This window comes from Melitaea cinxia, chromosome 12 (assembly GCF_905220565.1).
Source record: "Melitaea cinxia chromosome 12, ilMelCinx1.1, whole genome shotgun sequence".
Classification (NCBI taxonomy): Eukaryota; Metazoa; Arthropoda; class Insecta; order Lepidoptera; family Nymphalidae; genus Melitaea; species Melitaea cinxia.
In genome coordinates this window covers 3,449,358-3,521,446 of record NC_059405.1, presented here as the reverse complement: position 1 = coordinate 3,521,446, position 72,089 = coordinate 3,449,358, and the positions used below count along the sequence as shown (strand labels likewise).

Here is a 72,089-nt window from a genome sequence, read left to right as displayed (position 1 = left end):
GAATCTGTAACATTTGAATCCATGTAAATCTAAATATGAAAATCGGTAGAGGAGCACGCCCACTTAGATTGATTGATTTACTCTGTAACGTTCCACTGCTGGACATAAGACTCTTTTCCCATATATGATAAAATCTATATCAGTCTTAAAAATGTCAATAAAAAATTCATATTCTCAAACATTTCAATAAATGCTAATATTATATTATCCAGAAATATATAGATGGAAAATATTATCCAGGAAATAAGTAAACTCATTCCAAGTTGGTTTAGTCCCATCGAGTCGTAATTCAGTCCAATTTTATTCGTGTATCTGTTTGTAAAACATTCCATGTGATTCCCTTTACTAAGCCGCGGTTCTCATGTCCACATAATCAAGGAAGGCGAGTCCAAATGTTTATGACTCTCATAAAGTTTTATTACTTCTGGTATGACTTTTGTATTAGTTTGATCCCAACATTCAGTGTTAATCTCCGCGCTGTAGGAATGGTAACGACCGGGGAAATGAACTTTGATTTTTGTTGAAATTACCTCACAACCGGTAAAAAGCTATGGTGGCGTTCATTATCACTACGATTTTTTTTCTGTGTGTCCTAGTTAAATTATTTTTCCTTTATAAATACAATGTCTAGTACATATATCGAAAACAATGGCCATGATAGCAATGGTTTATTAAAGAAACAGATGTCTATCTGATCTGATTAATAATTCTATTCAACAGTATGGCGTGTTGGCATGTAGTTAATGGACATTTTTCTTTTGATAAAAGCCCTAGTCACCTAGTTACACAATAATTTCAACAAATTGATAACGACTAAATCAATTTTTTTTCAAATGAACAAACTCTACTACAGATTCAACTGAAGTCAAATACACTCTATATATCTTTATAATAATATATTATAATTTTGCTAAATCTCAAGGCAAAGAAATATTGTGTATAAAAATAAAATGGCTTTTTTTCTTACATATGAGGTTTCTTTGAAGTCCTAATATTAAGGCTTAAAAATAAGTTACGTTTCATGAATTTTTTTCATGTATACAAATATTATAAAGCTGAAGAGTTTGTTTGTTTGAACGCGCTCATCTCGGGAACTATTTATTCGAATTGAATATTATATCAGTCTGTTGTATAGTCTAATTACCGAGGAAAAGCTATACAATAATTTAGTACGTTTATTCCTCTTATTAATGAGGGTGAAACTGCGGCGCACGGCTACTTAAAAATAAATGGAGCATAGTTATACAAATATAACTTTACTATAAATAATATACTAGCATCCTGCCCCGGCTTCGCAGGAGTAATTAACAAAAATTTCAAAATAATTTTTATTTTTCCTAACTTTTTTGAAAATATAATATAGTCTATGTCACCCGCGGGTAGTGTAGCTTCCCAACAGTGAAAGATTTTCTTCTTTCGCTGCTGCGGTGACTTCGCAGCAGCGGCACCAGACGCAGGAGGTTTGTCCTTGCCCTTCTTCTTCTTTTTAACAACGGCGACCCCTTCGTCGTCACGAGGTCGGGTCACCGTCGCATCGCCAACAGCCGTCGCAGGGGCCGTGGAGACCGTGGCGGCTTTTGCCTTTCGCGCCACCTTTTTCTTTTTTGCTGGTGGTGGCGGCTGCAGCGTGCTTTCTGTGGTGTCTGCTGCCAGCGGTAGACAGGCTGTCTTCGCCGGCGGCAGTCTTTCTTTGATGCCTGTGAGACGGGCGTCAAGCATCTGCTCGATTGAAGAGAGCAAGGACGCACGCATCCGTTCCTCTCTGTCCGTCTCGCCATCCTGCGCTGGGCCAGAGACAGCTCGCAAAGGCCGGTCTTTGACCAGTTCCGCCATCTGGATCTTCAGATATTCAACGTCCCTCCTCAGCCGAGTACTCTCCGCCTGGAGTTTGCGGACCTCGTCTGAGGAGGTACGCTCCTCAGCGCCTCCACCGCAGTACTAATTGAAGAGGCCGCGTTTTTCAAGGCCTTTACGAAGGTCTCCTTGAGGTTCGCAGACCTGGTCGCTACCTTGAGGATCATCTCCACATCCTTCGCGACTTGCACGCCCAAGGCGTTGACAGTGCGGACGTCGCCTACATCTACACCCATTGCCCGGCGTCCTTCCTCCGCCTCCAGAACCTCTGCCTCAAGCGCTTTCTCGCGCGAGGTCACTTCTCTTTTGCTGCTGCGCTTGCGTGCAAGTGCCCTCCTATCATTAGGCAGACTGTCGTCAGAGTTGAGAGCAGTCAGCCCCTCCGAAACATTCTCCACACCATCATTGTTTAAAGGATATAAATTGTTAGAAGTCATTTTTGTTCCCACGAGTATGGAGGAAAGGGTGGTCCACCCGAGGTAGTGCCCCCTGTACCTGGGTAAGCCTGACGTAACCCGACTCGGGCCTCGGCCGGTGCTACCGAGCCAGGGATCGCAGTAGAGACTGAACTTTCCATCAGCCATGCATCCCCTCGCGCTGCGTCGCCGCTTGGGATTCGGGGTCATTTTTATAGAGGTTTTCTTCCTCACGGTCCGGCCGGTTAAGGCAAGACCCTCGGTCCCGTACGTGGCCGCGAGACATGACCACGACACCACGAAATGGGATTACGAGAAAAGGATGGTGAGTGAACAGGACTCCTGCCCACTCTGTCCGACGGCGGGGTAAGCGCACTGTTATAACCCTGATTAGTTACCCTTATTCCCTATTGAGCACTCCTATTCTGCCTATTCAGCATTTCTATCCTTTAGCAGGTGTTATTACTTATCCGCCACAGTCAGTCTCATTCCCATCTTCCATTCGCGCTAGACGTGTGCTTTAAAAATTAATTTTGTTTCCTTTTTTTAAAAAGACTCTCGCCTTGAGGCTCCTAACATTGGTGGCAGCGGAAAAGGGATCTGAAAGGTCCCAGGAAAAACGTGTCTCCATTTTAAAGTTTAAATAAAATTCAATATTGAATTCATATATCAAAAGTGCGCGAGTTGAACGAGTTCCAAGGACGCTAAAATTGTGTGACAACCCCGATTTTGTGAAGTATCAAATATATATCAAATATATATAATCCCTATCATAAATATAAATCATCAGTGTTCACCTTATGCAACAAAACGCATGCAACAAGAACCTGTGACCTATCGACGCAATAACTGATAACCGGTCGACGCAACGCTCGGAAGAAATACGATACGCAAGACGACGCGTGGGACGAAAGGAAATGAATCGCATCGCTATCGCTCTAGCTGCATTACTGTAAGTCGAATTCATTTTTGTAATTTGGTCATTGCGAGTCATTTTAATCATCAACTGCTTATAATAATTATTGTTAATTATAATATAAGGACATTTCTGTACATATTATAAAAATAAAAATGGCAACCAGCAGAGCTCCGAGCCCAAAATTAGAAAATCCAGATATATATTTAACAACTGAACAGGACGGTGCTACTTGTACTCCTCCTTTAGAATCACTTCCATCTGGACCTATTACTAGGTCCAAGAAAAAAATTGCTACCGGAACTAAGATAGAATTAGATCTTTCAACTTTATTAAAATTCATAAAACCATACGATGGTTCCAGGGAAACCTTAAACGCGTTTCTGGTAAACTGTAGTAACGCCTATGACCTAGCCACAGAACCCCAAAAAGATATATTATTTAAATATATACTTTGCCAATTACAAGGTAAAGCCCAAGTAGCTTGTTCGATTAAAGAATTTTTAAATTGGCCACAACTCAAAGAATTCTTAAAAACACAATTCAGCGAGCGGAAACATTACGCTCATTTATTGACAGACCTTCAAGAGTGCAAACAGCACCCAAATGAACCTGTTAGCCAGTACGCGTTGAGGGTTGAAACTTGTTTATCGCAACTCCTCACCGAAATATCAATTAGTCACGGTCACAAAAGTAGAGAAATGATAGGGAGAACAGCAGCCATGGAAGAATTGGCACTTCATCATTTTCAAATGGGATTAACACCACGTATCTCAAACATAATCCGGTGCAAATCCCCCAAAACTCTTAATGAGGCTGTTAATATAGCAATTTCAGAGGAAAAAATTCAACAATTTCTTTACAAAAATTCTCCGTCTAGCGCGAGATTAGAAAAACCAAGAATTATTAAGTCTAATTTTAATCAAAATTCGAATAACCAACAAAATTATAAATTCAATCGCAATTTTCCAAGCCAATCAATTTCAAAATCACCTAATAATTATTATAATAATCATAATCAAGCCCCGATCAATGGCTCAGAAATATTCTGTAGATACTGCAAGACACCCGGTCATATCCTAGAACAATGTCGCAAACGACAATATAACAATGAACGGTCTAAATTCAATTCCAATAATTCTAGGACACAACACCGTGTCCATTTACTGACTGATAACCCCGATGAGGGTACAAGTCATCCAACAGGTCCAGCTAGTCCCACAGAGGGCTACGACACCGTAGATTTTAACTCAAAAAACGAGTAAATGTCTCGTCCCGGTATCGTGCGGGACCTAGTCGAACACAAACCGATACCCCCATTCATAATACTAACTCTAAATCGAATAATTATAATTACCAATCCCTGACTCCGATACATGGAAGTCAAATTTCTCAAATCCCACATAATTCTAAGCCCGCGTCGTTACATGACCAACAGGCTAATATCATTTCCGAGCCCAATCACAAACAGGGTAACCAGCCCCAACCTTATAGTGGCTATAATAATACTAAATCCAATATTTTTGAAATCACTAATGACCCAAGCATTATGCTCCTACCACATGTAATCGTGGAATCCTTAGTATCCGACATTCCTCTTTCCCTACTTGTCGACTCAGGATCTTCTGTAAGCTTAATTAAACATTCATGTCTGCAAAATCATCCTAAACTTATAAAAGAAACTATCCAACTTAAAGGAATCGACTCATCAGGAAATCCTATCCTGACACGAGGTCATTTTCAGTTAAAATTAAAAATAGCTAAATCAAACGTTTCTTACAAATTTCATGTTATTGATAAAATTCATTTACCCTATGATGGCATCATTGGTTCTGACATGCTCAACGCGCTTAATTGTAATATAGATTATAATAAAGATATACTCAAAATCGGGAAGGCGGCGTTAAAATTGCATTTCAATGATCCTGCCTATGTCATCCCTCCTAGAACTGAGCAAATTATCGAATGCTCCGTTTCAAATCCGGAATTAAAGGAAGGATTAGTTCTCGATCAAAAAATCTCCGATTCATTATTAATAGCCAATTGCGTAGTTCGGGTTAAAGAAAATAATAGAATAAATTTATCCGTAGTTAACACTTCCGAGAATGAAATTACCTTAAAGTCTAATTTAAAACTTAAATTGATCCCTATTGAGCCTTACGAATCCAACAGGTATCAATCCGCGACCGTTAACCATATAAATGCTTATTCTAATGCTACTAAACGTACAGAAGAAGTTCTAAAACAGCTTCGCGTTTCTCACCTTAATGAAGAAGAGAAGGGTGCCCTTATGCAACTATGTTCCGATTATTCCGACATTTTCCATTTACCGGGCGAAAACCTAACATATACAAATGCATTAAAACATGATATAAAAACAACCACAGACGTCCCAATTCATACCAAAACTTACCGGTTTCCTGAAGTGCATAAAACTGAAGTCCGTGATCAAATTAATAAAATGTTAGATCAAAATATCATTGAACCATCGAACTCACCCTGGTCTTCCCCAATATGGGTTGTACCCAAAAAGTTAGATGCGTCTAATATCCAAAAATGGAGAGTTGTTATAGACTATAGGAAATTAAACGATATAACAATTGGCGACACTTATCCAATTCCCCAAATTACAGAAATCCTTGATCAATTAGGCCAGAGTACTTACTTCTCTACATTAGACCTCGCATCCGGCTTTCATCAGATCCTATTAAATGAAGACGACAAATCCAAAACAGCATTCACTGTCCCAGAAGGCCACTTTCAATTTCTCCGTATGCCGTTTGGCTTAAAAAATGCACCCTCAACTTTTCAGAGGTTGATGAATTCTGCTCTCTCCGGACTACAAGGTATACGTTGCTTTATATACCTTGATGACGTCATTTGCTATTCTCACGACATAAGAACACATATACAAAATTTGGAATTGATCTTCCAGAGAATGCGAAAATTTAACCTTAAGTTGCAACCCGACAAGTGCGAGTTCTTACGTCGAGAAGTCGCCTATCTTGGCCATGTCATTTCTGCCGACGGCGTCAGGCCGAACCCAGATAAAATCAAGGCTGTCCTCCAATTCCCCACCCCACAGAATCCTAAAGATATTAAATCGTTTCTCGGACTAGTATCTTACTATAGACGGTTCATACCCGATTTCTCGAAAACCGCTAAACCTTTAACCAGTCTCCTGAAGAAAGATCAGCCTTTTGTTTGGCAAAACCAACAGCAAATAGCATTAGAAACCCTAAAAAATAAACTCATTTCAGCTCCTGTTCTTTGTTACCCTGATTTCACTAAACCTTTTACAGTCACAACGGATGCATCAAACTATGCCCTCGGAGCTGTTCTTTCCCAGGGTCCCTATGGACAAGAACGACCAATCGCCTACGCTTCCCGAACTCTAAATAAAAGCGAAAGCAACTACAGTACCACAGAGAAAGAATTACTAGCTATTTTATTCGGATGCAAAACTTTCAGACCGTACCTCTACGGTCAAAGATTTAAAATTGTTACTGATCATCGCCCTTTAAAATGGCTTTTTAATCATAAAGACCCCTCAAGTAAATTACAAAGATGGCGTCTCAAGCTCGAAGAGTTTGACTACGAAATAGTCTATAGGAAGGGCAAGCTTAATTCAGCAGCAGACGCTTTATCTCGCTATCCCGTTAATCCTATATATCCAGAAATCGAGAACCCATTACCATCAAATAGCGATCCAACACTTCTACCAGAACTTTCTATTGGCGATAACGAACTAAATGAATGGGCCAACGAGAATCCGTTGCCATTAATTAATGACCCTACACCTTTACCAGAACCACCCATGGGCAATAATGACCTTGCTGAATGGGCTGAAGTAACATTTAGCCCTTTAGATGAAAGAAATTTGGATTTCGTACCATTAACTCCTCCTATTGCTATTGAAAAAGCAACCACGCCCATTAAACCGAATTCAAACCCGATTATTGATCCCCAACCGTCGACCAGCTGGCAGGCACCATCTATACCTAATATTTCTAACTCTGAACCAGATTATCAAATACCGGAAATGTTGTCAATACCAACCAACGAAACAAATCTTGAATTAAATCCAGAACCTCAATCTTTAATTACGGAAGAAGCATCTCTTCCCATGGCCGAAAACCTCGGACCTTCTTTAACCCATGAAACCTTACCAATACCTTCAAATGAGGCAGGAAGTTCAGTCGCACCACAAGCATCTCTACACTTACCCGATGAAACATATAACAATTTCTTAAAATCACCTACGAAATCCTTTAACACGCAAATAATAGAACACAATAATAGCCTGCTTAAGAGCACCCAAAAATTGATTATAATACCTACCTCAGTAGACATGGATGAGTCTATGCCCTACGTCCAAGAAATAATTAATAATTGTCCAGAACCTGTCCGCAGCGAATTTTTGAAATTAGAAAGAAGTCCCTTTACCTGTATACCTTTAGAATATGAAACTAAAACTTACCTCTTCGCGTTTACGAAAGTTCACTATTTCGATGATCATTCATACCCAGATATATTTAAAACCTTAAAATATTTACGAGACGAGATAATGATAACTTATCCAACTGAAAATGACATATGTATATCTGACTTCAAAAATCCCTTTGATAGACATTCCTTCGTAAAAATTTATAACATGTTAGGCTACTTGTTTGATGGAACTAATATTAGAATTCACATATATCATGATCAAATAATATATCCAACCTTGAACGAAATTCCAAAAATCCTTAAGGAGAACCACGACATACCTATTGCCGGTCATCTTGGAACCAACAGGATGCTTAACCGCATTAAAGAGCGATATTTCTGGAAAAACATGCGAACTGACATTGAATCCTATATCAAAAAATGCCAATCTTGTCAATCTAATAAAGCCCTGCGCAAGATAAATCGAGCACCGATGGTTATAACATCTACCTCAACTTCCCCATTCGAAAGATTATCCATAGACATTGTGGGACCTCTTCCTGAATCCGGAACAGCTAAATTAAAATTCATCTTAACTATGCAGGACGACCTAACAAAATTTAGTTTAGCATACCCAATCCGCAGTATCACCGCCGAAGAGACAAGCGAGTGCCTTTTACACTTTGTGTCTCTGTTTGGCATACCTAAACACATACTTACTGATCAAGGGACAAATTTCACTGCAGAGTTATTCCAAACAACGTGTCAATTTCTGAAAATCAAACACTTATTTTCCTCACCATATCATCCACAAACCCAAGGTGCCTTAGAAAGATCGCATTCTACCCTAAAGGAGTACCTCAAATCGTATATAAACGACAACCAGGACAACTGGCCTCGGTATGTTTACACAGCCATGTTAGCATATAATACAGCCGTCCATTCAACTACTCATTACTCCCGATACGAATTATTGTTCGGACATAAACCGCATATTCCAACATCCGTCTACGAGGAATCATCTACAGCTACATACCCCGAATACGTTAGAATGCTACAACATCGCCTAAAATTCACCCGCGACAAAGCATTAGAGTTTATACACAAATCCAAAACGACATCTAAAGAATACTACGACACTCGCACTCGCCCTGTAGAATATAAAGTTGGCGATTACGTTTTACTCAAAAATCATCTAAGGCTACGTAAAGCCTTATCTCCAGTATGGAAAGGGCCATTCAAGGTAGTAAAAATACACGGTGACCACACGCTTTCACTACTCATTAACAGACGCCATGTCAAACACCATTATGATGAAGTTAAACACGCCGAAATCGAGGATACATCTCATTCTGGAAAATAAAATATTATAATTAAGATCATTTTACTCTATAACATAATATTTACAAATTTATCTTTCCTTACAGCACGATGGCTAATGCTCTTCAAGAGTATACCCGTCCAATCAAGTCTGGACCAGGCATTTACTTTGATCCAATCGGGAAACTTAAGATTAACGTCGGTCATCTAGATATCGTTACCGCCTACGATATGTCTTATATTGAACCGCATATAGAAAATATTAATTCTATCTTAGGTACGGTACGATTTTTATGTAGTCAGATCCAGATGGAAACAATAACAAACCTAGAATGTCATAACACCTTAGAACCACTAAGTGTAAAATACAACGATATTGTATCAGCATATTCCTCTATTTCACATTTAATTGGTAGTAAAAGATTTAAGAGAGCCTGGATAGGTGCCGTAGGAACTTTATCAAAAACTATATTTGGCACTTTGAACGAAGATGACGCAATAAAATATGATAACGCAATACAAAATGTCCAAGATAATGAAAAAAGACTAAGTTCATTGATAAAAGAAAGTATCTTGGTCACAACTACAACCTTGTCCAAATTTAACGATACTCTTCATAAAATAAAAATCAATGAAGCTAGCCTTGATGAAGCCGTTAACAACCTTTCTTTAAAACTAAAAAATATCTCCAAAATTTCTGTTGAATTAAATTACAAATCGAATATAGATTCAATCTTGACTAGTTTAGAAGCATCCTTGCTTACATTGTCGTTTCAAATGGAGGATATAACAAACGCTATCTTGTTCAGCAGTCACAATACTTTGCATCCCGCTATATTACCTCCGAAACAACTATATAAAGAGCTTGTCGACAACTATAGATACTTACCAACTAATGTTAAACTACCAATAAGTTTAGAATTAAGGAATATCCATATACTATTAAATGTATCTAGTATAGCTTGCTATAGTCTAAATAATAAGATAATATTTGTATTAAGATTACCATTAGTTTCCCCAAGGGAATACGAATTATTTCATAGTATAGCGTTACCCACTCCACACGATTATGTAAACCCTAATACTTTTAGTCTTATAAGACCTAGTAATAAGTTTATCGCAATGACCAAAGATAAGACAGAATACTGTAATCTGGAATCGCTTACGGATTGCCAAGCAGTTAGCGCAAATGAGTACATCTGCTATATAATGAGTGTTTATCCCACAAGTGCTCATCCGAATTGTGAAAGTGAATTATTGTCAAAAGTGATCAATGTTCTACCCGTGCAGTGCAAAACCGATTTTCTTAGTGGGATATTAGACATTTGGATGCCCATTTCAGACGATAACTGGATATACATACAATCCCAGAACAATAAAGTGTATATGGACTGTATTAATCAGAAAATTTTGGAATTAGATGTAGTCGGTACTGGTGTTTTGAAGGTACCACAAAATTGTGTCGCGTCTTGTAAAACTACAAAATTAGTTCCTAGATTTAGTGGTTTAAGATTAAATATAAGTGTTCCTCGTCCTAATTTTAATTTAATAAAAGATCCTTGTTGTATTTTAGATAAGTTCCAAAATGAGATAAGTAATGAGCCCCCTATCCAACTTCAAAATATTAATTTGGATATCTTTACTTCAGAAACTAGCTTAAGGTTAAAATCTATGTCGAAGGAAGCTGATAAAATCATTAACCAGCACCAAATTATAAAATACGGGACTCACTACTCAATAGCTTTAATGTTAATATTTTCCTTAATTTGTATTTACTGTATGTTCAAAATTTTTATATGTATTAAATCGCAACGTCTTTCCTATCGCTTCCCTAACGTCTCCCAAACAACCCAAGAACAAGACTTAACCCCTAATCCCGTTAATCCTGATAGGAATCCCAAATCCTCGGTAGAAGATCCTTCCCCTATTAAACCTGTCAAACTCTCTTCGGGTGAAATTCCTTCACCAAGCATTAGAGTCAAGGTGTGACCTTGTATCTCCTAAACTTCAGGCCCCTGAAGTTTATTCTACCCCGGGGAGGTGTTATAACCCTGATTAGTTACCCTTATTCCCTATTGAGCACTCCTATTCTGCCTATTCAGCATTTCTATCCTTTAGCAGGTGTTATTACTTATCCGCCACAGTCAGTCTCATTCCCATCTTCCATTCGCGCTAGACGTGTGCTTTAAAAATTAATTTTGTTTCCTTTTTTTAAAAAGACTCTCGCCTTGAGGCTCCTAACAGCACGCCGAACCCATCCATCCCCCGTGGTGACACAGTGCCCGAGCGCTGTGCCACCGGAAAATTCCCCCCTGATGCACTCACGGGACAACTCTCATGTACTCATCAACTCTGATGTAGAGCGCCGGAATGCATTCCCCGCGAGTCGGTTGTTAGCCGCGACGAGCAGCAGTGCCGCGAGTGTGATACTGCTGCCCGCCCCGTTGCCCAGGGTGCACCACGAGGAGGTCACCGACAAGCACCCCTAACCACTCCTTCCTAACCTAACCTGACCTATCCTAAAAGAGCAGTACTGAATTTATAGATTTAACGAATACACCGTCACAGCTTATAATATAGACCTAAATCATCCCTGCAAGTTATGATACACAACTAAAATACAGACAAATTGTATAATAAACAAGAACATCTGATTAAAATGAAGGAAGCTCGACAAATAATCCTTACATCGTTTTATTTGTATGTTGGTTCTTAGAGAAATGTGAAATCAAATATAACTCTTCAAAGACTACAAGTAAGTCAAAAATATTACAATTATTTTATTCGTTGGTAGTTATTACTTTATCTTTGTTTCTTGACCGAATTTAAAGTTTTTTCATACTTAATTAGAAAACATATACATATAAAGAATTACAAAACCAATTACAAATTCACACAGGATGATATAAATAATAATTAACGCATAAGTCGAGCTTATACAATGGACTTTGATAGTAAACATATATAAGCAGTACATATGTATGTGAGTAATATATTGGATTATTAATATTATTTATTTGAAACATCTACACAAAATGTTAATGAAAAATACTTTTGGAATCCTGATTTCTAAAAAAGCAAAATATATAAATATGAATAGAATTTTGTTACATTGCTTTGTACATTGTAATGTCGATATATTGGTACATTATCTTATCAACGCGACTGCCGCAGGCATCTCCAATATGAAATCTAATTTGTCGAATTGTAGCTAAGGTATCAAAGGTAGTATTATACGAATTCAGTAGAATTTTTATCACAAATTCATTATGATTATTCCCACTTAAAAAAATATCCCCTCATTATATCCTTAAAAAAAATAATTATAACATGAAATGAAACAACTTTTTCAGATTTTATCGCGGTTTATTAACTTTTTTAGATTCCCGACGTCTCGGATACTTCACAGCAACCATGGTCACGGGAGGACTGAGGTGTCAGACGTCCTAACGTTACAAATTTATTCGAAACTACCCGACATACATATTCTAGTTAATTGACATCAATATTTTAGTTAGTCCTATCTACGCAGAATGTGCTAATTGAGTCTTTAATCTGTGGTATATTATGCTTGGTTTTTGATTTAATTATATTAATAACCCCAAGCAGGTGGTAATAGCCAGCCATCTTCTCTATTGAAATTTGGAGGTTTTTAATTTCAATAGCCTCACGGATCATCCTTGGTTGGAATCAGTGTTCTTTTGCGAAGATCTGTGGTTTATTGAATCTAATATAATGGCTAGCTGTGTCTAGACTGTGTTCACAGATTGCGGACTTAGTATAGCGACCATGTTTCAAGTCAGCTATATGTTCTTTAAAGAAAAAAGAAGAATGACTGAAATTCGCGTAAACATTAGAAAACAATATTTATAATATGATTTTTTTACCATCAATAAATCTAAATTTTTGTCGTTACAGCTGCAAAGTTTATTTAAAAAAGAACTGTTACTAAGGAAAACTAAATAAAATCGAAACTACCATACGTACATATACCGACAACTACACGTTTAAACAATTATTTGGATGGGCGCACCATGTTATCGTAGGCAATACGTTTGTGTACGTTTTCAAATATCTGAAACTGGTTTCCGAACATACGTTCGAAAGCCGCTTTTTAATGGGTTAGAGCGTTTTATTTTGTATTGTCCTTTAGTAATTCTTGAAGTTTTTATTTTTATTTTAAGCCCAGTAAATACTCCACCAGCGAAAGAGAAACAATTTGCTTCGAATTTAAATTTACAGACGCACAGAAATTTATGTTATTCAACACTTTATCCTTGTTTGTAAATAGTAACTCAGGCTGATTATAAATCTAAAAAAAATCTATTCTAAAACAAATTTTTAGAAAGAAACTCACTTGTGCGATATTTTTTTTTTTGTTTCATTACAAAATATACGCCGCGATAAATAAAAAACGATGCGGTGATATTGTATTAACTCGTTGCTATGGTTACTTATCAACTAAGAAACAAACTACTCGTAACTTTTAGACTTATCAGACAATAAGGACAAAATTGGTTACGATTATTGATACTTATTTATACAAATAGTTTTTATTAGTTTATATAGCAAAAGTATCATATATTAGATATAAAGCTAAAATAACTAAATATCTAGTTCAATAAACAAAGTTTGGTTGGTAAATTGTTCGTTTCATATATAAATCTGAACATAAAAATTTACTCACGTTTGAATCAAGAGGACAAACTTCAAAAATATTGATATTGAAAACTAAAATACCTCACATTTTTCTGCACGATTTGCTTTATACAATTTATCTATTCCCTGGAAACTATTCCTTGAATAGTAATGTATTTGACAAAATTTTATATTCGACTCTACGTACATTATTTTATCTACATATATATTAATGTGAACGAAATTTTGCTGCAATGCTCACAGAAAATGGCTGTTGCACTAGTTTTAAACTTTAAACAATGGCCACGGATTCGATCTCCAAACATAAGTGACGTTTTTAAAAGGCATACGAATATTTTTTTGGCTTGGGCATTTATGTATGTATGACATGTGTTTTGTCTGGACCTCCGACACAGTATTAAATACATATTAGGGCTGTTGTTTGTAACAGACTCAATTCGTACATTCAAGGCATTTAAAAAAAATTGGGATATCTGCTACTAAAATTTTTATTTTTTACCGTTTTTAAATTATCTCTCTGTTTTTACTTCAGCTGCGCGTCGTATAATAAATAAACTTAAATAATATGTACGATTTTATTTTTTGTGTTACCCACACATTAGGAATTCTAAACATTTTTGAATATCATATCAAAAATCGGTTCGCTTAAACCGAAAGTAAAAATCATCATATCAAAAATTTCGCTCTGGCGGGTACATCGTTCCATAGCTTAATTGGCTAGAGCGCCGACACGGTCAGTCAGAGACGCGGGTTCGAATCCCGCTGGAGCGGTCAATTTTTGATATGATATTCAAAAATGTTTAGAATTCCTAATGTGTGGGTAACACAAAAAATAAAATCGTACATATTAAAAATAGCATGGTGTCGTCTCCTGTCAAAGATTTTCATTGTAATATGAAACTTTGAATAGTTACGGGTCTCTGTAAAGAACTCACTATAGACGGCGCCACGGTTCGCTTAAACCGAAAGTAAAAATGATCATATCAAAAATTACGCTCTGGCGGGTACATCGTTCCATAGCTTAATTGGCTAGAGCGCCGACACGGTCAGTCGGAGACGCGGGTTCGAATCCCGCTGGAGTGGTCAATTTTTGATATGATATTCAAATACTTAAATAATACTTGTAATAACTTGAGTCCTTATTGTTAGTTGAGACACTGATTAAATTTCTTTTATACAACAAGGTTGACAAATAATGTACTAATTTTTATAATACGTACAAACTTTCTTGAAAACTGTAGTTTTGATGAAACGTATCTCACATAATATAGTTTTTTTTACAAGTAGGTCGGTAAACAACCGTATGGTTCACCTGATGGAAAGCGATTACCATAGCCTATAGACGCCTGCAACGCTAGAAGCCTCGTAAACGCGTTGGCCCAATCCCCCCAGGAGCTCTGGTCACCTTACTCACCACAGAAACACACTGCTTGAAATCAGTATTATTTAGCTGTGATCTTCTGTAGGGTCGAGGTACTACCCCAGTCGGGCTGCTCCATATTTTGAGCAGGATATTTCCTGCTGTGTCCTACCTCAGTTGATAACAATAATAATAATAATAATACACTTTATTGTACATCAAAAACAAAAATGATACATATCAAAGAAAGAAAAAATATTGACAATATATTCATTAGGTACAAAGGGCGGCCTTATCGCTAAAAAGCGATATCTTCCAGGCAACCTTAGGACAAAGGAAATGGTCTAGCGTCAGCATAGGTGTACAAGTTACAACAAATTTATTATAAATATTCAAATAATTAAACATATACATACATACATACATAAATACATATATACATACTGACATATATACATATATACCCACGTACACGTTGATTCATTACAATTACCATTTGAATAAATCAGTACAGTTCTTTTAGGACAGGGACTTTAAAATTAATAGCGGACGAAAATATCAATACAGCTAATCTAAAATTAATATGATTGAGCTATCAATACATTCGTACAATTCACAACTAATATATTAATTATAAACCAAGATTTGTCAAATAGTATCTCCTAATACTGAATTTCCATACAAACTGCTGGCTTAATACCCGTTAAATCGGTTTAACCTTCGTAAGTGGTTTGCGGCACTCAGCTTCCCTTATAATATAAGCTGAGATTGACGCAGTCGGGGGCGCCCCCTCATAAACCGGTCCCCATCTCAAGACTATACAAAATTATTATTGGAACTGATAATTGACTTTAAAAAACGGTAGCAAGATATTTTACTAATATTATAATGATTGTTTATTTTTAATTATAAAGTAAAAAAAGAGTCATACAATAACAAAACTTTTGGTAATGATTTAGACAATGTAATAAATACACTGCTCTTAAAACCCTAACTAATTTATTTAATAAAATATTCAAAATAAATAATATATTCTATGAAAGCACCACCTGTGTCGAATAGGTAGATTCATCCAATAATACCTTACACCCAAGCGATCCATCGATACGAGAGAAATGCAATCTCTTGAACGATTTCATGTAACGTGAAATGAATGTTGGAATTTAGTGATTACTAGCGACCCGCCCCGGCTTCGCACGGGTGCAATGGTGGTTCAAAATATACTACAGAATGACTTTATTTATAGTGTGAAGCTAGTTTATAGCATGGTTATTTACATAATAACAACAACATTCAAATAATATGCGTCGTTAGATTACAAGTTGTTACAGAATGCGTTGAAGAAATAAAGGTTCACTGCTCGTTCCCCGTAGGTGATAGCGTGATAATATGTAGCCTATATATTGACCCGACTTCTTAATAATATTCGTGCCAAATTTGAAGTAAATCCATGCAGTACTTTTTGAGTTTATCCCGGACATACATACAGACAAAGAGACAAACAGACAAAAATTCTAAAAACTATATTTTTGGCATCGGTATCGATTGTAGATGACACCCCAGGTATTCTTTAAAAAAATATTCAATGTACAGTTTTGACTTTCCTACCATTTTATTATATGTATAGATATATTGAACGAACTTATGTACTTATTTATATATTAGGTTTTATCCGCTAACCGGCAGTGGTGCAGCGTAGTGGATTTTAAGCTCCAATCCTTCTCCTACATGGAATGGAGAAACAGGCTTGTGCACGGCAGTGTTATGTTACAGGCTGTTTATCACTACATAGTATAAAACAAAGTCGCTTTCTCTGTCCCTTTGTCCCTAATGTCCCTATGTCCCTATGTATGCTTAAATCTTTAAAACTACGCAACGGATTTTGATGCGTTTTTTTTAATAGATAGAGTGATTAAAGAGGAAGGTTTATATGTATAATAACATCCATTAAATAGTAGAGAAATACTGTTATTTTTGAGGTTTCTAATGTGATGTCGTAAATAATTACATTTTTTCCGCTTACATTGCAAACGCAGGCTGAACCCTACGAGATTTATCAAAATAATGTACTAAGTATTGTACACATTGAAAAGGTCTACAGAAAACTCTTCTATGGTATATGTGTATCTCTTATGGATATCCCACAATAACATTTTTTTTTTGTCATTTACTTTTTACGATAAATACCTAATGGCTAATTTTCAAAGCGATTTCAACCAATACAGCATTAATCCTTATCTAACTAAATACCTTAAATACATTTCTGATTTAATATAAATCTATATGGCCCTTTACAGCATATAATCTAAATTAATATTTTCAAAGATATTACAGATTTAAAAATTGCGGGACCTAGCATTTGCGGCGGTTCCGGCCGGCCGGAGCAGCGGGAGCGTGCCTATAAATAGCGCGTCGGAGGCCGCGGTTCTCCTTGTAGCACTTTCAATTTAGCAGCGATGGGATGCGTCTATTTTATGCGCGGCAGCTATGAATAAATTTAAACTACTGGATCGATTTTAATCATTTTTTCAGTGAATGACATAGGCTATATATGTTATACCCGTGCGAAGCTAGTTAAAATATATTAAAAACAAAACACTACCTCAAGAAAAGGTTTGTTCGATATTTTTCATATACGACCTTTTCTTTCGAACGGTTAATATCTAGATACAGTGAAAAAAGGTCGGAAGCCGCGTTATTAATATTAAAAGCTTAATTATTATTTGTGAAAACGCTTAGAAACGTCGATTATATAAAGCTTCGGGGTCGCGGTCAGTAGCTAGTTCGCATGACTAATGACCTATCTTGACCTTATCTGTCCCTTAAAAGGATACCATGACTCTGAAAATTCATGGCGTAATAAATTGCTTTTATTACAGTCGGAATTAAAAGGAGAATGTCGTAAATTTTTTCAACAACATATATTGCTATAAATTTATATTTATGCCACAGTATTGGTAGCAATTATATTGTAATGGCGTATCAATTTAATATAGACATCTTTGTTATCATGAAGAACTTTTAGCTGGGAAGTAATGGAGTTTTTTTTTTTTGTTTATATAGTACTCTGTACGACCACATGGTAGCATATATTAAACTGTAAATTATATGTCAATTTTTATAGATATCTTAGGCAAGCTCGATCAAATGTGTTTTTGTCTACATATTTCATATTATCAATATAGATTTGTACTGCAAATTGTATCAACTGTGGAATTATGTTTGTTATTTTCTTGTATAATCTGTGAAGAACTGAATGGCTATCAAACTTTCGTTAAATTACAGACTTGGTTTCGGCCTTACTCTACCAGTCATCGAATCAGAAGAACAATAAAGTTACTTCAGACTTGGCTCCGGCCTTTTGATATATCAGAACGAAACTTACAAATTCAGACTAGGCTGTATGGATTATAGTCCTTTGCCTTTCCCTATTGGGGATAAATTTTAAAACAACAACATCAAACTGTCGTTTAACCTCTAATAAAAACAATTGGATAAATAAAATGAAATAAAAAGCATTATTTAATCTGCTCATATACATTTTAATATAACACCTACTTTTAAATAAAAAATGTAGGTTGTTAATTAAAAGAAATTAGGAATTGATTTTAAGGGGTCATTCAAGTCTTACGTAAACAGCGAAGGGGTAAAAGAGATGGGGTAGGGTTGTGCTGACTTTCGCTGACAAGGGGGGTTAAAAAATTACTGAATTTCCGCTTAAGTAATAATTGAATGAGCCCTAAAATAAAGACAACATTTCAACATAGTTATTTATTTTTTTATTCAAAAATAAAATTATAAGCACATAAACGTTCATTTTTTTATATAACAACAAAAAAAAATGAAAATATATACAATAAGTATTTACATTAATTTTATTTTTTCGAAAGTTTAATTTTTTTTCTCTACTGTTAGATATTAAAAAAGGAAATTACTCAATTATTACTAAAGGCGCCAAATTTTTTTATACGTCTAACGTAATATTATAATACATTTTAGTACAATTGCGGTTGTAACAAAGGGTCCCTATTTTATTTCTACTTATTAAGTATTGACTAAGAGAAAATATATTTTTAAATACATTTATATATGTTTTACATTAATTTTATTAAGAACCTACGCGCGTCATATAAAATATTAATTATATATCTAATGAGTCAATTAACTGGTAATTTTTCGTGTACCCAGTTTCGTTTCCCCTCGTTAAATTCCGCCGCAGTGTGGTCCGTTCCTTCGAGTATCCATTTAGTGGTCAATAGACCTTCCACTCCCACTGGGCCTGAATAGAAAAATATTATTTTCAAAACCATAATGATAAATGAATGAGTGAATGATGTTTATTTAATAATATAAATTGTTTTAAATTACATTTGCATGTTTAACTCGAACGAAGTCGCATAGATAGAAGTTCAAATAATAAAATAGTCACAGTAGACTTTTTTTGCAAACACGCTTAACAATGCTTTCGTTCTGCATATATTTTTCCACTAAAGTTTTCAAAAAATGTTAGCAAAATTGTTGACTTTATTTTCAAAACTATTTTCGGTCACGTTTCACATACTAATGTAATGAAAATAGTATACAACAATACTCTTTATATAACTAGTAAAGGAACAATTTCATACTACCCTAAAAAAATTTTTATAGAGACTTCATATCATTTGAAATCGAAGTAAAAACATTTTTAGTACTATTTTCTTCTATTTGAGCCTATACGAATATCGGCTTACTTATATCATTCATTTGATTCTAAAAGTGTGAAATGAGATGTTTTTAAAACCTTTTTATATTCATCCTTTTAATTTTTTTTACTTTTTTTTAAATTTATATTTTTCTCCTTTTACTTTTCAAGATTTGGCCCTAATAAATAACTATCATTACTAAGGTTCTGATGACCAACCCTTTCGGAACCTTCAAGAAACACGTACCTATGGCGTATCTATCACTGACAAATATATTATATTAAAATGGTCCTATTGAACTGCCTAGTTGGAATCCTCAGTTAAGTCTTACATTGTACTGAGTCCTATGATTTGTCTCAAATAGATATAATAGATAATAGATATAAATAGATTTTTTTCTTTCTTTCATTTTCTTTCTTACCTCTGGCATGTATCCTAGCAGTAGAAATTCCAACTTCAGCTCCAAGCCCGAACCGGAACCCATCCGCGAACCGCGATGATACGTTATGGAAGACACATGCACTGTCCACTGCGTTTAGGAACTGCTTCGCTGTGTTATCTGTTGTAAAACGCTTAAATTATTTCAATACTAGGTACTGTAGTCATGACCTTGATCGCAGTTGCCATGTCTTTTATTAGTGCGTAATATTACTAGTTTTGACATCATTTGAAATTCCAACTTATTTTTTCATACTTCCCCACTGACGCTATTTATTTCGCAACAACATTATTTCTGTAGGTACTACATTTTATTTTCTCTTGACAATGTAAATTATTGCCAAGTCATGCATTTTTTTTACTAAATAATAGTAGCTTTATCATTAACTCGTTCATAGCTCATACTATTATTTCGGTAAACTTAATAGATGAAAGAAATTAATAACATTAAATAAACTATATAGTAAAAGAAATAGAAGAAAATTTTTAATTTTCATTTTGTGTTACTAAATATGTGATGTGTCACTTTCATTAGAAATTTTAAGCTAAAAGTAACCCACAGCCTTTAAATTATACAATATTAAATTAATTTAAAAAATATCACTTACAATCTTCCGTTACAATAACATCTGTATGAGAGCTTCCAAATTTATGAATATGGTCAACAGCTTCGTCCAAATTCTTGACAATTTCTATACAACACTCGAGATCTCCGTACTCGTGTCTCATAGACCTAGCCGCTGGTGGACCAAATGTTAACTGAGAGGCCAATCTTGGCCCCGCGTGTATCTTAACACCTTCATTTTTCAACATGTTACAAACTTCCGTGAACAAGTTTCCAGTCAAATGATCTTCATGAATCAATAAAGTTTCCATAGCATTACAAGCCGCTGGATAGTCACATTTCGCGTCACGTACTATTTTCAAAGCTTTAACTGGATCTGCGTCCTTATCTAGATAAACATGACACACTCCCTCCGCGTGACCGAGTACTGGAATGTGTTGAGATTGTTTTTGTATACTCCTAACTAAATCTGATGACCCTCGGGGAATTATCAGATCTATGTGTTTTTCCATTGATAATAAATCGCTTATTTCCTCCCTTGTTGATACTAATGCTATAGCGTCCTGTGCTCCTACTGTTTGTAAGGATTCCTTGACTAATCCCATTAGAGTTTTGTTAGAATGGGCTGCTTCCTTCCCGCCTTTTAATAGTAAACCATTAGCCGAAGCCATTGCTAAAGCAGCTACTTGTGGTAAAGAATCTGGTCTAGATTCAAATATAACCAACAGAACTCCAATAGGTACGGTTACTTCTTGAAGTATCAAATTTTCGGCTAGTTTGGTCTTTCTCAAAACCCTGCCAACATTTTCGTAGCTAGAATCGGCTATTTGTTTCAGACCTATAGATAAAGTTTTGAGCTTTCCTGGACTCAGTGATAATCTGTTAAGTAATGGCGTTTCAAGGCCATTTTTCGTCGCTTCCTCTAAATCTTTTGCATTTGCCTCTAAAATTAAGTCTTTTTTGTCGAGTAGAAGATCTGCTAATGAATGAATGGCTGATGCTCTTTCCGCTGGTGTGAGTTTCTGTAAAGTTCTACTGCCTGACCGGGCTGGAACCAAATATATATAGTTTTACAACATGACACAGTAATATATGAAAATACCTTGGATATTTTTTTTAAGTGATATTATTGTTTCTTTCATACATGAAATAGTCATATATGTATAGGCACTATATAATAAAATTACTAAATATTTATAATAAAGAAATTAAATTTGAAAATTTAATAATACAGCTGGTTGTAAACCACAAATACATTATCTAACATAGTCTTAAAAAGTTACAGATTGTGTAGCACAATGGATGACTTTACAGCTGTTCAGTCATTTCTTTCAGACAACCCAATGTAGGTAGGATAAATCCTATCTTTAGTTAAAGAAAAATTTGCTTACCATTTTCAGCCATAACATCAACGGAAGTTGTCGAAACGGTTGGGCAGTCAGTGAAGAATGTACCAACTTTCCTTCCACTGATGATAGTCTTGATGGCTTTTTCCTGCATTCCATTGCATATGACCACACTGACCCCCCTCGCCATCGCCCATGTCGCTGCATTTACCTTTGAATCCATACCGCCTGTACCTACCTGGTAATGAAAACTTTCAACTAAATCTTTGAACCGTGAAATTAATTTCACATAATAGGTTAATGTTGCCTCCGATTTCATGATAGATAAAGACCCGTAATTGATTAATGTATTGGAATATGAACAATTTAGACTAAATAAGTTATCTTCAGTAAATCTATTCATCCTGGGATTCATTTTCAGTAAGTAGTAAATAAAAATGATTCAATAATCATAAATAAAAAATCATAATACCCACAAAAATTATTTCATTAATCTGAATATTATTAATAATCAAAAATACAAAGATCGTCTATTTTAGTACATAGACCACGTTCAGTATTACATTTTTATTATTTATTTTTGTGGGATGGTTCACAACTTTCTTTATTCTGCATTATTATTATTAATCGTCACATTCATTCATTCTTCTATTATTTAAGTAAGAAGAAAATTTATTACTTCACTGATATTGCAAATGTGTAACATTTAAAATTAAGTTTTAGATATACTTTATTTCTTTTGAGTTCCTCTTCTATATTTTTTTTTACACAAACAACACACATGAGTCCACGCCATTTTTGGCACGTACTTGTGGAGGCCTAGATCCAGCAGTGGACTGCGAAAGGTTGAAGCGATGGTGATGATCTCTTTTGCTAGTATTATCAATTAAAATAAGTCTCATTCCTATCCAATAGTACTAACCTTAGACTTCTGTCCAAATTGCACTTGATCTCGTTCCTTAGAAGTATAAGTATGTATCATTCGAGCTCCATCCTCCCATGGTGGTTTGTTATAGATACCATCAACATCAGACATCATGATGAGTAGATCTGATTGTATCTCAGCCGCAAGCAATGCTGATAGACTGTCATTGTCTTTTATACCTATACCCTATCAAATTTAGAAATATGTGAGTCTAGTAGTAAAGGCATTAATCCTATCATCTATATCGTCGGGATGATTCTCTATGTTTTTTTTTTTTTTTTTTTTTTTTTTTAACGATATATATCCACGGGCTTATAATGCCCGTGCTCTTGTTATTCCAATTATTTGTTTGTTACTCTCGATAACTTGGCACCTACATATGCAACTTAGAGACTAATTAAACTAAGCTTAGTATCACTAATCCTACGTGAGTCCACCGACCAAAATTTAAAGTTATGCTATCTTAATTTACTTATATATATAATTACTACTATTTATTATTACTTTTTCCTTTTCTTCACTTTTATCTTACAATTGTCCAGGGGTAGAAGCTGTGTACATTTCTTGAAATTTTTGTATTTATACTGTTATTTTTATTATCTAAGTTTATATTTACACTTATATGCTAGTTATCATATATGTACACTTATTTCCTAGTTACCTTATATATACACTTATGGCCTACTGGCCTACTTACAATATACACTTAGCCTAGGTTACTGTTAGTAAGTTTTTTTTTTTTTTTCATTTTTTGTTTCTTTTTTATATATATTCTTATATATTTATCACCATATATGTATTTTTTTTTAAATTAATATTATATAATTAATCTTAATTAATTTGTTACACATGTTAAGTATAAATAATTTGTACACGTTATGTTATATGTAATTAATCCTATTTAATTTAGTAATTATTATTTATATTTATATAATTAATCGTATTTAATTTAGCACTTAGTACTTATGTTTATATACACACTATTTATTTATTCAACAAGTGTCTTCACACGTCAATAGTTTTCAACATGTCGAGCACACTCTCAGTGACGGCGGCATCTCTGTGATGAATCGCCATCTTGAGACTGTGCTCGAGTATTTTCTTATCCGCGGTCTCCGCTGCCCTCGCCACAAAGCGACCAATTGCGTCGTCACGGTCGTCGGTGTAATAGACACAGGTGTTGGTGTGTCTAGTCACCGCGACTACAGCGTGCGAAACGCTGTCGTGGATCCTGAGCCTCCTCGCCTTCGTCTGGAGGACAATGACGTCCTCGTAGGTCTGGCCCTGCGCCTCGTGGATGGTTAAGACGCGCGATCCCTCCCCGGATCCGTATCCCTGGTCAGTCAGCAACCTCTTCTCCTCTTGCGTAAAGACCAGGTATAAGGTTCGGTCTCTTCTTGCAGGAATACGCGCGCCCGTGAGGCTCTCCACTCGCAAAGATCGGATCTTTGGGCTTGAGCTGTATACGTCTTTATAAACTTCGCTGATGGCAAGGGCTACGTCTTTGGGATTTCGATGCGTGCATGACAACTCGCACGAGATGGTTGTTATCCGGGTTGGTCTACAGTACCGCATTTCGAACAGGTTGTCCCTGTCGATGTACGGCAGCTGGTTTATGTCTCCGATAAGGACTACCTTCTGAGCTCCCGATAGTCGGGCGGCCATTACTATGGCTCCGAAGTGGTTCATGAGGGCCTCGTCCACCGTTAGGCGGTTGATTTTTGAGCCCTCGTTGAACCCATTAACTAGAACGGAGGCCATAGTGCGCACCTTTTGCTTGGCTTTGTTGCCGTAGCGGTGCGCCAGTTTTTCTTTTAAGTCTTTGGCCGCCTCGACTGTGGTCGTAATCACGACCTCCGTGTCCTCATCGAAGTCCCCGACTATGCGAGTTGTCTTGCCGCATCCCGGTACCCCGTTTATCCACTCCAGTGATGGTAGTCCCCAGGGCACGGTCGGTAAGCCGTCCCGGTCGCCCGAGATGGTTTTCGCCATCCGTAGCATCCGGTCCCCCAGCATTACTTTCGTGCATCTGGCCACTACCACCACTGGGTCCCCTTCAGGTGTTTCGAAGGCTTGTGGCTCCTCGTCATTCCCCTCCGACTCGACTGCGCTCACGAAGCTTGCTGTGCTGTTATATGCTGCCATATACCTACCCGACATCTTGCCCTTGAGTATTTGTCGGGTTTCACTGTTGTATATGGCCGCTTCGGCTTCCTCGAGTTCCACCTCCAGTAATCTTTGGTGATCGTACTGGTAGGCCTGCATGATCTTTTTGCAGGTGGCCAGGCTTACCTCGCGGTTTGCCTTTATTATCGCCAGGAACTCGATTAGGGCGTTCTCCGCATGTTGTAGCGGTGTGGAGGCAGGTCGAAGTCTCGGCGGTGTTACATGTCCCATGTCGGCCTTAGTACGAGCGGCCGGTGACGCCTCCGGGTGCCTCGGACTATTGTCTCTGGTGAACCTGCTCAGCGCCGCCGATTGCCGCTCACCCTGTCCAGCCTTTTTGGGAGAGAGGTGATGCGGGAGCTTGCCTGGTTTTGGGGAGATGGTTGCGTGGATAAAGGTCGCCAATGGCATCGAGCTCGGCTTAGGTTCAGGTGTGGCCTTTGCCTTAATTCGCTCTACCTTCTGGGTCTCTATCCGTTGTTGTAGGCGCTCCGAGCCGCAGAGCGTGGACTCGTCGTCGGCCGGAGATGCAGGAGGTGTTGGTGTTATGGATTTCGGTCTTAGATATCCGAGATCCTCCCCCCTGTCTTCGTAGACTATGACCTCACTGTACTTGGAGGCCATTAGGCAACCGTACCTATCAGATACGTCACCTCTATCATATCCGACCCTCATCGAATCCACGCTAATTCTTTTGGGGATTCCACCGGGGGTCTCGCTCAACCGGCGTAGCCACACACTAGACTGCGTAAAGGGGGACGTCTCTCCCCACTCGAACAGCACGATGGATTTGTTATTCAAACGCACCAGACGGTAGGTCGAGTCGCCCTTCTGTTCTTGCGATAGCGCTGTGATTTTAGTGCGCTTTATACTTGTCTTTTGCGTGCTACCCTTTAACAGTAAAGCGAGCCCCGGCGAAATCGCCAGCCGATCGCGTCCTTCGGAACGACAGAAACTTATTCCCATCCTTTCTACTTCGCTGTCCATGAACAGAGCCACGCATCTGGTTTTAATTCCCACTACTTCGCTTCCGTTCCCTTCGCTAAGCGAGGATTGTGTCATCCCGCTGTGGGTCGGTTGCGGAGGTGCGTTTTGGTCGGCTCTATTCCTGAACAGTTTCTGCAGCGAGGAGGGCATGATCTTTGTTATTTGACCCAGAAGGGTGCGGCCAGGAGAAATCCGCGGAGCCGTTGAGCTGTTTCTCTGAGTGGCTTGTTGGACACAGTTTTGTTGTGTTTGTAGTTGTGCGTTGTGTGTTTGGGTGTGTGTTGCGTGGACGACGGTGTTAGCGCTCTGCGTGGGTATTACAGCAGGTGGTGGAGCGGTCGTGCTGTTCCTTTTTGCGGCTATATTGACGGCCTTTCTCGCGAATGTGAGGAAGGCAGTTCTGTTTTTTTCACTCTCCAGGATGGTATGGAGCGATGTCTGCTCAAGTTTGATCTGGAGTTTGAGTTCTAGATCTAACCTATCCTTACTGAATCTCGGGCAGTCCAGTATAACATGCAGAACTGTCTCCTCACAATTCGGATCGCAGATACATGAAGGACTGTCAGTGAGGTGGAATCTGTGGAGATACGCCGCAAATCCTCCGTGGCCGGTCAGAATTTTTGTGTCGACAGCTGTTGGTGCCGATTTCCTTACCAGCCTGCAAGCGGTCTTTACATCCGGTAGGAATATTTTCGTGACCGAGCCCGTCTCCGAAGAATTATATCTTTCCTGCCACATCCTGACAGTCTCTTCCCTGATCTGCCTTCTGACATACGAGATGGGTACTCTGTCGTAGTCAGGTGCCGTCTTTTTTGTTAAGGCCGCCTTTTTGGCCAACCCGTCCGCTCTCTCATTGCCCGGTGTTCCAACATGGGCCCTCAACCAAAAGAACCGCACTGTCTTATTCTCCTCCCGGAGCTGTCTGATTCGACTCTTCATTTCCAGGGCCAGAGGGTGAGTCACTGAGGGGCTCCTCAGCAGATCTAAAGATGACCTCGAGTCGCTCAAGATGTTAATGGAGCATGACTTTGAGGTTTTTGCCATGTCCACGGCTCTGAAGAGTGCGTACATCTCCGATTGAAAGACAGTGTTGTGCGGCTCTAACCGGAAAGTAGAGTATCTTACTTCCCTGCCTTGGTCCCAGCATGTGAGGGCGGCTCCTACTTTACCCTCTATTTTGCTTCCGTCGGTAAAGATGAAAGGCCCGACGATGTTGTGTTCTTCAAGGACTTCGGGGTTCAGATTCTCTAAGCGCTCGTACTCTGTTGTCATGAGTAGGGAAGGGTGGGGATTTTGCATTGGTCCCACCCTGCGCTCTAGCTCTCTTCCCGGTGGAAGAAGATCCGTGCTGTGACCTTTTTTGGTTTTGAATAGTATGGCCGCCTCTCGGACGCGAAGGTCTAACGGGAGCAAGCCAGTGAGGACTAGTGCCGATGTCAGAGACACCGTTCTGTACGCCCTGCACATTTTTTGTGCAAATCCTCTCTGCAGTGAGTCTAGCTGCTTTCTTATCGACAGTTTTTCTGCTGCAGGGGACCATACGCTCGCTGCGTACAGAACGATGGGCTCTATCACCGCCACATATATGATCCGTACGATCTCCCCATTCAGACCCCAACTCACTCTCGCCGCGCGCGCGAGCTGTTTATAGATGTCCGCCGCTTTTTTACACACGGCGGATACGTGCGCGTTGAAAGTGAGCTTCGAGTCCAAAATGAGCCCCAGCAGTTTTATTTCATCTACAAGCCTCAGTCGAGTGCCGGACATATGGATTATGGGGGTGTCGTATTTGAGTTTTTTAGTGAGCACCATCGCGTTGGTTTTGTGCGCGGCGAAGCTCAGCTTGTTACGTATACCCCACTCTTGTACGGCCGCTAAGGTGGTTTCGGCTGAGGTCTGTAGGTTGCTGGTTTTTTGGCTGGAGAAAACGAGGACAACGTCGTCCGCAAAGGCCTGGCAGTATACCCCCATCGCGCTGATCTCTCTCAGAAGCGAATCCAGTATGAGGTTCCAGAAGGTCGGCCCGCCAATGGATCCTTGGACACAACCCTTCGTGGTCTCCTTTTCACTGGTCGCTCTGGCGTAATTTACGATGACCTTTCGGTCCTGGAGGTATGAGGCGACCATAGCGTATAGGTTTCTCGGGCAATGCTTGTCCACTAGCTGTTTTTTGAGAGCCGGCCACCATGCATTGTCGAAAGCGCCCTCTATGTCAAGCGATACCAGAAGTACTATCTTCTTGGACTTAATTTCCTGCCTGATATGCTCGACGAGATCGTAGAGGGCGTCTTCCGTTCCCCTCTGTGGCATGATCCGTAGATTCTCTATGTTATCGTTTGAGAGATCTTTACTTTATGTTGAATAAATTATTATTGGCCTGCCAATATACTTCCATGTAGGAGAGAAGTGGCAGATTTAACTCCAAACTATATTTTTATGGTGAGGCCTTCGACTAAAAATGGGACGTTTACATGCTCTTTCAATTCTGTTCAGTTCAGTATTAGTACTGAAGAAAGTAAAATGAACCGAAAAAATTTACTTAAGGCACTTTTTTTTAATAATTTTCTTCCTCTGTTTATAAAAAATTTCCAGCTTTACCTTAACCATTATTAATTAATTAAAAATAAATACAATTTTAATTCGTAAGACGACGATTATATAAGTTTTATTAAAGTACTTTTGTACCCTATTTGAATTAAGTATTTTTGATTATTATACTTAAATAATTAAGATGAGAAAGAAATAACGCTCTTTATGTTCAAAGTTTTCACGTACGACAGAGTTTATTAAAAATCATAATTTAATTATTTTCAATCATAATTTAATTATTTTCAATAAAAATAAATAATATTAACTAAACGCTTCGTGGACACACGAAACTAGCGTCAGTATAAATGCCTAGAACATTCCACTAACATGTAAATTTTATTGCACCAATACAATAGAATAGCAACAAATAATCCTAATACACTGATACATTTAGTACTGTACCACAAAATGGCACAAAGCCATAACCCGCAAAAGCTTCCCGTCGTAACCATAATATAAATCTGTCCAGAACAATAGTGCTGTTTTAGATAATATGGTATAGTAGATTCCATTTATACTAGGTATGTTACTTGATTAGATTTTTATCGATAACCTAAAATAGTGACTACGAAGTTTTCTCATTTTCTGATACAACCTACACTACTACATTTCTGATACAACCTACTACAGTTTCGAAATGATTTTATGTTATTAAGTATGAATAGGAGATATAAAAGTAAATATTATAATAATTTAATCGATGGTATAACTCTGATGAAGAACTCAAACATTTTAGATTTATTTTGATACTTAAAGGTTCAATAGAGGCAGACCCCATTTACATGTAGATTTATCGAGCTATCTCCTGAATATGTATATGTTCAAAAACTAATCTGGTATAAGTCTAAATTCATAAAATCAAGTGAAAAAACTTACCTTTTTACCAGTTCCCGGTACAACGGTGTCATCGTGTATGTACATGGGGGGGCTAACAGCGTCATTAGTGTTTACTATTGGAACGATGTTCAAGGATATCAGCTCAGACAGTGTGCAGAATAAATTTTTTCTAGTTTCTTCGTTATAGAAGTCTGGTTTTGTTACTAGGACCTGTTTTAATTCGTTATTTTTAGTTTAGCTGTTAAAAAATATAGCTCGAAATGGTTGTATCAATTTCAATTTAATAAAGGTGAAAATATTCTCACTACATTGCATTTTTGTGAAGATTATAAAAATGACGAAATTGTTTTTTATAATAAGAAAATAAAAATTAAGAACATTACGTTTAAGAAAATTGTCAACTCCAATAAAAATTTATATAGCCTTTAGTATTTGAGATTCAATTAACTAAATTTTATAATGTCCAAACTTAATTAACAATTCTTATCGTACATTTTATTTTCTAAGAAAAAAAATCCACATCAACCAATTGTCAAACCATCCAATCAACTAGCCAACCAACTCTTCCGACCAAACAATTAACCAAATATCTGACAACATTGGAAATGAAATGGATAGGTAAAACTTTGTATGAAAAGTTTTATTATATGTATCATTAAACATACCTGAGCGTTTTTAACCAAGTCTAAGACGAATATGGTTGACGAAGCTAATATGAAACTTATCATTACATAGACAAACATACCTGAGCAATTTTAACATTGTATTGAGAGAACATCGCGTCATACATTGACATTAGCTCAGACTGACCAACTGCTGCCGCGGCACGAGGGTCCAAGATACTTCCCGCATCCTGGAATGACATAGCATTTATGTAAGTTAAAAAAAACTATCAGTAATATATCAGTTTTTTAATCAGTAATATAGACTAATTCAAACAATAAAGACAAAAGCAGCAAGCCATCATATGAGAACATATTATTTAGATGTTGAGACCAGATTATTAATCAATTACTAAGTGGTAACTGGTCAAGTTCGCTTAATTGAGTTACTTGTTGCACTTTCAACTGAGCCTTGGGATCAAAATGATGATATTTTACAATGGTATAGGTTGGGGGTACAGCTTATGGGTTCACGCTTACGTTACGGACATCGTAATGCTTGGCATTTGTGAATTAGAATAAATTCTAATTGCAAAATTGAATATAAGATTGTTTTTTTATTTGCCTAAGACTACATCAAAATATTTCTAGGAAACTAAAATAAAAATGTCATTTTAGCTGGACTTAAATTAAAAATAATTGAGAAAATAATATTTGAATAAATTATAAAAAGTAAAAATTACCTCACGAGTGTGATCACTGGGTGAGAGCGTTTCCCTCATAGACAAGGACATGAGCAGTTCTTGAGTTAACTTTTGTCTTCCAAAGGCGACGGCGCCGCTGGTCACCATTATACATTCTCGGCCCTCGTGGTGACATTCTGCTACCTGGACATAATATTCTAATTTATTTATCTTCATAAGTTTTGTTTAACTCATGATTATTAAAATTACAATTTGTTCAAGCATACAGGTTTGTATGATGCAAACGGAAATCCTATGAATCCTTGCCATTCATAGCATCGCAAGCACGTTGCGGACCTTCCTGACCCTCTCTAGGAGCTCTGTTCACCTTACTCAATCAGGTCGAGATACTTTTCCAGTATCCTGCTCCAGATTGTTAGGTCATATGACATTTACAAAAGTAGTTCTTCCTTTTCGTTTTCATATGATTGCTTAAAACTTAGTATGCTATAACGGTATAGATAATATTATCTAATAATACAATACATGAACATTTCTTTACCTGTTCGATTATTGAAGATAATCGTCCTAAAGCCAGACCATTACCGTCTTCCCTTGTAATGACAGCACTACCAAGTTTGACGACAAGTCTCCTTGCATACTTTAGCTGAGATCTATCCGAAAATGTTTGTTGTTTCCTTTCCGTGCTTACAAGAGTCCGCTTGTCTACGTTTAAGCCCTGAAATTAAATAACTTTATATGAAAATAAGATTTTGTATTCCTACAATTATAAATGGAAACTCTTGCATCATGTGTTAATAAATTAAAAAACATTGAAAATAATAGATACTATTAACATTTATAATATAAGCTAGCTGTACCTTGCGCGCCTTGCTACGCTTTATTAGTTTTTTTTTTGGTCGTACCAACTTAGAAGCCTTTGTGGGGTCATGCACAACCCTTTGCTGAAGATCATGACATGATCAAATGCATAGTTTATGATACTATAAAGGACATATAGTCAAACATTCATTTTTCTGAACAAACATTCATCTGACTCGGCAAACGTTGTCTTGTCGCTAAACGCTATTTAAAAATAGGGGTTGGTGGTAGAAGGGTGAAAATTTAGGATTGTATGTATTTTTCAACACCAAATTATAATAAAATAAAAAATAAATAATTTATCTAAAAATTAAAAAAAAATTGTGGACTACCTTGAGAATTTTATATATTAGATATATATATATAGATGAAACTACCCATTGGTTAAAAGTACGAATGTGAAAATGACAGTAAAAAATTTGGTCACACATAACCATAATTCTGAACAAAATCGATTCCGGGTCGATTGTTATGCAAAGGATAGATACGTAAAATTGAATGACAGGTAATTTCATTGTTTTTCGATATCAACGAAGTACTTCAGGCTTGGGCAGTTTTTACTATGAAAATAACATTCTAAAGGTTTTTATAGCACACTATTTACAAGAAAACGACGATGTTCTTATTTTTACGTTCCTATAAAAGAGGGAAGTTCCAATATCTCAACGGGAACACATGTTTGCAATACCCTGTCGAAACGAAGAACGGTTGGTTTAATCGTCTTAAATTTTCTTTTTTAGAGTTTCGTTCGAAATAATGAAAAAAAAGCGGCTCTAATATATACCCTTATAGGATCACACCCTTTTCTCAGAGACAAAAATTTACTCCGCATCTACTTAACCATTTCTAACTCGTCGTTAACAATACTTTAAATAATTCTAATTTTACACTTAAAATATATATCTTTTTTTTACGCGTAATCGGATGAAGAACAAAGGCTCGCGTTTAAATAAAATAGTAAATAGCAAATTTATTATTCTAAGCCCTCTCAACAAAAGTTTTACTCGCGTTTGTTCTGGTTTTTATTACTTTTTTAGTCTGAAATAAAGCTGTTTAAGTGCTGGTTATTAAACAAACAGTACTCAACATTCGTTGTTATTTGTATTTGTTACAAAGGACCTTTTATTGCAGCAAATATATACGATAGTATGATAAAAATTATATGTTAAATAAAATACCTATATTTTATCGTCATAAAATATAGGTATTTTCTTCGTCGAATGCAAGCCAATTTTGAATCTATACTAATATTATAAAACTGAAGAGTTTGTTTGTTTAAACGCGCTAATGTCAGGAACTACTGGTCCAATTTGAAAAATTCTTTCAGTATTAGATAGCCCATTTTTCAAGGAAAGCTATATATCATTACGCTAAGACCAATAGGATCGGAGCACCAATGAAGAATGTTTCAAAATCTCCTGAGAGCTTCCGCTACGTGCGCTGCGTAAATAGTTAAAATTAGCGTTAGCCCAAGTGACTATTCCACGCGGATGAATTCGCAGGCAGAAGCTAGTTTATTATAATAATAATTTTACACCTCACTCTTCCAAAAGCGTTCGAAGCTATTCGTATTCGCTTTTAATATTATAATTATAATTGTACCTATATTACTAATTTTAAATGTATGAATTATAAAACAAGCTAGCTATAGCTTTGTTATTATTATTAATCTTTTTCATCGTTTTATTACTTTATCACTCTTGCGCTACTGTGTCCTGTGGTAACATCGTTTTTACCACCGTAATATAGTTTACTCTAGTAGAAATATCTTATACAGAATAGTTCGCCCTTCCAACTTTATTCATATATATGATTTCTACTTATGTGTACTTTTTTAAGCACTGGAAACCTTTAGTTACTTAATTTACTATAGATTTAGATAAACTTTTTAAATTATTTACTTATTTATCACTATCACATCGTCGTAGAATGCCCCATTAAAATATAAAAACTGTGAAAATTTAAATCGTCTTCCTATTACAGTTCTAAACATAGCCTTGTTACAAAAGAGACGGAGGGTCAGTAGAATCTTTGTACCCGTATTATGGGTACCGTTATAGTACCCTTTTTGTATAAAATCCTAAAATATGAGGAAAACTGTTACGAAAATGTACAAAGAAATCTTAAGATTAATGCAGGTTTTCGCGCAGTTACTACGAAGGAAGTAAAATAGGCCAACCGATATGATATGACCATTACTTAACAATAACATAATCTTGCATTTTGTGCAAGTGATTAGTCATTAATTTTCTAAGGAAAAAAATATTCCAAGCGAAATAATATGGCTCGTAATCGGAACAGTTAGTGTGTTTGTTACTGTGCAATATTTTATCATAAGCGGTCATTAACCTTACAATTACATGATTAGTATCAATGTACGTAATTTAACGTTTGCGTATATTATGTAAACAAATCTTTTTCAATCAACATTTTTACATTTAGAACTATGATTAATATTGTTATTAATATGTATTTTTAGTATAAATGCAAATGATTTTGTTTCAATTACATATACTGAGACGACGCGAAATAAAATTCCCGTGAACTAAAGATTGTCTTTCACAAAAATACTTAAGCACGAATCCCTTTAAGAAGACTTTATGGTTAGCGCTAAAATGGATTACATTTTAGAATCCTTGGATATTTTATAAAAACGAAATAATAATAACAGTAAATTTCTGTATCTAATTTACAAAGACAAAAAGTGCGTTTGGGATTTATTTTATTAAATACAATAGAAACTTTCAGTTGCACAAAACACTTTTTTTTAATTTATACTTTGAGATGATGTACACACTGAATAACACTCAGATTGTTTCATAAAAACACAATAATTTTTTTTTAATTTATATTTTGAGATAATGTACACACTGAATAACACTCAGATTCTTTCAGAAATTTGATACAAGCGTACGGAGAACCATGACACGTTTGTATAAGGCAGGCGATTAAGGTAGATTTCGAGACATTTATTGTTAAGAATTAAATGATTTTTAATAATGAATTGGAATACTAAATTATAGATCATAATACAAAATGACATATGTGCTCTATATATTTTTGTTTACTAGCGGCTTATAATTTTTAGCAACGTAGGTAGTTGATAAATATAGTCAATAAAATACGCATTTTTAGACATAACTCAAAAGTAATCGTCAGATCTGGATCGAAAGGGACCACACGATAAGCACTAGTTTTATTTAGATTAAAAAATAATCATCTAAATCGGTAGACCCAGATGAGGAAACAAATATTTAAAAATGCAGTCGAATTTAACACCATCCCTTTTTTTGAAGTGGGTTAAAAAATTACATACTCTATGACAACACAAAGGTAACGTAAAGAACGTTCATTTACGTCAATTTCTTAAAATTCCTATTTCGTAATTGTTTTCACGATTACAGGATTCCGACATAAGACAAAAAGAGAAATTTTTTAAGCGCTTAAACAGATTTTTCAGTACCTATAAACGTAAATAACATGGATGGAATTAGTCCCTCCGCTTACAAGCTTAAACGCCACAAACAGGTAGTATTTTCGAATCTCTTTTAAATGAAATGAATAAGTCTCCTTTTAGTTTAGCGTAGGACGTTAAGTGACCAAGGAATAAATTTAATATATATGTGTAGTCGCGTATTTAGTGAATCCGAATCAATATAAAAACAAACAACTATTGAGAGAAAAAATTGTCAAATATCATTTTGTCTATAAAGTTACGGTTAATTTATAGACTTCACATGTAGATCACAAGTATTAGAAATTATACAAGGAAGTTCAGCATACAGTATTCTTATAATCACTGATTTTATGACGAAACAGCACATTATTTACTGCATATATTACTAAACCTATAATCGTATTTATACCTTCCTCAAGCATCATTGAATTATCAGACACTTCTCTAATAATTTAACATCGATGTCATTAATGAATAGTATAATGTCTTAAACAACAATTTTGAATTAGTATAAACACACGAATTAATAGTCTACATAAGGATGTATCCTTAATCCTCAGCAAGAAATTAGTAAAAAGTTTTTTTTTTTTTTTTAACTTAATAATAGCAATAAATTTTACCCTAAAATCTGAACTGGACATAATCTTCACAATCTACTTATTGAAAAAAAAATATTTTGCTAACTTACTAGTATTTTTAAAGATTAATCGCGATAGGGTTGGTTGGAAAACGAACTAAGGTATATTATATTCGTCAACCGTCATTCAATCCAGACTCCTAAAAGGCAACCCTACGTCATCGTATTCGCAATGAAACAGCGCTCATTTCTATGTAAGATTTATTTAGTAAACATCTGGGTGAAAGTAACTAATATACTAATATACCTGCTTATACCTGCCAACCCGGTAGGAAAATAATAAACAATCCGAAGTTTGCGATTTCTACAGGGTTCATACTGTCGGTAGGTATTAAATTTGTTCTTCTAAAAACTTTCTTTAAACTCCTCTCTTTTTTAACTCTCTCTCTCTCTCTCTCTCTCTCTCTCTCTCTCTCTCTCTCTCTCTCTCTCTTTAAACTCCTGGGTATATTTTTAAATATTTTTTTTTCTATTTAATATTAAATATAAGCCTAGCCAAAAAAATTTAGTCAAACTTTTCGCGATTATTTTTCTAATATACTATAGTTATGTTTGCTCGCAAATGAAAAAAACCGACTTCAATGACATCGACAAGTAATACAACGTAACTAAACGAAAAAAATTAACAAACGCACAAGTCGTCATTACGATTTTCGAAGGTTTCCCTCGGTTTCTTTAGGATACGGTCGAATTGAGTAACCTCCTCCTTTTTTGAAGTCGGTTAAAAAATAAATATGCAACAATTTTCATCCTTCAAGCAGATGGGTAAAGTTCGTCTCTAGTTTGGATCTCCTACTATTTATAGATTTTTAAGTCCTAACGTTGGCGTTGAACTTTTGTTCTTTATAATAACCTCCACAAAAAACTCGAATTAACTTAAATTATATTTAAATGTCATAAGCAATTTAGTCTTAAATGAATCGTAATTTTCGATTGAAAAATATTCAAAGAATAATATTACACTTAAATAATATTTGCAATAAATTCATTGTAATTTCAAAACACGAAAACTGAGCAAGCCGCCAGCTGTGTGGTGATTGAATACGCGAATTATCTGATAAAACACTTGCGCTAGCCTGATTCTTATGAAAACATACGAATAATACTTAGATCTGACAAGTTGAAACTTGAACTGATAAGTTGAACCTAGTTTTAAAATAGAACTTAAGAGAGGATTTGGTAGACTGTGAAGAGAGTGATTAAATCAAAACAGGTGTCGCATGAGGTATCTTAAAAAGAGGTAGATTTCTTCACACGAGAAAAGAAAACAAACGTTAAAACGTCCTATAGAACAAAATTGTCTTCACTCCATTCACAAATTCGACTCTGAATGAAATCAAATAAGCTTATAGTTTATTTTGATATAAATGTTTATTTAGATAAGTTAAAGGCTGTCTCAAAATTCTCTTAAGGTTAAGGTGTATCCATAAATTCTCAGTAGCATAAGCCAGTCTTTTTTAATATCGTGTTTTTTATCTTTATTTTATAAATATAATGTATCATAAAATATGTAAAGTATAGTTTTCTACAGATTTGAACTTATATGATTATTTATAACACACTTACAGTTTTTAAGATGGAGCTCAAATTCGAGGGACATTTTATATTGGAATCGGAGTAGAGTAACACATGAAATTAACCTTAAATATTATGTCGTATTGTAGCTGTTATAACGATAAATAATATTAACTAATTAAAACTTAAACCAGATAAAAGAGCTTTAAAATCAATTTCGTTGAGTTCAGATCGCTCTTTACTTTTATTATTAAGTCGAAGAATAATTTATAATTTTTAAATATTTTATAGTAAGAAACTGCTGCGTGGTTACGGCAGTAAAGAATATAGCCACCCCCTCTCTTCCCTTGGGGTGGTATGAGGCGACTAACGGGTAACACAATTCCACTATCACCTTTGCACTTAAAAAGCCGACCGATGGCGACATAACCATCCAACTGCTGGCTTTAAAATACACAGACGGGCAGCAGCGTCTTCGGTGCGACAAAGCCAGCCCTGCGGTCACCAACCCGCCTGCCCAGCGTGCAGCAGCTATAGGCAAAACATACGAGTTCGCGCCATTTTTGGCGCGAACTTGTGGAGATGTATGTCCAACAGTGAACTGCGATAGCCTGAAGTAAATGAGTGAGTTATATGAAAAGCGATTTCAGAGCGAAATTTCCTACGTATATTAGATAATCAAAAAACTTCTAATATTTAACAAAAATATACGTTTACCTGATTGAAATAAATAAATTTCTAAATTATCATTACAACGAAAATAACGAGTAATAAAATTACTTTGATTCGCAGAAATTTTTTATAATTTTCCTTCAATTCTGATTTGGATGCGATATTAGATTTCTCTTCGTAACGAAAGACTACTTTGAAGTTATATATTTTTTTCTGTTTGTGTATGTGCTTTGATATTCTTTTGAAGTCATTTCAATTCGTTTACTTTTCTTCAAAATATTTATATTCTTAAATTGTATTAATGATATTTTATAGATGATGTCAGTAAATCCTTCTTTACTTCCTAAATATAGTTTTTTTTTTTTTTTTTAGGAATTACTATTCACAAGTACATACATGCCAGTCACATCGTAACGTTATTCATAATGTACAATCAAATGAAGCTCACGAATCTTAATAATATTATGTGGCATCTTTAGCCGTTGGATGGCAAAAACATATTTTAAATAATATTCTAGCATTGGTAACAGTTATTAAAAAAGAGATTAAAAACATTTGATTGTACTTGAAACGATTTTATATAATTCTATAATTAAAAATTATAAACTGTATTTTAAAATTTATTTGATATAAGCAAATGAAATGCTTTCATCGAGTGAGAGTTTCAATTATTGGTTATATTTATTTATAAATCATTGACAAGGGGTAACTTTTATAAGCTAAATTGAACCTTTCATTAAACGTTGTTTATATTATACTACCTAATATTCACGTCTTTGTCTGCTTTATTTATCTATAATATAAAAATGAGTCGCTGAATGTGTTGCTAAGCGCAAAACTCGAGAATGGTTGGACCGATTTCGCTAATTCTTTTTTTAAAATATTCCTTGAAGTACGAGGATGGTTCTTACGAAGAGAAAAATTCTAAAAAAAAAAAAATTTAAATTTTCTGAAAAAGTCTCAAAACAACACTTTTCTATACTCCCATACAAAAGATTTGTGATAATACTTAAAAGTCACTGTTAGGCGATACGAAGTTCGCCGGGTCAGCTAGTTGCATATAAAAAAATCCAATATCCACAAATAATAAATAAGTGGAAAGAGTGGTCTCTGCCTACCCATACTGGAAAGAGGCGTGATTATATATATGTATGTATGTATGTATGTATAAATAAGTGCAAGTTCAGATTTACACTGAGATGAAGTAGGTTTTATTGAAACGCAAATTAAGTTAAAATTGCTTTTTGTCCACGTGGATTTTGAAAGATAGGCTGGGGTACTTTATTTTATTTTAAAAATCTATTCTAGATCTATTTCTTAAGCAAAAATAATAATGGAATTCATTATGCAAAGCAATCTCTTCGTGAAATTTGTATTGATGGAAACATAATTCTTTTTTCTTTGTTCATTTTCTTCTCTTTTTGTACTTTCTTGAAAGCTAATATTTGATAGTAAAAAGATATTACATTAATAAAGATATTAACTTTAACTCCGCTAATCACTATAAATATAAAAAAATATTGACTATTTTTTTTATACAAGCAGACTTAACGATGGAGGTTTTATTAAAGGTATTTCAGAATTAAATTATGTTGAATATGTTCAGTATTATTGCACTTTTCTCAAGACAAGTACTTACATATAGACTCTTAAGTAGAACAAAAAATAATTATGATCATGTTTGATCAGCTACTGTAGAACCCATCGAACAATATAATCAACAACCGCTCTAACTTTCATAATATTTAAATAATTTAATGAAGGATCAAAAGGATAAGCCGAAAGAAGTTTCTTTTAAAAAGTAATTAATTTTAAATTGAGCCCAAAGTTTACTTAAATTTATACAATAACTATTTAACCGTAAATTTTTAAATAATCCATTGTAAAATAAATTTAGCCTTTGTAAATATCTATTCAAAATTTGACGTCATTCATTGTTGTAATAGAAAGAGGTGTTTATTTTAGCAATACAACTTTTTAAACTTTTATATTTCTGACATTATTCAGAAATAATGAAGTTATGTTTGTGTTTATTGTAAACATAACTAACATCCCTTTGCCAATATGATGAATATCTCATTTTGCAAATACAATGAAGTAGTCCATGAACAAACATTCAACTTCAATACAAATAAATATTTGTAAAGATAATAAAAACACGTTACATTTTCCATAATCATTTTAGCATCACACTATATGTACCAACTACTTATATTATACTATTTGCATACAGAACATGCAAGCAGAGCGTGTGTGCGTAATTAATACGAGTGGACCTTGGCTCCCGACCGCACCGTGATATTTTTATGCATGCTATTGATACTAATGTATTGTCCGGTTATTGGAAAAAATATAGAACAATAACCAGTTACCATATGTCAAAAAAACTATCCATTTTGCTAACAAGTGAAGAAACATATTAATAATAATAACATCTCAACTCTCTTCATCCTATCATAGTCCACAGCTGGACATAGGCCTCTCCAAGTTCACGCCAAACATCCCGGCTTTCCGCAATCCTCATGCAGCCACCACGAGCAATCTTACGTAGATCGTCAGTCCAGGGTTTCAGGTTTCTCTTAAAGATAGGATAAGAATTGAAACTATCCGCAAGAGAACGAAAGTAACCGACACAGGCCGCAGAATCAGCAAGTTCAAATGGCAAAATTAACGTTATTTAACTTTACTTAATCTGCGAATAAAGTAGTATGTGTGTCCTTATGTAAAACAAGTAAAAGCTTTTCAAACAGTACAAATCTTATATCTAATATTTTAAAGCTAAAATATAAGGTTATTGATACTGACGTTGTTATAAGAATTTATGTTCACTCCAGAAATATACCTCAATAGATATTTTGTGTTTCTTTGGATGTTCTACTACGGAAATATAAACTCCTAAAGCATAAATTAAGATTTTAAGTTTTTTAGTATTTAGAATATACCTAACTGTTGAAAATATACGAAGATATTTTCTTAAAACATCGTTTATTTTGTTACAGTATAAGCACGTTGTTGCTGCAATACGGTTTATATGTGTCTTGGAATTTCACAGAAGACATAAATTTTAAAATATTTTTGCACTTGAAAATAACGTGGTTGCTAGGAGTTTATGCAAGTTTATTTCAAGTGTTGGATTTGTTTTTTTTTTTTTATTTTTTTATTTTTTTTTTTTCATTTCATCATGAATGCAACAGACAGCCCTCTTTGCAGGGGCTGTCTGGCTGCTGAAGAAACAGCCGCCCACGTAATCCTGGAATGCGAGGGAGTGGCCGCACACCGGGCTACCATCCTTAAGGATATAAGGACGCTCCGAGAAGCCTGTGAACGCCCCAGGAGGCTTCTGAGCTTCTGGAAGGAGCTGGGCTGGCTGAACTAGTCAGCCCACTTTTCACGCATAATGGACCACCTTTGCGTCTAAATGCGGAAAATCGAGCCCAACACACAAATACAAGTGTTGGATTTGTTTTGTATCGACACTATTCCTGTACTAACGTTAGATCCGTACTTCTTAATTATAAAAAAAATATAAAAGTTTTTTTCTGATGTTTGTGTTGGTTTAGGATCCTTCTTAATATTAGATGGATGTTGCTCTAGCTAGTGTTTCCAATCACCCCGCGCAAAAGTAAAATCTAGACGTTGAGTGTGAGGTGTTTATTTATTCTTTTTGTATACCCATATCGTCATAATCCTTTTTAACATTACAAGTCTATGCGCAATTCATTTCAAATAAAAATAGAAAACATAACTAGTCAAATGAGGAAGTAGGAAAATGCAACAAACAAATTATATAAAATGAGCTAATTGCAACACATCATTATGTATTCCCGACGGAGGCGCTTAATAAAATTACTGTGTTAATATGCTATTAATATTCCTATTTACTTGTACACAAATTAAAATGTATAATATGATATAGGTATTTATATTTCACTAGTTGACCCAGCGAATTTCGTACCAGCATTTTTTTTATTTGTTTTTAAAAATAAAAAAAGGAATTATCTAATTTAGAGCGGGCATTTGGAAGTGACATGCTTTTGGCAATACATTTTTGTGAAATGAACTAAGACGCTGTTTGTCCATTTACAGAGCCATAAGTGTGATGAAACTAATTAAACGTTAATAAGTAGGCACTTGAACTTTTCGCGGAAAGACACTATGGACGCAATAGCAATAAGAAACAAAGCTAAATCTGTAAATGTATCTATGAACGCTTAGTAACAAAATAGTTTTTTTATTGACTTGATTGGCAATGAAAATAAATTAAGAGATCGGACGATTTAAGAGTATCTTTTATTATTCTTACTACATTGCTCTTTTAAGTCAAACTGATTTTTTTTCTCAGTAATGAAATACTTTTTAATAAATTAGTGTACTTTCTTATGCAAAAAGGTTTTTGTCAAAAAACGTAAAAACGCAACTCACTGTATTCCGTGTGAATCGAAATTGATTTAAAAAAAATCTTTCACCAGGAAAATGCTACGTTATCAAATGGTGACGTAGGCAATATTTTAAAGGAAGAAAAATGAACAGCCGAAATCCACGCGTGCGAAGCCACAAGCGGAAAGCTATATAAACTATGATTTTAAATAGGAAATACAAAATTACCGATTAAAAATCGTAGTGTTAATAGTTTATATATTATAACAAATCGAGATTCGGCCTCAGTAATAATAACGAATAACTATATAATAACTTTTAAACAAACACGTACGTTCAGCAATCTCTCGTAATTTTCAAGGAAGCAGCGACCAATTGCAACCCAAAGTGACTAACAAACGCTACGAGTACGTAGCCATTTTCAATTTTATTTACGTAATAATGGCAATTGGTGTTTACTTACAGATACTAAAAGGATCAATTATTATTAGTTTAGACGCGATTTTTAATAGATTTATTGCCGCTTCCTTTATTTAAAAAAAAAACAATTGGTTTTGTTGATGAACCGCTTAATTTTGAATATTTGTCTTCGAAATTTGAATTGTTGAAAATTGAATTTGTATTCGAAATTTGAGTTTCATTATGAAACCGAGCATTGATTTATTTAAATGAAACACAACGGAAAAAAACATTGACGTATTGATTGTAACTGCTTCAATTTTTAAGCGGAGTCGTCAATATCGTAACGCAAGTGACAATGACAATTTATTGATTGTTCAGCCGACTCTTTTATATAATTTAGTCGCCATGCCCCTGAGAGGCGAAACTATGGAATTGCAAGGGTAGACGATTTATGCATTAGAATCGTTTTTACTCAGCGTAGAAAATGGATAGTTTTTTTCTTCGGAATATTAAACAAATAATAGGGTTTTAGGCGTCCGTGGATTTTAAATAAAAAGTAAAGCTTCCTTTGTTTTGCTTTCTCTCTTCTAGTAGTAGTAGTTCACACGTTTTATATTGTTAAAATTTTCGATTTTTAATAAAATACTTTTTATTCATACACTTAAATTTAAGCGCATTGTATTAAAGTTTTAGTTGATGACGCTTTATAATAATACGGATGGATGGTTGTAATTGGCCTTTTTGATTATATTTCATTCTAGTTTGTTTTATAATTTTTTCTGTGCTGTGTACCATCCCTTATAAGTAAATAAATAAATAAATAAAAATACTAAAGAAATCTAATTAAATCTAATGGTAAATTTATCATAAACGAGTTTTAATATAAGTTTGACTTAAACAACAATCGACTTTGTTTTTATTACTTGTTTTTGTCTTACTTCAGCTAGATGACTGACTCTACCCGAAACAAACAAAACTTAAGCATATATGAGGCAATGATGACGATTCTTAGCTAAGCTAATAAACATAACAATCATTACGTTGTAGTCTGAACCAAATAAAAATACTCATTGTAGTTTCGTTATCATATTACTACGCCATATTAAAAGGCCGTTGGCTACAAACAGATAAAAAAGTATCGACGCAGGGCACTGGACTTCAAGAAACGATAAAATTTGTGATTATTAAGTCTACGTTTATATTTAACAACAAAGAAAACGTATTTTAATTGACTGGTTATTGGCAATCATATAAATCAATTACATAATTTTTTTTAACCGACTTCAAAAAGAGTAGAGGTTTTCAAATATATTGTAATTTCTTATATAATTTATTGTGTATTTTAACCTATAATTTTAATTATATTACAAACTATCATTTTAGTTTAGTTTTTAGAATCACTTTGGTGAAAAATTGGTTAAGTTATCAATATCGGATTTTTTTTATTTTTGACTTTTTTTTGATATTTGATTTTTTTTTGAGTAAACTATAAATTTATTTTAAAATAATAAGTTCCTAAAATGTTAAAAATTATGCTTCAATCGGGTTTGTAGTTTTTGCAATAAACAAAGAAATTTAAACTGTCATTTGTTAATAACGTTATTATAATGAAATACAATTAATGTAAAAATAATGTTATGTACATCATTTATATTAATAAATAAACATACATACATTTACATAAATATGAGTTTATAACTGTCTGTTTTGACTGATATTATAAATTTATATTCGTTATATCGCTCGAAATAACTATTATTTTACTTAATTTTGAATTAAAAAAAAAAGAATTTTCATACCTGATGGAATTTTAGCTGACTTTCTTTTAAACTGTTATCGAACTAGAAAAAAAAATATTAAATATTATTTCTGAACTTCGTGCAATTTAAAAGGAAGATTAATAAAATATTAACATGGTACACGATTTTTAATATACTCACCTCCTGTCCGATATTAAAGTCCTCGGGAGGTAAACAGTCGTTCCCGATCACGGAATAAAATCTCCTATCCAAAAATTTTTTCACAAACCGATTTCCGCGCAACATTTTTCGGTTTCACGTTTTTAATTAAAATTATTGTAACGAACCTCTGTTACATTATTTGTAACGAATACTTTTTATAACTTCTGACGATACAAACACGCTCGCCGGTGATAAATATGAAGAGCTAAATGAGAACATTTATCAACATTGATAGTAGCACTAACTAAATATTGGACGTTGATATAATTTTAACAAACAAAAGCAAAGATTAGTTTATACTGTTCTACTAGTAGCCTCCGGTGGTTGCTCGCCATTCGAGGTTTAATTACTTTTCTAAAATTGACCTTGACTTGACTTTTCGCTATAATTCTTTAAATGGGTTTATGCTGCTAAAACTTGTCTTTCTTTCAAATTATCTTGACTATGCATGTGTAATTACATACTTTTAATATGAACGAAAAATTCCGAAGTATATATCGTGTTTTGGAAAATTCCCAATCGCCATTTGGAAGCAATAAATCATTGATCATATTGTATACTATCTGTTGCTCGTGGCTTCGTACGCGTAATAATGGATTATCTTTAAAAATAGGTGATAAAATCGTCCCTAATTATTATTTATATATTATAATAGTTTAGGATATCTTCGTGTAACACAATTATGGACTTTTGTGTGCTAAAACTACTAAATTGCTCGGAGCGCAAAGCTGTAGCAGCAAACGCCATAGACGAATAGTTGTACTTTTGATATTTTGAGATAATTTCTGTAATACGTACTAATCCTCTATTTTGCTAACTAGAATTTACGTGAACCAACAAATAACTCAGATTCCTTCCGGTATGTCAGATATGACACATTTTTAAGATATGACGAGTAAAAATTCAAAAAGACCTGGTTTATACATTTATTCATTTATTTTTAATCTGCTCCGAAAAAAAGAAAATTCGAAAATACTTCAAAAGCAGTCCCGAAAAAATGTTCTTGTACTCTTATCTCCTCCTTTTACCTTAAAGAAAAAAACATATTTTTATCCAAAATCAAGCCTTGTTTCACTCCTTAAATTCCGAGTTCACGGGAAATACAGGATAAAAGGTAGCATATATGTTGCTCCATAAACTTCTCTATCTTCCAGTAAAAGTCCCATAAAATTCAGTTCGGCCATTTCAGAGATTAGCCCGAGCCCAACGGCGAGCCGATTAGACAGACTGGCGCTATCAGGTGTACATGATAACAACCGAGAACGACGGCTTAATGTGCTCTCCGAGGCACGGTGAGAAGACCCACAAGGACGGCACAAACAAACATCTGTTTGTGATTTTGACCTATTTTTTTTAATTAAAATTTATCAACGTTATTAACAAAATTTTAAAGAAAACCAGCGCAAAACTCCTAAAATATTATATAATACCATATTACAATTTTCTTGGCAAAGCTGTTACTTTGTACACAATCTCAAATTACTACCATCTATAGCTATGTATTTTGTATCTTATAATATTTGAAGTCAGATGAAACTTTACTACAGAAAATATTTAGCGAAAACGTTTAACTCATATCGATCGATACCTCCAAGAAATAATAATTATGCAAACTCTTCGATTTCCCATAGACAGCGATGCTTCTAAACGTAATTATTACATCACTAAGGCTATATTGAGTAAAAATTTTACAGGTTTAGTAGTTTATAGTAATAGTAGAAACATAATATTAAGACATTATGTACGGTTTTACCTTGAACAAAAAATATTTTAAATTCAGTTGACGTACGTAGTGTAGATGTATGAACATAATTTGAAAAATATTCCATTCCACTTTTTGCTGTTAAAAAAAAACTTTAAGAAGTTTGCGAATAAGTTATTAACCTTATAAATGAACGTTTATTACAACCGACGACTCAATTTAAAAAAAAAAGCCGTCTCGCGTTTCACTTGATCTATTGATCTCAGCAATTTGATCGATTCACTACACACACACAACACGTACGTAGACACTACACACACACACACACACACACACACAAACAAACACCGTACTCTTGTTTTAATACATGTCCAGTGCACTGAATATATTAGCAGGATTATACACATTTGCATAAACTGCTCTCAAGGGCTTATGCTGTCAATATAGAAAATACATAAACGTAATATCTTTACCACAGAACATAATTAAATTTCCACATAGATATATTTGCGATTTCCTTGTGACTGGGGGTATGTTAATATTTTCTATCTACACTATTGTAAAGTTGGGCTTATTCGATTGTCTATTTGTTTGTTGTACTAATGCATGTAACTCGCGGGCTGCTGCTAATTTTTCATATCATTATTTTCCATTACAAAACTTACTGGAAAGGAAGACTGATAAAAACTTTGTTTTTCCTACGCGTTTGTTATTCACAAGAAGCGACGTAAAATATGAAATTGAGCGAGTTATCAAGTGTTCTACGACACCTAATAGAATGAAATGTGAATGTGTGGGTTTTTATGTCTACGTTTAACAAAACTGTTAAGAATTCATTAATTGTGCATATATTGTTCCTACTTGTCAAGTTGTTGAGCAATTGCTGCCTGTTTTATACAGAAAAATATTTGGAGTTTAAACTATATTCTACATCTAAGAAAATTAGTCTTTCAGAATCATCAAACTTAATTAGAAGTCAACTTATGTTGATGTTTCATTGAGATAGTTAACAGTAATTGAGCTTTAGAAGTTAGAACGAGGGTCATTAACTATTAACACGGAATAATAAAATAGATAATGACTGACATTATTATAATAAACATACACATCTCTACGTATTTGCTCTATTAGAGTAAAATAATACTATTATTACATAAGATTTATTTTGTTATTCATATTCAAATAAATACCTCAAAAGTATCAATTTAAAATATGATCATATAACACTCGAAAACAATTTTTTGACGATAAACACCAAAATTATATGTCTGTAATAAACAAACATTTAAAATTCTAAATACGAACTTAACCACAAACACAACGTTTTATAACATAACTGGGTAAATGGGCTATCCAATATAAAAATAATATTTAATTCGAAGCAATAGATCCTGAGATAGGCGCGTTTAAACTAACAAACAATCTTTTCAGTTTTCTAATATTAGTATAGATATCAACATAAATTAAACAAAAATCTAAACTATAAAAGATCATTAACAAAAACAATTACTTAACAGCGAATGAGTAAATATCAATAAAATCAAAAATGTATAAACAATATTAACAAGTACAAACAAGAATGTTTACGCAGACAAAGCGAAAGTAAATTTTTTCAGCAGACTCAACATTTTGTTGCTAACCAAATAAAATTTGTTTAGTCAATGAAATTACTTGCTATTGGCAGCTGGATTTAGCTTAAGTCAAATTTTGATTGATTATCGACTACGTAGACGCCCTCGACAGAACAGACTTTTGAACGATATTTCAATTATTAAACATACTGATACTATAGTTTATAACTGATGTTTCTGGGATAGCGGTAGGATGGCAAACGAACGCAAGGTCTACCTGATAACAAGTGGAAACATACGGCCCATCTGTTGGTAAGCGGTTACCGTAGCTTATATACGACTGCAACATCAAATGCATTGCAAGCGCGTTTCTCACCCTACCCCTGACCCTCTCTAGGAGCCCTGACTATATTATTCAACACAGAAAGAACCCTACTTGACAGAAGTATTATTTGTCTATGTGGTTCGTTAAGGTCAGTGACTGGGGTACATCCTCAGTCAGTTTGCTTCAGTTGTTGTGATGTTGTATCAAGATATATTGTTTCGGCCCTTAAGAGCAAAATAAACAAATTGAAGAAAGAAGTTGAAATGAAATCGGCTTCCACCTAATTTACAGTCAACCATCGTTCAGCTTTTCGGGCGCTCTACTCCATTGACCTACAATTGTCGATTGCTTAAGTTTACCAATTCCGTCAATAATTTAGGAGACTGTGTGTTCTTGGCAAAATAATGCATTTTAGGGGCTGATGTTATCGTTATTAAATATAAACGTTGTTCTTCATACATACTAAAGTTGTGTTAAATAATGCTGTTATAAATACTTACCTTTATCTCATCTGTTACATATGTATATCTCAAGCCATAGCTTTTTCTGTGAAGTACAATAGTAATGAGATAAGTAAATGACAAGCAAGATACATACATGTAAATTGATAACGTGTACTTAAACAAGAACAAATAATTTATTCAACACGAGCTTGGCCTTCATAGATTAGTTTATTATAATAAAAATTATCTTACGCTTCAGCCTGTAATATCCCACTACTGGGCATAGGCCTCTTTCCCCATGTAGGAGAAGGATCGGAGCTTAATCCACCACGCTGCTCCAATGCGGGTTGGCGGATATATTCCCTACTATGTAACGATCGCTATCAGGTGTGCATAATAACAACCGGAATCGACGGCTTAACGTGCTCTTCGAGGTGGGGAGACCCACAAGAACTACACAAACACCCAGACCACGGCAAATACCTGTATGGCCAATACAAATGTTTGTCATGTGCGGGGATCGAACCCGCAACCGCCAGCGCAACATGTACAATCCATGGCTGTGACCGTTGCGCCAACGCAGGGTCTTAATTATCTTACGATCCAGTAAAATATAGCCTAGATTGCTCCTATGAATCGCTTCACGACGATTTTGTTTCGACACGGACTAGCGTCGTTAAGTTATCAAATGCTAAATTTATCTAATTATTATTATTACAATACCTATGTCTTACAGTCGTTGTGAAACAAAATCTCGTGACGAAAATGAAAACTGATTTGTAGCTCTAATGAGAAAATAAAGATATAACCATAAGTTATTTAACCATTTGGTTTGAAGAAACGTTTAAGGACATTCACATATTATACCTATATCATTTTACTTAATATAATGATAAAAGGGTTTACTAGCTATAAAAGTTTGCTAGCTGTGGTAAAGTAAATAAGTTTTTATATCATTTAAAAGTCTCAAGATTTCTACTAATTACACCCACATGGCATGTGATAACGAGCGAACACGTGTTGCAACCAACTCGTGGCGGATGCGTCTCCTCTAATTACAACAATCTAGATAATTAACTGTCTGAAAGATACGCCGCAAAGTTACGCGAATGAATCGACACAATAAAATACATAATTATATATATATGTTATAGACAGTTTTTCCAGACAGTAGACTCGTCGACTTTATCTTTACTAAGTAAATAAACCACGTTTGATCAAATAAATTAGAAATATGTAATTAAAAAATAAGAAGTATATTTATAAAGAAACAACTTATTCGGGTTTTATCACGGTTTATTATGTTTTTTGGTTATGTGGTAAAAGCTGTGTGGTTACGGTGGTTGAGAATATAGCCTCCCCTCTCTTCCCATGGGTGTCGTAAGAGGCGACTAAGGGATAACACAGTTCCACTACCACCTTGGAACTTAAAAAGCCGACCGATGGCGGGATAACTATCCAACTGCTGGTTTTGAAATACACAGGCCGAAGACGGGCAGCAGCGTCTTTGGCGCGACAAATCCAGACCTGCAGTCACCAACCCGCCTGCCCAACGGCACTATGGGCAAAACACGTGAGTTCACGCCATTTTTAGCGCGAACTCGTGGAGGCCTATGTCCATCATTGGACTGCGATAGGCTGAAATGATGATTATGTTTTATAGAAGTCCGACGTTTCGAATACTTTACAGCAACCATGGTCACGGGAGGACTGTTGTCGAAAAAGTTGCTTCATTATAATGAGCGAAATTCGTGTTATACAACAATAGGAAGTATATTTAATAAAAAAAGTTGAAGAAGCCAGGATTCTGTTAAATACCTTGATGTATTGCGTGCTATTATAATTTTTGTCACAAAAAAAATAAATGATTACAAATAAATGTTTTTATATTATTTATGGCACATTTTTTTATTTTTACGTGCTTTCAAACTTACAGTTTTCCTACAAATTTTTGGTTTGACTAGATTTGTCGAAGCGACATATTTTCTTTTCAACCGTTGTTCTGAACTATCTCAGTCTGCTTTACTGTCTGCCTCTTAACGTATTTCTACAGGTTTACTCTATTACAGGTGATGGACGTCAGATTTTGATGATAACAATCAAGACCAAAGATTTTACCTGATCTCCAAGGCACGATTGGAAGACCACGAGAACAGACTTCGCTCAGTCAACACTAGAATTATGTGTGAGATATTCTGATTAATACTAGATTTTTTTTAAAGTTTAAGTCAGATTTCTTTCAGATTTAAGTTAGTTACATAATAGTTACATATTATACAAGACGTTTTTTAAGAAGAATTATAGAAAAGAATTATGATACTGTAACGTTTAAACGATGATTTAATACGATGGTGCGTGTGATAGTATCTTGAAGTGACAAACTTATTGCCTGAAGTTTCTGCACGAATGGCCGCAGGGTAACAAACAACTGTTTATCGTAGAGTAGATATTTGTTTACGTGTTGCACGTGTTTCGAAGCCGCTCTCTGAATAAATCCTCATGAAAGCAATTGAATGTATGCCCGTTTCCCTGTCTACATTATTGTAATAGTAAAAAATATTGCACTTTACTATTTAGTTCCAGTAAATAAACGTCACGGTTTAGGTAATAGGATTGTTTTCTTATCAAGATTATTTTTAGTGTTTAGGATTTTAAAATTAGGCATTAATAATATCCTGTTTGTTAACAGATAACGGGATGGTAATATCTTAAAACATTTCCCTAGAAATATTTCACAGATTTTCTAACTGTTACTTACTCACATTTCTTCATGTTTATTTAAATTCAAATTTGGTAATCAATCATTATTATAACGCAAAATTGTTCGTGAAACTTTAAATTATTGGAACCCACAATGAGAGATAACTTGAATTTACAATCGGCGGAAGAGGGTTATCAAATTCGCTTTAAAAAAAATTACCATGAAAGTTTTCTTATCACTTTAGCCCAGTTACGAGACCTCGTTAACTGAAAAATTAATTGTTTTTATGATGATTTAAGGTCTGTAACTCCTGTGGCTCATAGATTTCACCATACACATAAATTATCGATAGGCTCTCAAAATATAAGCACTAGATAAAACACTTCAACTAATTAACTACAACCATTTGTTTTAATCAAGCAACTTGAGAGCTTTCATCGAAAACGAAAAATTCCCTTGAGATACAACAAAACAATCTATAGTGGAATTACTTTTCTTTTATAGGTCTACAAAAAGTCTACGATGGTATATATCTATCATTTAAGGATAGCTACACCTACCACCTAATATCTTGTAAAAAGATCACATTAAATACGGTAATCGGAAATTATTAATTAATCATTAATAACTTAATATATTAGTTACCTCAAGGGTTTAAATTGTTTATACATTTTTTGATATTGTTTTAGATTTAGTTACTTATTGCCTTGTGTATGACGTACGAAGTAGAAACATTGTTTTATTTAACGGACTTTGTATACGTAACTTATTATTAAACTACCCACGCTTCTATGGAGTCGAAGTTTATGACTTCTGACTCTCCTATAACTGTCTTCCACATGGAAAATACCTTATAAAAAAGCAAGAGATAGATGGATACTCAAATCAGTAAGTTCAAAGAAAAAAGGAACTGTAATAATTTGCGTAAAGTATAAATATATATGTACATAACAAGAATAAAACAGAAGCAACACGTAAGCAACAAACATTACATATACAATGTATTAATTTCAAAACCCCAAAATAACCATCAAGTTGCTCCTCGTATCTTAATAACTAGAACTTTTGAAATAAACAGAGCTATTTCGTAATTTGTCGTCGTCGCCGTTAAAAATTAAATTGTCAATTCTTTTTCCCGACGACTTTTGATTACAACCTTTACCGTGGAACGAGTAATTTTTAATTAAAAAAAAACAAAGGAAATGTATTATTTATTCCTTTTTATAATTAGAGACAACCCTCGGGTTTTGAGTAAGTTAATTACGGAAACGTCTGTTTCTCTTGGTTATTTTAGACACTAATCAGGGATTAAGACTAGATGCTCATTGAATTAACAAAATAATAAAGAAAAGAAAATTTAAGACGCTCTGCCCTAAATCTCCTCAATTTTGTTCCAAGTATTTTGTTCCCAAATAGACAATTTGTGTTTTGTACAAGGATTGGGACATTACAAGTTAAAGTGTTTACTAAAGGCATAAATATTTATTTTAGTTTTTTTTTTTTTAATATCTAGGAATAGTATTATTAAGCCTTTTTGGTGTAATTACCGCTCAGGTGTAGTAATGCGAGTCGTCGCCTAAAACACCGGCGGTTTGGGGGTACGATTCTCGCTCGGGATAGATAAATATTTCTTTTCGGTTTGGATGTCTATCCTTGTGGGTCTCATCACCGTGCCGTTGAGCACGTTAAGCCGTCGATCCCGGTTGTTATCATTGTTGAATATATCCGCCAACCAGCAACGTGATTTAGCACAAACCCGGGTTGTAACAGATTTTAGATAGATTAAGTAGAAATAAAGGATTGCGAAAAGTTCATATTATTTTAGCCATATTCGGCAGATACACTGTGAGTATATTGTCATATAATGTATATGCAATTTTAATTTAATTTTTTTTTTAACTTTTAAACTATTTGCCGTCAGTGACATGTGTTTTGTTTAATAAAATAATGTCGTTTTGCTCTGGGGTAAGGTATTGTTTTAAAAAAAATAGTACCGATAGGGCGCCGCATACGCGACCTCGCTCGCAACTAAATTTGTCCTTGCTCGTATTTAATATTACTTGACAATTTAATGATCATTGTTATAATATTACGAGTAGAAACAGAACAAAATTACTATATACAATAAAATAAACTTAACTTTAGGGAAACTTCTTATTGATAAACGCTAAACATTCAAAGACACAGTGGGACGAGAATCCTGGGTAAATGATAATACCGGGTCCGGAAACACACAACGCAAACAGACGGCCAGACTATGACAATCATCTGTATGGCCTATACATTTCTAGAACATATAGATTAGTTTATACATTTATAATGCACTAAGTAATTTAAAGACGCATTTATAAAACAATGAAAGCTATCTCTATTAATTAAATTATCGACACAGCTCTTAACGTATTTATCTCCTCATACAACTTAAGTGTATTATATACGTATTTATAACTGTTTGAATATTATCATTATATTTTATTGTAACAGTATTATATTTATAATTACGATAGGTATCTAAGGAAAAATCATTTTATAGTTCGTTGATAAATCAAATCAATCACCTAATTCAAAAAAGGCGTAACTTTAATTTATTATGTATATAGTTAAAAATACAGTATAGGCGCTTAAGTTTATCATAATTATTTCTTTTTCAATTTATACTGATGTCATAAAGAGAAGAGATTTAATTTTTGGTTTTATTTTTGTAATTGATATACCGTTAACTTCTGAACCAATGTAAAAAAAAAATACCAATCATATGCTCCTCCCTTATCACTGAATGACACACAATATTTTATAATGAAAGGAAACGGAACATTCAAAATCTGAAATCAAAGCGGGCCACAAATTTATCAAAAATAAAAAAATATATTTATTTCACTAAAAAAGTTTCAATTTGCAATAAAAGCACAATCAAATTTACTTCGTTGGTATTGCAATTATGAAACAAAATATAACCCTTTGCGGACTTACTTCAGTATTCAAGTAACATTGCTTTAATGAGATGCGTCTTTGTTGCACAATACATAGGCGAAATTATTAGCTGTAAGTATTACTTAAGCCTGAAACCTGTTTACGTGATTTGATTATCTGAAACAGTTTTATAATTATTTAAAAAATACTTTTTAATTCATTTTAACTGTCTTTTTTTTTACTTATAATCTTACGAACAGCAACGACATAATGATAAAAATACATTTTTCAAAAAGTAAAAGAATAGATATTTTAAAATTTGGTTCTTGGGCCTGTTTTCATTGTCTTACATAAATCTATATTTATTATGGTAATAAAGACGTTACCAGACCGATTTTCAAAAACAATGGTTTAGACAGACATGTTTATTGGGTTGCTAGATCGTCAAACCTAGTAACCAGGTAAAATAGCCAGTTTGGCTGGACATTTGGTTAAAAAGGCCGGATACCCTAAATTATTAAGGAAAATCCTTAATCCTCCGTGTCTATGTATGTCATATACGACAAAAATTGCGCTGGCTTGCTAATTGCACTTCGGGAGTGCGAGGTGACTGGTGAAAATTATAAAAGCTTAGGACAACATTTAATTTGGGACACGCATTCAAAATTCAAACTATGTCCGACTTTCACCGGACGCCTGGTACCCCTAAGCGGAATAGCGCTAAACCGGAGCAAGGAGTAAGCGCCGATAATCGAAATGAAGCCGCATTTTTAAAACTCTAAGGCCATTCCTGATCGCTTAACAAACATTTATTTATCGAAGTAATAAGTTTAGACTTGATATTATTTTATTACTGACAGAAAAGACTAACTTCGTAAGCCAATTACAAAGACCAATGCAATTTCCAAAACGGACAAATCGCACCTTTAATAAAACAAAGATGTAACTCAAAATTTGTGGATTTGGAGATTTTACAAGAAAACCCGTCTTCGTCGCGTAAAGAATAGGTAGACTTCGACTCCGGCGTTTTAACTATAATATACAGAGAGATACGCGACTGTTGCTCTCTTTTCTATGAACTGAAACTGACAAGTCAGTTCTTATAAAGTGGCGTGTTTCAGAGATGCACCAGCAGTGAGCGGAGATTAAAGTGCTGCCGTTTTGAGTAACATCAAATAATTCGATATTAGATTAAAAGGGATTTAAAATAAAAAGATGATTTTTGTTATACTTCATTTTCTCAGAAAACGCATTTGATAATGATGTGTAACATTTGGATTTACTTCGGTTTTGTTTTAAAAATTGACAAATTTTACAAAGTTAACGCCTAACACTTCAGTTTTATATTGAAATATATGCCTTAGTTGTTGGAGTAATTGGTTAAGTATCACTTTATTGTAATAAATAAGGCTATTTATAAAAGCTACTTTTGTTTACTTCTTTTTATTATTTAGAATGACGAAAGATAAGTAAAAACTTTCAACATTAATTCCCTTTTCGTGTAAAAGTTAAGAATAACTTGTAACTGTTGTGCTTATTTGTATAGGTTTTGAAAACGGAGTCGTCTTAGAGCTCACAATTTTTGTTAAGTTTCAGCGTATCGAGCGTAAAAGTTATAAGATAAACATAATAGTGTATCATTAAAACCTATACACTCCACTGGTGGACATAGGCCTCCATAAGCTTTCCCCAAAAATAGCGTGAACTTATGTGTTTTACCCATAGTCACCACGCTGGGCAGGCGAGTTGGTGACCGCAGGGCTGGCTTTGTCGCTCCGAAGACGCTGCTGCCCGTCTTCGGCCTGTGTATTTCAAAGCCAGCAGTTGGATGGTTATCCCGCCACCGGTCGGCTTTTTAAGTAATATAATAATAGTGTAATAAGTTATAATTTTTTTTCATCTGATTACTGTAATAAATGTGAAAGTTTATGAGGATGACGTATGGATGGATGATTGTTACTCTTTTATGGCAAAACGACTGAATAGATCATTGTCATTCAACAATGCTGCTATTTTGACGTTAAATAATTATGATTATTATTCATCCTTAAAATATACTACAGTGTTATGAATTATTGTTATTTTAGACTAAAGAAGTTATGCAGGTTGAAGAGGAAAATCAACAAAATACATATATCTCCAGAGGCCAAAAATGTAACTGCAGAGCTGACGAAAATGATGACACCGACTCAATATTTTACTGTCACTTATGAGTTGACGAGAAAAATGACACCTAAATAATACTAGCCATTTACAGTCCTCTAGTTCGTCTTCAAGATCATCTTAATCTAGTTCCGATTCATCTAGCTCATCATCGTCAAGCTCTTCATCATCCAGCTCATCTTTATCCAGTTTTTCAAGCTCCAATAGTTCAATGCCTACCCAAAACCCTGCCCCACAAAACTTTACAACGGATTGTGAAGAAAAGACGTCTTACACCAATTCACCACAAAATACTGAGCAAAATATGAGCAAATTCAGCTGAGAGAGCGACGAAATTACAATAGTGTGGCCACCTGAGTGACGACGATGCACTGTAGATTTTAATACGTTGTTTAATAAGCCTGTCAACAGAAGAAATTTTATGTTTGAAAATCAAAGTTCTTCTGACTCTGACTGCAATAATAAACCAAATATTTGTCAGTCAGTTCAGCCTATTGCAATGCACTGCTGGACATAGGCCTCCCCAAGTTCGCGCTAGACATCCCGGTTTTCCGCAATCCTCATCCAGCTTACACCGGCAATCTTAGGTAGATCGTCGGTCCAACGAGCCAGAGGACGTCACACACTGTGTTTGCCAAGACGCGATCTCTTCTCCAGGACGCGTCTGCTCCAACAGCACCGGTCCTGCGCCACAGATGACCAGCCCACTGCCACTTCAACTTGCTAATTCTGTGGGCTATATCGGTTACTTTCGTTCTCTCGCGGTAGTCTCGTTTCTAATCCTATCTTTGAGGGAAACCCCAAGCATGGCCAGTTCCATTGCACGTTGAGGGACTATATATTTGTGGACCAGTCCCTTCGTCAGTGTCCATGTCTCGGCTCGGTAATGTTAACACAGGCAGGACGTATTGCTCGAAGATTTTTGTCTTCAAGCATTGAATTCTCCTATCGGCCTCCTTCTCAAAGTTGTTGCGGCCTAGTTGGATAGTATGGCCTAAGTAAATATAATCCTGAACAACTTAGAGAAGGGTACCATCGACCGATACCTGTCTCGGTATGACTTGGTTGTTAGGCATAACTTTCGTTTTGTCCAAGTTCATACAGAGAACGACACGTCGGGAGGACTCGTTTAGACCGGCTAGCATTTGGCCTAACTCATCTAACGTGTCCGCAAAGATGACGATATCGTCGGCGAAATGAAGGTGAGATGTATTCACCGTTGACATTGATGCCTTGTTCAAGGTCTTAAAGATATCCTCCAGCGCAGCGGTAAACAGTTTCGGTGATATTACATCTTGCTGTCTTACCCCACGCCGCAGGGAAATAGGTCTTGTTCTCTGGTCCTGGACATGAACGGTCATCGTCGTTGCGTCGTACATACATCTCAGTACCACGATATATCGCCAGTCGATATGACATCTCTGCAGAGAGTCCAGGACAGCCCAGGTCTCGACACAGTTGAAGGCTTTCTCGCAGTCCACAAATTCCATACACAGCGGCTGATTATATGTCTCTGTCTTTTGAATAATCTGTCGAACAGTATGGATGTGGTCTACGGTGTTGTAGTCATTTCGAAACCCAACCTGCTCTGGTGGTTGGTATTCGTCGAGTCTTATGGCGAGACGATTCAAATGTGCAGAAAATATTGATTCCGACGGTATTTAACTTAGGGTTTCACCAACCAAAAAAAGGTCAGTGTGATATATGTGTATCATAATTATGATAATTCAAGCAATGAGCAAAAACAAGATGATAGACAATATAAGAAAGAAGAGACTGCTGATTTTTATACTATTTACTAGCTGACCCCGCAAACGTTGTTTTGCCATATATGATAACTTAGGGGTATGAAAAATAGATGTTGTTCGATTCTCAGACCTACCCGATATGCACACAAAATTTCGTGTGAATCGGTCTAGCCGTTTCGGAGGAGTTTAACTACAAACACAGCGACACGAGAATTTTATATATTAGATTATTTATGGTTAGTAATTATTTGTGATTTTAGGAGATATTTACTAGAGACTCATCATCATCATTACAGCCTATACAGTCCACTGCTGGACATAGGCCTCCACAAGTTTACGCCAAAAATAGCGTGAACTCATGTGTTTTGCCCATAGTCACCACGCTGGGCAGGCGGGTTGGTGACCGCAGTACTGGCTTTGTCGCACCGAAGACGCTGCTGCCCGTCTTCGGCCTGTGTATTTCAAAGCCAGCAGTTGGGTGGTTATCCCGCCACCGGTCGGCTTTTTAAGTTCCAAGGTGGTAGTGGAACTGTGTTATCCCTTAGTCGCCTCTTACGACACCCACGGGAAGAGAGGGGGTGGCTATATTCTTTGGTACCGTAGCCACACAGTACCCGTAGCCACACAGTACTAGAGACTAATTGTACCTAATTCTTATAATAGTGTATAGTTTTTGTTTTGTTTAAAAAACAATATTTGTAGCCATAAAGAGATATATAAATATCGGATGATTAATTAAAATTTGTTTAATTTAAAAAAAAGGTGATAAATTTCAGTTTTCGTTTTATAAAAAAATGATGCATTAGTACATACAACATCATAATTACAATTAAATAATCATAAAACGAAACATTGTGATTTATTTTTAAAACTTTTTGTTATGTTTTAATACTAAAGAGAATTTTTTTGAAATACTACCTAAAATATTAAGTAATTTTTGGCATAAAGAGATTTAAGTCGGAACTTTTTTTTCATCTCCATTTTACAGCTATTATAGATTTTAACACAGTTGTTTTTCTATTATTCTATTAATCTCTGTACTTTAAACTACTGATATCAATAATAAAAGTCATTAAAAGCATTACAAATAATTGGTAATTTTTAATCAAACACAATGCGGAAAAAGTGCTAAACTTCAAACGCCAATTCCCACAAATTGCGATTTTTGAGTTACATCTTTGTTTTATTAAGGGTGCGAAATGTAAGTCAAATGAATTCATCACAATACGATTCTTGAAATTAAAACGCATATTGCATTATTAACAGTAAAACGTCACCCACACAACTAAACAACTAGATAACACACATAAAAATTAACTTAATTACCAAATTAAACATAAACTATAAAATACTCACATAGTGTTGACATTTGACGCTAAAATTTCGCGCCGAAATCAAAGTCGGATTACGGAACATGACATTTTTCAGATAACCCAGTTTTTCACAGATATTTAATAAATTGCACATTGTTTAAAAAATATGCGAAATATTAAAAAAAAAATTATATAAATGGTAAGAATTTTCACTGCATTCGATGTTAAAAGACTTCCATTGATCTTTTGATATTTAATATTACGAGTTACGACCACTCTGTTTCAATAAAATGACGTGTATGATAATAAATGAATGTCATGTATCGTATTTTATCACATAATGTACCTACTGCTTATTATTGTCTAATGCGTAAGCATTTAAAAGACATAAACTGCAGTACTCGTGTATTATAGGGACCTGTATAGACTAATCTATTCACTAGAGTAGTGTCAATATTACCTGACGTAACTCATTGCTTATAGTCTATATCTAATAAAAATAGGATTTAAATGTTTCAAATGTAAACCCTGTGTGTTAGTGTGGATTTTTTTTTGAATTATCATTAATAAATCATACATTAAATTTATATTAATGACTATAATTACGAATGTAAGATTATCGGTTCTTTTATCATTTGTTGTACACGTATAGACAAGTTAATATTTACTTAAAGGAAGTAATAACGGTTTTGCAATAATCAGATTAGATTTTTTATCTATAGTATAGTATGAACTTAGTAATAGACAATGATGAAACAACCAGGGGTATGTTCCGATATGCATTGCGACCACTGTACAGTGTGACCTCAATTTAGTATACTGTGAAGCTGTTCCTTTATAGCCAGTTATACTGGTTACCATTTAAAACGGAACGCAATCCCGTATACTGTCAGCCGCATCTTTTGACGCCGCATTCAAATTTCAAATAAGTGTAATAAACATTTTCTACTTCACTAAAAAAAAAAACTGTTTTTGGGGTACTCATCACTTCAGCCTATTACAGTCCACTACTGGACATAGGCCTCCATAAGCTCGCGTCAAAAATGGCATGAACTCATGTGTGTTGCCCATAGTCACCACACTGGGCAACCGCGTTGGTGACCGCAGGCTGGATTTGTCGCACCGAAGATGCTGCTGCCCTTCTTCGACCTGTGTATTTCAAAGCCAGCAGTTAGATGGTTATTCCTCCATCGGTTGGCTTTATAAGTTCCAAGGTGGTAGTGGAACTGTGTTATTCCTTAGTCGTCTCATATGACATCCACGAGAAGAGAGGGGGTGGCTATATTCTTTTTTTTTCTCTCTTTATTTAAGGAGTTTTACGCCACTCCATAGGAACATCACACGTTTACATACAAATGTTTACACTCTTGTACAATAGTTTAGCCGGTTCTGGGAGAGGATACGCCAAAATTGAATTACCACCTCTAAGCTCTTTAAAATTTTGAGTTATTTGCAGCATATAATTTCTAATATCTTCATTTCAGACACATTCCACCATAATGTGAACTGCATCATCAATGATATATGTATATATGTATATATATATAATAAAAAAAAATAAAAATAAAAATAAAAATAAAAAAGCCTTTATTTGACCATGCTATAGTACAAAAGAAACTATTATTAATATATTATTATAAAGTTTTACTAGTTGCTTATAATTAATTACTTTTACTTATACTAAATTACTTAAGTTAAACAAGGTCCCCAGGTTGGGTAAAGGCCTCCTCCAATGATGCCCACTTCTCTCTGTCCTGTGCTATTAGCCATATATATATATATATATATATGTATATATACAGGGTGTCCCAGAAATCAACGTCAAGCCGGCAATGGGCGATAGGCCAATTGATGGTGGTTATCAGAAAAATAAGAAAAAAAATATTTATGAATAATTTAAAAAAATAATGGCTTTTTAAAAAAAAATCGAGAAATTGACACCCTGTGACAGTCTTTCAAGCTTTGTGACTAGAAACCTTGACTATGCTTTGTTTTTTTTTTGTGTAACGGGTCCCTGAATAACTGTTTTATTAATTGTAATCTAAAATTAATACTAAAATGCCTCAGCTTTAGAAAAACATCATTTTATTGCGCAACCATTACGCAAAAAAGATAACAACATCTATCTTTATGTGACTGTCTTGTAAAAAAAATGTACTACGCTCTTTTGGCAAGTGGCTTTAAAAGATGGCGCATTTAGTCTGGATTCTAAAATGGTACTACATTTAGTAGTTTAAACCTAAGATTCGGTAGAAAAAAAATGTAAACCAAATGAAAGTTAATTATTTTTATCACTCAAATTGCTATGGACCGCGTTTGAGTACGAATCCTATAATATAGTGACCCTATTGTGCCGTGTGTGAGCGAGACAGACAGTCATAGTATTGTGTCTTGTGTGAGCGAGACAGATAGTGACGCCACCATGATGCATCTGCCATTTTGTGTTATACTTTAGTACGTTACGCTTCTTCGTTTACTACGCATCTTTCTGTATTCGTGTTGATTTCGTACTTACAATTTTGGATTGTTTATTGGACTTGTTTGTGTTGTGATCTGGATTTGTTGTATAAACGTTTCGTTTGACAGTGAGTGTCCGTGATGCCGCATCTGTACACGACGGAGGAATATGCCAACATGCACCTCATTTATGGGGAATGCAGATGCAATGCTACTGCTGCGGCTATACTCTATCGTGAGAGATATCCAAATCGTGAACGTTATCCGGATCATCGAGTTTTTATAAATGTGCACCGGTTACTCTCAGAGGGTCGATTCCCCAACCAAGTGACTAGTGAGGGAAGACCAAATACTTCTAATGAAGACATGGTCTTGCAAGAAGTCAGTTACGACCCGAGTACCTCAGTCCGTTTAATTGAAGCAAGGACGGGGGTGTCAAAAAGTACAGCACAACGAATTTTAAAGAGAAACGAGTTTCACCCGTACCATGTACAACGAGTACAAAGTCTCCTGCCCCAGGATTACCCTGCAAGGCTTGCATTTTGTCAAACGATGTTGCAAAAGTATAGGGAAGATCCGCAATCTTTAAACAAAATTCTATGGTCCGATGAATCTACCCTAAAAAGAGACGGATACATGAATCTGCATAATCTGCACGAGTGGCATTTGGAAAATCCACACTTAATGCGAGAAGATCGATCTCAGTATCGATTTAAAATAAATATGTGGACCGGCATTTTAAATGGAAAAATTATTGGGCCATTCGAGTTACCAGAAAATTTGACCGGCGAGGTTTATCTGGATTTTATAGAAAACCATTTACCAAATTTACTGGAAGACGTCTCACTTGACATTTACCGAAGCATTTGGTTTCAACAAGATGGCTGCCCAGCACATTATACTCGCTCAGTCAGAGAATTTCTCGATCTAGAATACCGAGGTAGATGGATAGGACGGTCTGGTCCAATTTCGTGGCCAGCCCGTTCACCGGACTTAAATCCAGTCGACTTCTTTTACTGGGGAACGTTAAAAGAAAAAGTATATTCTAAACCATTTCAAAATTTAAACGAATTACGAGAAAAAATTGCGGCAGCTGTTGAAGAGATCAACTCGAAAAGGTACGCTCGTCTTGTAAACCGCTCTTTTTTAAGAAGATGTAGGGCTTGCATTTCGGCCGAAGGCAAACAATTTGAACATTTGTTATGAATGAATAAACTTTGATTCCAATAACTGAATTTTATTTCAACCGTATTTTTTTTTGTCCAAATTTAAGTAACAGTTTTCTAAGTCTAGTGTCACTGTTTCGCTCACACACGGCACAATACGGTCACTATATTATAGCATTCGTATTCAAACGCGGTCCATAGCAATTTGAGTGATATAAAAATAATTAACTTTCATTTGGTTTACATTTTTTTTCTACCGAATGTTAGGTGTAGTCTTCTAAGTGTACTACCATTTTAGAATCCAGACTAAATGCGCCATCTTTTTACAATACTATGACTGTCTGTCTCGCTCACACACGGCACAATAGGGTCACTATATTATAGCATTCGTACTCAAACGCGGTCCATAGCCATTTGAGTGATAAAAATAATTAACTTTCATTTGGTTTACATTTTTTTTCTACCAAATCTTAGGTGTAAACTACTAAATGTAGTACCATTTTAGAATCCAGACTAAATGCGCCATCTTTTAAAGCCACTTGCCAAAAGAGCGTAGTACATTTTTTTTACAAGACAGTCACATAAAGATAGATGTTGTTATCTTTTTTGCGTAATGGTTGCGCAATAAAATGATGTTTTTCTAAAGCTGAGGCATTTTAGTATTAATTTTAGATTACAATTAATAAAACAGTTATTCAGGGACCCGTTACACAAAAAAAACAAAGCATAGTCAAGGTTTCTAGTCACAAAGCTTGAAAGACTGTCACAGGTTGTCAATTTCTCGATTTTTTTTAAAAAGCCATTATTTTTTTAAATTATTCATAAATATTTTTTTTCTTATTTTTCTGATAACCACCATCAATTGGCCTATCGCCCATTGCCGGCTTGACGTTGATTTCTGGGACACCCTGTATATATATATATATTATTATTATTACTTTATGTTGTACACCTACTCACTATACTTTCTTGCACATACCAAGGTTGGCTGGTACAAAATGCATCAGCGTTAAGCCCGTCTTTTGTACACACTTTTATTAGTGTAATTATTGTACAATGAAGAATTTAAACAAATAAAATAAATAAATGATACCGCATTCGGTACACAACGGAGATGGTACCTTTTTCATCAGGTAAGCAAACTTATTAAGTGGAATCTTACCGGAACGGAGTCTAAATGCTGTGGTTAACGTATTCCTACTCAGCTTGCATTCATCAAACCATGGTATTCTCCAAGGATCATTCTGCACGGTTCTGTACCTTATGCCTTTCTCCACTGATCCCTTATCAAAATAAATTTTCCACATATCAAAACAGTATATTTTAATTAGATGTAAAGCGTCCGTGAAGAAAGGCATATTGTTTACAATATCACCATCATGTGCCGAGCCACGTGATGAAGAGCACTTCTAGAATCAGTTAAAATGACAAATTTGTTACTGTTTATTAATTTAATATAGGATAGTGCCCTAAAAATAGCAATAAGCTCTAGATTAGTAATAGAGATACTGTGACAAATTTTAAACTTAAAGCCTTTGATTTGTGGATCAAAGAATGCGGCACCACTATTTGACATCATATCTTTTGACCCATCTGTGAAAACTTTATAATGATTACAATAAATATTTTCTAAAAATGAAGAACAATTACGTTGAAGAGACGAAATTTCGTATGTTCTTTTAGCTTGAGATATACTATCTATTCCATATCTAAATAGACTTTTAAAATTACACCTACTAATCCATATAGATAATAATAGATTATTATCTAATGAATACCAAGCATTCCCTTTGATCTATTGCTACATTTTTATATTTCGAGTGTAGGTAGGTATATCTAGGATAACTGGGGCTTTTTTACGTCTCCAGTAACTATGTGACATAAGAGAATATAGATCACTGATAACATTAATTGTGCTATTATCATATAGAGAAATAGATTTTCACCAAAATTTACCGGCAAGGAAAACTCTTCGAATATGTAAGGGCCGTATACAAAGTTTACTCTCCATCACGTGTATGGGAGTACTCTTAATAAAGTCACCGATTACACGTAAGGATTTTTTTCGTAAGACGTAAGGATTCATTTTGAATCTTATCTAAAATAAATAATTTTGATTTACTAGCATTACTTCCAATTTAAATTTCATTGAGATTTGATTACTACTTTTTGAGTAATCTTTGATAACGCGTATTTACTTAACTATTTTTTCGGCTACTTACGTTGTATTACTTGTTGATGTAATCGAAGCTTTTTTTTTTGTTTCATTTGCAAGAAAACACAATTATTGTTGGTAGTTTTGGGTTTTAACACTGTCAAACACTACTTTTTCGAGTGACGAACGCACTTTGTCGAACACTGCGTTACACAGCGTCACTTTTTGTATAATTGAAAAGCAATCTTAGATACCTGTTAGTGGATGCGTTAACTACTCAGAGAGAAAAAATAGATGTCCATCCGAAAATCGAAAAAAATAATAAAGTATTGATAGCCAACTATAATTATTTATCATTTATTAAATGCCCTTAATTCAATATTGCATTCTAATAACATTTATAATGAGGGTTAAGTATACGGCTCATAATTATTTGTTATGAGTTCATCAACTAATGTTTCCGCGGTCTCTTGATAAGATAAAGGTCATTGTTAAGTTTGTTTACGTTTGACAATAGTATTTAAATAGACAAACAACATTATATGTAATGAATTCTCATTCAGCCTGTAGCATTCCACTGCTGGCCTCTTTCCCCGTGTAGGTGAAGCAATGGAGCTTAACCCACGCTGTTGAATTGTGGATTCGCGGATATGTTTCCTAGTACGAGTAACGATCACTATCAGCTATATTATAATATAGCTATAAAATATATGATGAATTAGCTTACTATTTTTCATTGAAAATAATCATACCGGACAATTAATATCAAATCATCCCTCCATCCATCCATCAGCTCTTACAAGTCCACTGCTGGACGTAGGCCTCCCGTAATGCTCGCCACTCCATGTTTTTGTGCCCTCTGAATCCAGCGGCTGTGTGCCGGCCATTGTTTTCCTTAGGTCGTCAGTCCACCTGGTTGGAGGGCGGCCTGTGCTTCTTTTGCTGAGACGTAGTCGCCATTCGAGAACCTTTCTTGCCCATCGGTTGTCGGTTCTAACAATATGGCCTGCCCATTTCCACTTTAGCTTGCAGATTTTGAGAGCTATGTCGGTGACCTTCGTTCGTCTACGAATTTCATCGTTTCGGATTCTGTTGCGTAGCGAAATAACAAGCGTAGCTCTCTCCATCGCTCGCTGAGTGATCTTGAGCCGATGCAAAAGTCTAACGGTAAAGGGCCACGTTTCACCACCATAGGTCAACACTGGCAACACACACTGCTCAAATACCTTTGACTTCAGGCACTGAGGTTTATTGGAAGAGAAAGTACTCTGTAATTTCCCGAACGCTGCCCAACCGAGTTGGGTTCTATAAGTTACCTCTCTCTCGAAGTTGGACTTGCCCATACGGATCAGTTGTCCCAGGTAAATGTACTTGTCGACAACTTCGAAAGTAGCATCAACCGTAGAGTAGCGACCGCCAACAACGACGGGTATAGGTGTGACATGGGCATTAAAAATAATCTTCGTCTTGTCCAAGTTCATTTTAAGACCCATCCGTTGTGAGGCGCTATGGAGGTCACCCAGCATAGTGTTGAGCTCTTCTAGTGACTCTGCCAGGATTACTATATCATCGGCAAATCGAAGGTGTGTGAGGTGTTCGCCATTGATGTTAATACCTAGCCCTTCCCACTCCAATAGCTTAAACACGTCTTCCAGTGCAGCGGTAAACAGCTTCGGGGATAGAACAGCGCCCTGTCGAACTCCGCGCTGCAGCGGTATAGGTTCGGTGCTTCATTCGTGTAGTCGAACTGTCATGCTTGCGGCTATATACATTTTAACACTTCGATATACCAGTAGTCAATCTGGCACCTCTGGAGAGACTCTAGCACTGCCCAGGTTACGACAGAATCGAAGGCTTTCTCATCGTCCACATACGCAATACACAGCGGCAGATTATACTCCTCTGTCTTCTGTATAACCTGCCGCAGTGTACATACACTACACCACATACATATGTGGTCTATGGTACTGTAGCCTTTTCGGAATCCGGCTTGTTCGGGAGGCTGAAAGCCGTCTAACTTGCGAGCAATGCGATTAGTAAGGACCCTCGAAAAGAGCTCATAGACGTGGCTCAGAAGCGCGATGTGTCTATTGTTCTTCGATAAAGCTTCAATATCAAGACTCGCAAGGAGTACACAAACACCCAGACCACGGCAAACATCTGTATGACCAATACAAATGTTTGTCATGTGCGGGGATTAAACCCGCAACCGCGAGCGCAACGGCCACAAACCAGTGCTGTGCAGTGACCGTTGCGCTAACGCGTCGTTTACCTGCGTAATTTAAATGTTAAATCACAGCGCCTAAAACTAATACTGAAATAATAAAAAAGTGTGTGTGTAGAATTCACACAGAACATAAGCGAAACTTCTGAAAAGTCGTAGGACGGTAGGCCGCTGCGATTTGTTTCTATCGACATTGATCACGGTCTCGTAAAAAGGTCGTAAGCGCCATGCAAAACGCGTCACTTACGCATATTGAGCAGTAATGTATTCTATCTCATTCTCTCTATACATTTATGTATTTGTTTGTTTCTATATCGTGACGCATTTTCATCATGATGATCATATTTCGGTACACTCGGTGGAGAAGGAAATTATTTGAAATTATGTAATTACTGTCGACGAGTATGTGCCGCGGACATGATGCGGATACGCAATAATGTGTTGTGAAGTAAGAATTGATAAGTTTGGTCGTTTATTCAATCATCCTAAAGAAACAACGCGGCGAAATAAAATGACTATTCAGCGACTTGGGGAGAGTCAACGCTCAAAGTATCGAAACGGAAATAGATGCATTCATTGGGGTTATGTATTAATCAAGAAATTAAGCGATAGTTTTGATACTTTCGGCCAAATAATGATTTTATATAGTTGCGCTAGAAAAACACGTTGGCCACTTCGATACCTATATGGCATGCAGGATCAAGGTGGCATCAATTCTATGGTGCTTTATATTAATGCTAAAGATCCTAACACTCTTAATAAAAAAATCAGATAATAAAGAAATCAGCTTTACAATTGGTGGAACCGCACATGAGGCTTTGTTTGAAAACAAATTTATCGCGAGAATTAAAAGTCACTTTACGTGATATTTCTAAATAAAAACCAAGAAACCTCCAAATGTGAGCCCATTGCAAAATCGCAGAAAGAAGCAAGATTGTCAAATCTTCTTACAACTAGGGTCAGGAAACTTCTTTATATTTTTAAAAACCTACGACACGATGCCAACTATTATGTAATACGAACTGCCTTTCATGCCTTGTGTCAAGCAATTATTACTTACTGTATTGCAAGTGGTGGTAGCGTTACTTCATCCGCAATAAAACCGGTAGAAATATCCCACAGAGATTATTTATCCAACTACATAACTTTGCAAAAGCTGGAATGTTCGCAACGTCAAATAGGCGACAGCATTATGTTTTACATATAATTTATACTATTCTTATGCAACACGTAAGACCCCTTTTATTGTGATCCGGAAACAACGAAAATACAAGATTATACCACAGTCGAACTATGTTTTCACAAAACGATTAATTATTTTCTCGATCCATATCTATATAATAAATTAATATAAAATCACCATCTATTTCTTACACTATGCAAATTGCAAAAGAATTGTCCGTTCCTTTATTCTTTCTAAAACTTATGACAAACCTGAAGAACTCCTAAAACTGCTTGCTTAATACGGTCACTATGTAGTGCATCAACCATTTTTCCTATTAAGACATATCCCTCGCACACACAAATACACATCAGTAACCCTTAGTTAAAATCATACAGAGACATTACAAAATTACTATCTTTAATTCATATTGTTTTTTTTTGTTTTTTTTTTTATTATTTAACTCATAACCTACTTAATATTCAAAACTGTGTATAGAATCTTATATTGAATATAATGTCACTTTAAAACATATTAGGTATATTTGAATTGCATTTTGCAGAAAATAGCTTCTTCTTAATACAGATAGCTCAGTTACCTACATAGGAGAATAAGATCGTAGAAATAGCTTTCAAATAACACCTGGAAAGTAATTCCTTTTAAAAAATATATTGATGCAAAAATACTTATGAAATTGTGACGTTACCATAATATAATTTTACTTAGATATTATTTTTATTTTTTCTTTCATTGTAAATATATATATATATATATATATATATATATATATATATATATATATATACACAATGTTCGATATCAAATTAATTTATGTATATATTATATTACCCATCAGATAGCTTTATCTGCAACAGGTAGGTATAACAGGTGAAAAGTTCTAAATATAAAATGGCTGTAGTATTTAGGGTTCTCATTACTTTTTCCGTCATTTCAGTTTCATTTCGAAGCGACGTGTAATTTGTAATAAGAGCATGCTTAACTCAAATTGACGTAATTTACTTTTCTTTTCACTTCTAAATCCGCAGATCTTGAGTTGTAACGATAATGTGATTCGTTTTTTTTTTTTTTAAGTGTAACTACGGAGTTCTTGCCTATTCTAATCTACATTCAGAATCGATGATGGCTTCACTTCTAACTATAATTAAAACTAATATAATTTTAATTTTTAAAATGTAGATTCAAAAGTGCTTTCGACAGCCTACTTGAATAAAGTAAATTTTGATTTTGATTGGTCTTAATAAACCTTTTTTAATAAACACGATATTTAATCAATTTTCTAAATTTCTACTAACAAATACCATTACGATATTTAAGTCCAAACTTAAGAATGGTTGAAAAGTTAGAACACGTTAAAGTTTCAAAATTAATTATTGATATGTGTATATAACGATCTTGTATAGTTTTATTTGTGTTAAAGAACGAATTTATTTTGTGGATGATAAAAAAAAGAGTCATATTTTGACAAAATAAATTTGACGGCACTAAAATGTCTCTTGGACATGTGCTAAATTAATCAAAAAAGTACATATTTATTTAAACAACAAAAATGTTCAAATGATTAATTTAATTCGAAAATCAACAAGAGGAAAACCATGCTCTTGTCCAACAGGCAAGCTATGTCCAAATTGCAAGTCAACGAAAAATGTCCAGTAATTTATTTTGTACATAATTAAGCTGAATTTTCTGTGGCAATATTCATAGTTTATGAAGTAATTCAACTACTTAGTAATAAAATACACTTTTACTTTATACCACCATAGACTGTACAATACTACACAGCTGTACCTATAGGTCGAAGTGCGGAGTGGTACATAGGTATTCTTGTCCCAGAATTTGTTCTGTAACGATTTTGTTATGTGCGATATTGCTAGTTGTAGTAGTACTTACTTAATATCGATCATCTGATAGCAAATTTTACCACAAAAATCAAATCTAACCAGTAGCTCAGCTATATATATATATATATATATATATATATATATATATATATATATTCTTCTATCTGCTGTAATATTTGAATAGACATTTTTTTATATATGTATATAACTAGGTCGGCGAACAAGTGTACGGCTCACCTGATGAAAAACGATTACCGTAGCTTATAGACAGACGTCTGCAACACCAGAAGCATCGCATACGCGTTACAAACCCTAGTCTCACTTCCCCCAGGAGCTCTGGTCACCTTACTCATCACCAACAGGAACACAACACTGCTTGAAAGCAGCATTATTTAGCTGTGACCTTCTGTAAGTTCGAGGCCCAATCGAGCTACTCCATATTTTAAGCAGAAAATTTCCTACTGTGCCCTATCTCATTTGAACGTTTTTGAGTTTTAACTGAGGTAGATATTTTATCAACATTTTACAATATCGACAGTCCTCAAGTAACGGTCGAAAAGTCAAGAATACCAGTAACTATCACCTATTACAAATCTGGAGACAACATCTACAAACAAAACCCAACTCTACAATATTTGGAAAAGCCAAATCAGTGGAGAATATGCAAACGACAAAAATACGAAACAACAGCACCGAAATCGACATCAATATGCCGATGGTATAAAAGACGGAAAGCTTTGAAGCAATTGATTAAAGAGCACGAAAAAGAGAAGGAACAATTAAGAAAAAAGAAACACGACGAATATGAAAGAGACAGAATAATAGAATTAATGAATTGGGAACAATCGAAAAGAGAAAGAGCTACTTCATTACCACCTTCACGGCAAATAATTAAATGGGAGAGAAAGACAAAACGACATCAATCATTGCCGCCCCGAAATAAATTAATATACGTTAAAGAGAGATCTGCAATTGTGAAACCTCGTGCGCGCTCAAAATATATATCCGTCAAACAACAGTAAGTTTAAATTGTAGTAATAGATTAGATATTCCAAATCTTGTATGAAGATTTTCCGATAGCGATGTATGGGTAAGTTTTGCTCAAAATTTGTCAAATCAGTTTAGTTTGCATATCGCAGGAAAAATTTGCAATTTGACCAATTCCTACATTACTCTAGAGTACTAATAAAGATGATGGATTGTGTTACAGGCTGAATACGAAATAAATAAAGATATTTGAATCAGAAAAAATTTCAATCTGAGGCCGAAACTTTCGATTTTAGAACTTTTTTTTTTTTTTTTTAAGATAAAATATTATTGAAGTGGAAACTTCTAAAGCCGCGGTGGGCACTTTTTGGTAGAGTAAAATCTTGTGGATACGCGTCACCGACATGCTCATGACTAGCGCACGCGCAGCGGCCGTGTGTGTGGGTGAACTATCGTGCGTTCACGTCACCAACATGTAAACTGTAATAATAAAAGTTCAAAGTTTTCCTTTCTATCGGCAGTATCTA

General features: G+C 35.0%; 1 protein-coding gene across 1 annotated transcript; it reads right to left on the bottom strand.

Annotated features, from left to right (window-relative positions):
- Positions 1 to 18,814: 18,814 nt before the first annotated feature.
- Positions 18,815 to 59,975, bottom strand: LOC123658339 (delta-1-pyrroline-5-carboxylate synthase). The gene is made up of 10 exons (XM_045593774.1): positions 59,596 to 59,975; positions 31,336 to 31,512; positions 30,834 to 30,977; positions 30,234 to 30,341; positions 29,528 to 29,698; positions 22,907 to 23,095; positions 22,030 to 22,222; positions 20,682 to 21,686; positions 20,057 to 20,194; positions 18,815 to 19,232 (listed from the first exon to the last, which is right to left on the bottom strand). Exons 1-10 carry the CDS (start codon positions 59,704 to 59,706, stop codon positions 19,111 to 19,113), a joined length of 2,358 nt encoding a protein of 785 aa, XP_045449730.1. The 5' UTR covers positions 59,707 to 59,975; the 3' UTR covers positions 18,815 to 19,110.
- Positions 59,976 to 72,089: the final 12,114 nt, after the last annotated feature.

Bases quoted from the DNA above. Each gene is read 5' to 3' on its own strand.
- LOC123658339 (XM_045593774.1), bottom strand. From the start codon at position 59,706: ATGTGCAATTTATTAAATATCTGTGAAAAACTGGGTTATCTGAAAAAT. The intron at 23,096-29,527 runs GTAAGTTTTTTC...TAAATTTGATAG, and splicing joins TACCGGGAACTGGTAAAAAG to GGTATAGGTATAAAAGACAA. The intron at 20,195-20,681 runs GTAAGTGATATT...GTTTTACAACAG, and splicing joins TGTTATTGTAACGGAAGATT to ATAACACAGCGAAGCAGTTC.